The 72,089-nt window shown below is 37.8% G+C and overlaps 1 protein-coding gene across 1 annotated transcript; it reads right to left on the minus strand.

Moving 5' to 3' along the window:
• Window positions 1–7,127: 7,127 nt before the first annotated feature.
• On the minus strand, window positions 7,128–33,392 carry LOC145989948 (protein yellow-like). The gene is made up of 2 exons (XM_083125484.1): window positions 33,052–33,392; window positions 7,128–9,573 (listed from the first exon to the last, which is right to left on the minus strand). Exon 2 carries the CDS (start codon window positions 9,570–9,572, stop codon window positions 8,370–8,372), a length of 1,203 nt encoding a protein of 400 aa, XP_082981610.1. The 5' UTR covers window position 9,573; window positions 33,052–33,392; the 3' UTR covers window positions 7,128–8,369.
• Between the last annotated feature and the right edge of the window lie 38,697 nt (window positions 33,393–72,089).

Raw genomic sequence — 72,089 nt, forward strand, 5'->3', positions numbered from 1 at the left:
AGGGGCAGAGAAGGGAGGGGCCGCGAGGTTGAGTATCGGCGAGGACTGAGGAACCAGCAAGTTGTTCCTCAATCAGCGTTGCCAATCCCAGCAAAATGGTACTAAACCAAACATAGTTTGATATTTTGTTGGCACTTAGCACCCTGCTTTTGACATAGTGGTAAAAATCTGCAAACGCCAGTCCCTGGGAGAGGAAAAATCGAATTCAATGGAATATGTTTTCAGGAAATAGAAATAATACTATGTCCAATCTTATTTCTACTTCGCCAGCGGACATGTTTCAAACGAAAGGGAGTATCCGATCCAGCGTCAAGCTTTTTTACAACCATGGCACGACCCATCTTCTATATTTTCTTCATGCTGCCAGATTTAGTTCGTCAGGAGACTTTGTGGTAGGAAATCGGTGGAAATTTGGAGGCAAACAATTTTCTCAAACCTTTTTAAGTTCTATGTTGAACCCATGTTGTTTGTTGCACAATTTTAAAGAATTGTAGGGGAAAATTTATACTATTACGTAACTGTTACGAAAGTTCAAAACAGGGCTTCCCCGATGGCATAGTGGTTGCGTCGTCGCCTTGTAATTCAAGGGGTCCCGGGTTCGATACCCGGTGGAGACTTATAGTGGTTCGGATCCCTCTTTAAACTGTAGGTCCAGTCCCGATTAGCCTTACTGTGCATAAAGTGGGCTTAAAACACCAACTCAACAAGAAGTTCAAAACTTTAGATAAGTAGATGCAGAATTACAATTATCCGGAAAAAAGTAATTAATAATAAATCCTAGCATAATTTTAAGCAGAACCTTTTGTTATCGTGAACCCACTCGCCGACAGGGAGGGAAAACAAAATTGAAATTCTTTAAAAATCTGAAATATCGTTTATGATATTTTCGTCGGTTTTTATAAGTTCACATTTAAATATTTCATAGTTCAAAGTGAGGAGCAAGGGCCCCTTGCCCTACCTTCAGCTAACATTCTAAATACAAAGGATAGTATAAGCGATACGTGTGAATGTAATTGGACACAGTTTTCAAACCTTCCTCCGTTTACCATAACTTCTTCCTACACTCCGAAAAAGTCAGGAGTCGCCACAGGGTAGCTACAGTTTCCCGCTCTATGGTCGGCCCGAATCGCCTGTGTTGAATGACGTCACCAGCTGAATACCTCAGCTAAGGGTGGGCAGTTTAAAAATAAGTAAAGGTATTCAGATTTATCGCCATATATAGGCAATTATAACTAGGGAACGAAACTTTAGGTAAAGAATTTTTTTCCTGCGATAAGACCCTCGTTTTTGCCAAAATTCTGATCATAGCCTTATATGTCAACACAGCGAATTTTATTTTACATAAAAACACATATTTTCCAGTTTTCCGTATGTAAATACATATTTTGCGAATTTTCATTTTAAATACATAAAATCGCTCATTGAATCCTCGAAGGAAAAATGTTTATTCTCCGGACCTCTTTCATATCGAGAATGTTAGGTTTGTTTTGTCTTTGAACACGCTCGCTGGCAGACTTCTGGCGCCTCGCCTATGATCCTATTGGGGGAAAAAAATTACCCCCACTGGATCTAACGCACAAGTGCTAATGTCTAAATGTACAGAAATGTTTGGGAAAAACCAAGGTTTTCCAACTTTGTGCCAAACTGCACGTGTTTTGGAAGGTGAAGTAGAGGAAGATACTACGCCCCTTGTGGGTACGGCTACAGATATCTTAATCTCAGGGGGATAGGTTCTTTATTTGAGAATTCCAAATGAAAAAGCGTTTTATAGCCAAGAGGATATAGTTAAATGCGGATCTATATTCTGAGAACTATACAAAATACAGAGAAAATATATATATTTATTTATTTATTTATTTATTTATTTATTTATTTCACCTATAACAGAGCTTTCGCTCCAATTACAATAGGCTTACATATATATATATATATTTTAAACAATTAAAAAAAAAAAAAAAAAAAAAAAAAAAAAAAAATTATAATTCCAACAATACAAAAACAATAGAAGAAAAAGGAGAGCAAAACTACAATAATCGTTTCATAAAGAACACCAGCACAAGTATTCTAGAGAACATAAATCCAAAAATATATATATATATATGTATAATCGAAAAGGCTTCTTCTTCTTTTAAAGGGCTTCTTCTTCTTTTAAAAGGCTTCTTCTTCTTTTAAAAGGATTCTTCTTCTTTTAGAAGGCTTCTTCTTCTTTTAGAAGGCTTCTTCTTCTTTTACTATCAACAAGGCTTCTTCTTCTTTTAATATGGAAAAGGCTTCTTCTTCTTTTTTTATCAATTTCTTCTATGACAAAATATATGAATGACTTCTTCTTTCTTCAATTTCCACTTCTTTTCTTTGGTAAAAGGATAATCTCCTTTTTCTTTCTTCTACCTTTTATGACAATCTCTTTCTTCTATTTACAAAAAATAGTCATCCCCTTTTATTCATCGCTGTTTCTTATTTCCTCTATTCATATCAATTCTTATTTCTTCTTTCAGCAGCAATTCTTATTATCTTCTATATTCCGACGAGATATTCTTATATTCTCGACAAATTCTTCTATTTATTCTTTCCAAAGCAAATTCTTATTTCTTCTATTCTACTGGAAAAGGTCTTATTTCTCTCATTTATCGCAAATATTTCTCTTTACCATATCTCTTCTCAATATTATAGACAGATCATTATGCTGCATTCCTTGTAGAGAATTGAACCAAAGCTATAAAGGATTTTTAGGGGCGTCTAACCTGACAATAGCGCCACCTCCTATTTAACGACCAAAGGGGAATAACCAGGATCGCTAATAACAAGCGCTACCGATGGCCCAGTGCGACTAAAAAGGAGCGCAACCGTAAAGTGTTTCGGGGCGTCTAATTTGACAACAGCGCCACCGGGGACAAACAACCAAAACACTGACGATGTTCTCCTCGTCAGAAAAATAAAGAGAGACTATATTTCTGAATTCGTTCGCTTACTTAATTACGTTCCTAAACGTTTCATATGCGGACATATTCTTAATTATATTAATTTACGGCATGAGTTTACAATACCGGACCACTCTCAAATTTCTATAAAATTTCGCCTACTTACTAATTTCGGTGTCCTGATGACGTATCTGTAGTTCATATTTGGCGGTCACTTGTTAAAATTGTACATTTACGTGTAGAACTTGTAAAATAACCTTGCGATTTACCACGTTCATTGTCCATACACAGCAATTCGGAACTAATTTACTATATACAACATTCTATTTATTTCTTTTATAGTATTTGAACTCTTATTTTATATATTTCTCAATTTACTATAATATATATAATCCCTCTTCTCCGCTCTAAGTTTTTTATAATTTTTTTTGCTCCTCTTTATATAGCGTGCTGCCATCTCTCGTCGATTCCGAGAAACCATTCCTCCTTGCAACCTTCATTGTGTCGTCGAAACTGGCACGTGACAAAGAGGAAGCTTTGGAAAACTTCAGCGTTAGTGACATTTCGTGCTTAAATATGCAATAATTGTTTCTTGTGACGTGGAGCGATCTTTCTCACAATATAAGATGCTTTTTAGATATAATCGTCACAGATTTACAATGGAGAATTTGGAAAAAACTATGCTGATCCACTGCAACTTTTCTAAACAATAGCTCACTAAGAGGTAAGCATTTAGAAACTGATTTCAGGTGTTAAAAATGTATGTAATATTTTGTATTTGTTACCAATTTTTTTTTGTCACATATTTTCCTGTTTTTATCACATATTTTCAACATTTATGACACAAAAAAATAAATATTTCTGAGTTTTTTGGCACATAAAGTTCCGTTCCCTAATTATAACTCTTTGAAAGTTATGTTTACAACGTTTACAACCAGTGTCGGCAATTAGGGGACGAAGGGGTAGTTACACTCAACTTTTTGCCACTTTTGACCTGCACTACGTACGGCCTCTTCATGCAGAGCATTGTCTACCAAGAGAAAGTAAACTGTCCTTGCCACCCCCCCCCCCCCCTAGTTTTGGCACCCAATCTCGCTACTGTTTGCAACACATATTTCATTCCCATTATTTTTCTGTCGTGTTGTTCCTTTTTATTTTTCACTTATAAATCGGTTTTTAAAAATTAACACCTCTCTGCTGGAATACCGCCACGTGCTCTTGTGGATTGTAGCTACCACAATGGCTTTCAATGAGATAATTACAACCCAGAAGTGTCTGTGATTGTACAATGGGATCCATGAGTATTACCTTGCAAATTGTCCATGACTTTTTTCATTATTTTTTCTCTTACATCCTATGTGCTTTTAAGCAATGGATTTTTATATATGCTGGTGCAGAAGTTGTCAACAGCTTGTTTTGAGTTTTCTTATAATTCTTAAAAGGTCTTATTGGGTCGAATTAAGTGCACGAACATGGTGCTGGGACAATTTGCACGGTAATACTCATGGATCCCACTGTACATATACATTCTCTAACAGTAAACTAACCTTCAGCAACCATATAGGATGCACAACTTCTAAACCCATGAAGACTCTTGCACTAACTTACAGATATCACTGAATCCCTGCCCTCAAAACCTACTTCACAGCATGCATTTTCCCCATTCTTGAGTATGGTTCTTGTACCCTATTTGGTTCAGGACTTATGAAAACAACAATGAAAACAAAGTAGTAAATTTCTAAATCACAATAGTTAAGATAAATGTCCGGCCTTTGAAAACTTTTAAAAACAAAAAATTATATCCAATTTAATAGCCGTAAAAAGTAAATGTGAACATATGCCGTAAAATAAAGAGTATTTTACGCTTAAAAAGACAATTCTCGGGTGTTCTGGAAAAAGCACCCAAGTCAAATAGTGAAATTTTGCAAAAGGGCAGTTTTTTTTGTTTATTATTTTAACAGGACGCATTACAGGCATGATATACAGGGTGGCCCAGAAAAGGTAACCCAAATGTAGAACCGTTACCTTGCGTGTTCGGTTATCATTTTTGTAAAAGTGCAATTTTATATTTTGCATGTGTAAAGATTCTAAATAGGTAACGGTTCTACATTTCGGTCCACCCTGTACATGTTGGATCATTACTGTTTAGAATCTTTACACATGCCAAATATAAAATTACACTTTTAATATTTTCTTCAGTTGATTCAGTGAGACTTAAATAAAAGCAACCTCTGAACACCCTAGAACTAATGTACGAAATAGACTTCAAAATGCGAAATGTACGAGTCTCTGCGAAATAACATTTCCACATTTAAGAAATAATCCAGGATTTATGTAAAGCGAATGGACTTTAAAACTGAAGCCCTGCATTTAAATGCTCACAATTTCGCTTTTATTTCATGTGTTCCTTTAGTTATTTTCAAGAATTGAAACGGGAAAATCTAGAAAACCGTTCAATTCTCCATTAAAAAAATCTTTCATCCCAAAACACTACCAAATTATAAATTTCATTAAAATATTTTTTTATTTTAAAATAACAAAATCAACCATCTCCTAGATCTTTATTTTCGTCGTGAGGTTTCAGATTTGAAATTTCTTTCACTAGCAACATCTTGACACTTGTTTATAACCGGATCCCTCATGCAAATAGCAAATGTCACAAGTCTATCGTTAGAACAAAGGTCACTTCCTTAAATACTGCAAACCCTCCAATTCATGATATGCTCCTCCAGGCTTTTATCTTCCTAAACGAACTTTCAAGTGTAACTTGGGATCTAATAATCGGGAGGGTTATGGCAGAACGAGCCAAGTCCCAGGTGATTAACAAAAATATTCTTGAAAGTTTTTAGTAAACCTGAAAATTTGGAAGGAGTGTGACCCTTGTGTGCATATCTTATGTTTCAATTTTCACTGTTGATATCGTTATATACCTAATAGATATTTATTCTGCATTAATCACTTTTCAAATAATGTAAAAGGTGAACTGTAAATGCAAATGTTCAAGTAGTGGTTTCAATTAAGGTTTCCCCATGTGACAAGATGTTCTAATTTGGAACTGAAACCAGAACATTTTGCAATAATTGGTGAGACGATTAACTTCAGACGACGGACCAAATTATTTAAACGTAGTTTGATTGCTGTTTTTAAACCTATCATATCAATGTTTAGTATATTCTTTGTTACGAAGATATTTTGACAGTAAATTTTATATCTGATACGTGAAACATGTACTGCAATTTTTTTTTTAATAACAAGCTCACTATTTCCACTTGAATTGTTACTCAATGATATCTAACTGGATTGGTAAGTCATTGCCCTATTTGTTTGGCCAAGATTTCCTTCATCAGTGAAAGTGAAATCCAGGTAAAAGAAATTGAAAATTAGGGCTGATTTACTAAAGTATAGCCTCGCCTTTTAGGTCATATCCCGACCCCATTACTAACTTCCTGGACACGCCACTGCAATTCTATTTATGAATCATCATTGTAAAAACTATCTAGTCTTCTTAAACTCGAAGGTTTATGGCTGCAGCAACAAGCCTTCCATCTGTCCCGATCCTGGGCAAGATCAATCCAATATTTTCCATCTTTACAGACCTTCTTTAGGCCCATCTCAAGCTTCATTGCTCAGAGTATTGTATAGACTAACATTATACACGTAAGGACTTTTGAAATGCACCTTGCTCGTGGAACAACCTGCCAACCAGCGCTTGAAGTGGAAATGTTGCCTGATAGGATGTTTCGTAGAGCCTTGAGATTATACCGCGTTTGGTAGAACCTGTCCCGTTTCCCGCGCTAGGGAGCGCTCTACAGTTTCGGTGCCAATGAGAAACGAGGAAAAAATCGTCTGCTGGGCAGCGAGGAGCGAATGGAAACCAGAAGAGAGGCGCTTACGTAGACGCTGTTGTGACGTTGCGTATTTTAATTGGCTGCCTGGCTTTGACTTTCCCCAGCACGGAGAAAAGGGAGCGACCAGCTAGCGCGGGAAGCGGGACAGGTTGTACCAAACGCGGTATAGAGGTGGGATGCTCCTGTGGTTTAACATGGCAATAATGAGACAACTGGGGGATATGCTTTACACACATTTTGCTACCTGGGGGTTACCATACCCTCGCATCTCCCCCTCACTTCGAGTACTGGTGTCAACCATGCATCATGTCAGTGAAGACATAAAAACATAAAAGTAAAGAAGTATACATAACGAAATAAGTTTTAGCAAAAAAAGTATTAATTTTTATTGTCCAAATTGCTCATACATTTATTATGTATGGTTAATGTTATGAAATATTTTGTGATGTAAATGGTATTTACAAAATATGTCGTGAAAATTCAACATATACATATAAAAAATCAGACAATATTTTTACAGTAACACACTTTCCATTAAAAAGTTGTTTGTCGACCGTTGGTATAAAAATTACATTTTATATAGAATACAGACAACTTAGAATAAATAGATACATGTATCTAGTGATTATTCCTGAGTCCAACGTGCTGCACATAAGAGTTACATTGCACAACTAACAGCAAACATACTCTTATCTTACATTCCTTTACTCTTATTTGAATTTACGCTAATGAGGCTTACATGATTAGGTAAACTAATCATTTATGAAATACGATGATACATGTCAAAATCTTGACGAGATGTTCCAATTGTACTACTGATATGATGTAATTAATTGAAAGATCTTCATATTTAGTTTAAACACATACATGTCAAAATCTTGACAAGAGGTTACAATTGTACTACTGATGTGGTGTAATTAATTGAAAGATCTTCATATTAATTCAAACACGTCCCACCAGAGTGTCTTTTTGTGAATATTTAGAATTTTCTGTAAAACCTTCAATTTGAAATTAAATGAAAGTCAAAATATTCCTTGGTTGTAAATCTGTAAGTAAAATAAATTTGTACCTTGTTATATAATAACAAAAACAATTTTAGAGAATGAATAATGCAAATAGTTAGTATCTCTTGCGGTGAGAATGAAACCTCAATAATATTTAATGAATTTGCTTAGCAAGTTTCTACGAGTCTAATAGTAATGGATAGCGTTAGTCGTTATTTGTCATTTGAGAGTACATTAATTATATGTATCGTAAATTGTAACATCATTGAAGATAATTGTTCTGTTAAAAGGGAGTGTACGACATTTTATATTAGAACTAGTATTATGAACACTAAATACAGATTTGTATTATTATAACTAATTATGGATCCCGATAGAGTACATTTTTGACTTTGCACAATTAGTGTGAAACCACGTTCATACATCAACGTGGCTGTAAAAATATGATCTTTATTTATGCGCACACGTTTCTTTGAATTCATATTGTCTTGTTTATCTACAAATGATGTAGCACGTCATTCTAGCCAATGATGAGAATGTAGAGATTTTAAATAGGCATTTTCTTTTAAAAAGAGATGAGACAGTGTATTAGTAATACTTTATATGGTCAGGTCACATGTAGTTCCACGAATTGCTTCTCTGGCGTCAGTTCTCAAGAGTCTAAAATTGTTCTCAGAGTAGTCCATGTTTCCGGTGATGAATTTCGTGAGCTTGTTGCTGACTACCCATAAGGTCCTGTTGTAGTCCACGTGTACATCGTTGGGCCAGAGTAGCTTGTCATCATCCCTGTAAAGTTCTTGTGGGAGGAACCTATCGCGAGTGTTCCAGCATGCCACGGAGCTACGGCTCATCAATCCAAAGAACAAAACACCATCTGGGTCCGAGGTTATGCCTATGGACTGAGAGACTGTGGGTGGGGAGACGCCGAAAGCTTTCTGGCTGCTGTGGGCCAACCTCTTGTCCCTGAGGACCGAAGCAGGGACCCAGGACATCCTGACGCTCGCCATGCCGTGGAAGAAGAGGAGGCGGTTGTTGTTGAAGATCGGGGAGAGGGCAAGGCCCAGGACGCCGTCCATGAGGGTGAAGGAGTGTCCTCCGCTGGCGAACTCACCGCTCAAAGGGTAGGGGTACATGTAAGGGTGCTCAACCCTCCAAGACTCACCCTTCTTCATGTCGTACACGATGATGCTGTACGAGCCTGCATCGGCAATGTAGGCAAATGCTTCGTCGCATTTTCCGTCGCGGACGTCAATCGCTGCGTTCACCAAGAGTGCGCGTTCCTTAAGCTGGTCCTTCGGAATCTCGTAACGGTGAACCAGCTGGTCTGTCTCGAGATCGAACACGAGCAGCTTGGGAGGACACAGTTGCTCGAAGTCTTCCTCCAGGTTCTTCACGTTGCCCGCGTCCACCACCCACAGCCGACCGCAAGGGTCCGTGCGCACCCTGAACGCGCTCACGATCCCGTCGCATCCGTCGGTCTCCTGCCAGGACCAGTCCGGATAAGGTTCGAGGGCCGGAGAGTGCTCGCCCTTTTGAGGGTCTCTCGGTGTGGTTGCTATGGTGATGGGAACTCCCTTCCTCCATCTGGGAATGGCGAAGAAGAGGCGGTCTTTCCAGGCTTCGATTCCCATCAGGACAGAGTGCTCTGGGATCCACTCTTCCGCCTCCACGGCTGCGTGCCTGGAGGTGATGTTGGGGTACGCAAAATCCAAGGACTTCCAACTGTATACCTCCCACAGGGGCAGCCTAGCCTGCGACCACGTGACTAGAAGCTGAAGTGCTATCACTCTGAGGATCATCATTCTGAAAAGATAGCAGAAATTAGGAAAATTACCTTCATTGGATGGTTCTTAAAGAGTAATATACTCAACATCAGTATCTATTTATAGGCAAAGCTGAATGGGGTCAAAATCTCCAATTTGAATAAAATACCTTATTCCCGCAAATAGGCCAATCCCGAACACAAAGAACAATTCGCTCTTAGCATAATATATTGAAAGATTTTCTGAGTTTTCCAGGCTTGTCTTGTCAGTACAATCAACCGGATGTAACTGACGGCACGCTTCTAAACCACCTTTCTTTGGCAAGCACCGCCCTTCTTTTTTTGACGTCACGCTAAATGCTTTCCTTGTTAGGTTCAGGACTTACGATTAATACACTGCAATTTTTGTAACGTCACAAGTCGAGAGCCGGGGCTTGACCAAGAAGGTGGCTCAGAATTGTGCTATAAGTGAGTTCAACCATTGCAAAGGAGACCCTTGCATAATAGTAGTGTTTATCTTGTCCGATTCCTGTTAACTGACTGTATAGATTGGTATTTGAATCAAATCACTCCAGGCTTTCATCTTCTTTGATGAAAGAAGACAGATACCAAGACAAAAACAATATTTTATTATTAAAACTTTGCACTGTCACGTGTGAGGTGACCTCTGAGAAGACTTTTCACGTTGTCTGGTTCTCCATGAAGGGAGTGAAAGTAAATTTTTACCATGATAACGCCGGATAACATAACATAGTTAACACGGAAATATAGACAAGATCGACAACGCATGTAAATTACAACGTTTATGTTTAATATTTCTTGTAAAAAGAAAATCAATCATAAAGTGATTTTAGAATTAGAAGAAATAAATTCGTCAAAAATAAACAGAATTCCCTAGAATTTTTTTAAATTGTTTGCTTGCAGATTATATAAACGTATTGACTATATGAAACGGTGCTTGCTGGAGGGAAGTTCAAGAGGAGGTCGTAACAGGTTTTATTGAATGCATTGTTTACAGACCTAAGTGAAAGGTTACGTTCGGACTTTGATGAATCGATAAATACAAAAATTTCCTTTAGTTCTTTTCTGTATTATAGAGCCTCTGCACAAATGAACCGTTGCAATGAATCATTAACCTAGTGGGTCTTTCCGAAAGTAAATCAATGTAAATTAACGCACGAGGCAGATGTTAAATGTATTTAACTATTAACATTGTAATCGTTATTCTTAAAAATGAAGCATCCATACATGCTGCCATTTAATGAATCTATTCGTTGTGTATATGTCACTCTCCACTAACAATGAGAAACACTAATAACTTGACATTAATGTAATCAGTAGTTTAATTGTTTACTGAAATTATTATTCCTAACAGACTGTTCAAACTTTACTTTGGGATTTGCATTGCATTTCTTGCTCTGGCATTGAATCAGAATTTGCTGAATTATGCTAAATAAAAAAAATACAAAGAGAAGGAAATACACAAAAGTTTAGTACTTCTGAGGTGGGTTATATAATACCTTAATCAAACATGAATGCATTATAGCTTTCTATTGTTACAGCAGCAAATTATGACGTAATTGTACGAAATTACAATATGGTCATTATGAGCCCATATTATATAACTTTTTATTTATGTAAAGCAAGGAATAAATACATACAAATTAGTTATTTAGGACTACTATACGATGCACAATCACGTCACGTAGCAATTCAATAATTTTGAAGTATAAATAGTTTGCTGCATTGTCATCGTGTTTTAAACAATTAAAATATAAAAGACCAGAGATAAATTTACATTGATATGAGCCTATAATAATTTATCTCAAATCATTTCATGCTCATTTTCTCTACCTTCCGCGATTTTCTTTTTTTTAATTTTCCGTCCGGTTTATATAGTAGAGACAATGAATGCGCCATATACCTATTTCGTATTGAATTATTTCCTTTCAAGTTCAATTTGTGCACAGGACCAATTTGAGTCACTGAAATTAAACCTTCAGTGAATCTAACTGAGTTTATCGTACACTAACATGCATACAAACTTAATGCCTTAACTACTTCGCTAAGTTTGGAACACTGCGTATGCAAGCAATATAAAGCACATACCATACAACTTTCTCAGTAACATGTTACATGTAAAAATGCACATAATTATAAGCATGGGGGTTAACTTCAGCATACGTGTTAGAGTACAATAAACTATAGAACATTTAATTCAGAGAAATAAAAAGTTTAGAACTAAATAACAGGGCATAATAGTGCTCCCAGTACTATATAACAAATAGGTTCAACTAATAAAACAATGATTAATTTTATACAGGTAGTACTAGAAATAAATTATAATATTTGGAGAGTAAATGTTGAATAAATTGAATAATTTTAACGAAATTAACAAAAATATTAGGTTAGTCCTAGATATGTTAAGAGCATTATGCATACAAATACGAATAAGGAAAACTTTTTTTAAATATATTTCTGTTCTTGTGCAGTTAATTTGTCTTTAATACTTTCAAATTTCGAGAGTCAAGTACGAATTTACTTCACATAAGGTATAACGAAATTGGGATTTTTTAAAATTTATTTAGTTTACAAAGCGAAATATTATGTTGAATATGTAGATATTAAATTAATAAGTTTTAAGTTTAAGAATTAACTTAAAAAGTAAAAATAAATATTTTGAAAGAAATTAATTCTCTATAAAATGTATGTACTTAAACACAATATTTTGAAACTATACAGTCGAATTTTAATGTCAGATAGGGCAATAGAGACCGGACTCGCAGTGTTAAGTGGATTCCGAACCACTATCCCACCCTGAATCAAACCAGAGGCACATTTATTACAAGGCAGGAGAGTTTGCCGAATTATCGAAAAAGTCTAAATACAGGCACCCATGGAGGTAATAGCACCCTCATGGGCTAGGCCATCGCCACATTTATCGAAACGAGGTGTTAACAGGCTACTTGAAGCAAAAACTTCAATCACCATAGTTTGCAAGTATATATAAACTTTTGCGAGCAGGAAAATATACTCTTACTTCATATCCCGGAACACGACAGTAACAATTCTTCTCACTAATTAATCTCGCCGCACGGAACAATATTTCTTTTATCGTCACAACCGGCCACTGTTCGTAAAAGTAAAGTAACTTTATGTTAATTGTCAGAAAAAAAATCCGCTCGCAGCGCCACACGACAAACTGGATCTTCCAAGTTCGCAACGTCTATGGCAGCAGCTTGTGCAACTGACATTCCCAGCAATTAAAAAACGAGGCTGTGAAAACCTTGCTGTAGTTATTCCTGCAACGTTCTGCCCCAAGAAAAGTGAAATTCGTTTGAGAAGAGCACTCTCGCTTTACGCGGACAGTTAGCGATTTGAAGGACATGGGAAGCAACGGCCATTTTGGTAGCTAAGGTTCGATTCGTTTTAATTGTTCGCTGTAAATGGAATGTGGGAAAGTTTCGTACATTTCCTAAACTTAGTAAACAGGGACGTTTTCAGCGTACATAATTTAGATGATGTATAGATATGTCAGTTCTCATTTTACATAGACAAATTTTTGACCATGTCTTGTGAAAAGAATTATATCTATAGGTTCAATCTAGATGGCACAACATTTTGATTTAAAAGATATTGTAGAGAAATAGGTGTATTCAATGAAAGATAATTCATGGAAATTAAATATTATGCTAAATATTTTAACAATTATAACAATGAAATATAGCATGAAGTGGAACGTACACAAAAGTGTGTACATTTTTTCTTATCCATGTACTATTCTACTTAGTGCATCACATTTGTGTAATGTTATTAAGGAGGTGCCATGACAGGCTGTCATTGAATTATTTAAAGCGTACGAGTGAGCTGAATCGAACTAAGTTGAAGGTGGAATTTACAAAGCTGATTCCTAGACTTTCTGAAGACTATTTTAACAATTTAATGTAGGTAATTTTCTACTTGTACATGTTGAATTATAAAGCTGTCATGGGAAATGAGCCACTCCAGAATTCCAGAAATTCCGATCTACGTTACACGGAAATTCCCGTATGCCAAAAATAGTACGACGGCTGCCTGTAGTCAAGGTGATAATTGACATGGGAATGAGGGGTATTCCCCACTCTGGTTTCATTTTTTAGCGCTTCGGCGAGAAATATAATGTATATAATATATCGAAGTTTCGCGAGTAGTTATTGAAATTCCACCTCACCTCCCACTGGACCACACAACCTCTCCGATGACAAGAATGGTAACCTCGTAATCAAGGGGTCCCGGGTTCGATACCCGGTGAAGGCACATGGTGGTTCTGATCCCACTTTAAACTTCAGGTCCGGTCCCAATTAGCCTATCTGTGTATATAGTGCACTTAAAACGAAGTTCAGTTTCAGGAAGGCCCCTATCCGACGCACTCACCTTTATATATTCACCTTGTACAATTTATTTAGGCTCGGCTTGAGGAGGGGCGCTTTGTCTCAGCAACGACATTTTCGTTTGATATTCTGAGGGAGGGAGGGAGAGAGGGGGTGGGGAAGAATTCAAAACCTTGTGCACTCCATTTTGGCGATTCAGTAACGAAACAATTCTAAGTGTAAGATAATCGTTTGCAAATTTTCAGCAATAAAATATTTGAATTGTAGTCCAGCATGGTTTTGAGGGGGTTGCGAAGGGAGCAGAGTCAGCAGATTCACCAAATTTGTGATCACGAAAACTGCTAAATGCCTTTAAGAATGTTTTATTATTTCACTTGAACAAAATCGGTCATCAGATTTCAACATGGCGGACGAAAGATTTTCTCTATGCTACAAACACTACAAATTCTACTAATATTTTCACCAATCCTCTTGTCTATTATAGAAAACTACAGCAATTGAAGGCTATCGCTTGAGCTACAATACGGTAGTAAAGACTTTAGAAAATTGCGTGTGGTTTAGAAGCAATTTTGCGATCATTATAACTGCCATAAATTTAGAGATTTTTGGGCTGAAATGGCCAAATCAGCTGATGCACGTTGCTGCTGCAGTGTTGATAATTTGCTCAATAGTTTCACATCCTTCATATTACCGTTAAGATTTCAAATTACGTAAACATTTGGCATTGAATTCACTCACACGATCACGGAGTGAAAGGTTGATGGATGGAGCTTCTGGTTTTAAATTGCTATTCATACCTTTATTTTTGTTGTTTGTCTTTGCATATTTCCGTGTTATGGTGGAAAAGACCTTAACAGCAAATTGCGTGATAATTTGTTTCAGTCAGTTTCAAGGTCTTTGAATGGAAAGGATAATCTGTTGTAATGTTGAACGTGACTAAGTTATTGTGGGGTTGTGTGTAGTGAATTAGGTTCGTACAGATTAAAGGGATACCAAAACCATACTAACGCATAGGCTCAAATTCCGATGCACAAGATAAAGGCAAAATTCCCCGTGCATATAGCACCGTGCCATGAAGGTACATTTTAAGGGATGTGAGGATAGGGCGCCACACATTTTAGATGTCTGCCACTTTGGAGGTGATGTGATCAGCACCACGCTCCGGCCGCCTTTACCTACCCAGGGTTGCCTCCAGGTACCCATTGATTTGAGGTGGGCGAGTCCCAGAAAAGCTTTATGTGGGGACAAGGCAGGAAAAATTCCGACCCTAGATCCCCGGAAATTGAACCCGGGTCTCCCGCGTGGCAGTCAGACGCCCTACCGACCTGACCACCGCGGCTCTATGCACAACTCTATCACTAATGTATATTTTGAAAGAAAGTATTTTTTTTTTATGAAAATGGCTGTTCTATTTACTACGCTGCAAGATATTTATAATATTGTTAATACTGAATGTATTTAAGAAGAAAAAAATGATGTTATAATTGCTGCGCACAGATGGCGAAGTGGACGATTTTGTTAGAACATTTTAGTGTGCGCGTTTCTGGCCAGTAAGAAGAGTTTGTTGCGAAACAGTTAACATGTTACGAGCGGATAGCGACAGCTTTAGTAACTAGAAAGTACACTGTCAGCAGTGACTGTTAGAAGTCATGTATTTATTGTCAGCTGTGCAAGCTACGCCAACAGCACTAAATCTAACACAGCTAACCTGTCTGTTTGCATGTTTATATCTGCTATTAGTTGCATACATGAGTAGGTTAGGCAGGTCCAGTTTGGCGCTGTTAGAATCTCCAAGTTGCTATAGCTGCCGCTAGCCGCTCATCAAAATGTCTACACGAGAAAGGGAACTTGTCCCTATGTCCCCTCCCTGATGATTCATGTCGACATTGTGGAAAATTTCCTTTCCTTCAGTTCGGTATCCTTATTTTATCAGGGTGTACTCGCACGTGTAGGTTAGTTAAAGGGAGCGCAATGTCCAACTTTGCTGGTTCCACCTCCAATACGGTATGTTCAAAACCTGGCGGTTTTACAAATTTGCACGGCCTTGTAAGGTATATGAAGATACTGTCAATGGTGCAGGGGTGAAGTCTCGCACACACGACGACGACGATCCCACACACTGTGAGAAATAGTTCCCTCAGCTGAAGAAACATCTGCCACGAGACCTACATCACACGCATACAGCACCCGCATCAGATTTCAGTTACAGAAGAAAAAAAAAGATTGAGCTTTCACAACGGAATGAGGTTACAGAACTCGGCAAGAGGCAAAATGATCAAAAAGGGGAGAATTATATGTACAGTGTGTACAAAAAAGAATGTCCTAGTTTCAAATTGTTATAACTTCTTTTAGAATACGTGAACAGTGTTCACTCATGACTTGAATGTTTGAAATTTTGTTGGTGTTCGTTAGTTCTCAGTTTTCCAGCTTGGCGGCGCTGGCGTAGCAAAGGAATAGAATAGGCGAGATGGCGAGCCCCGAGCAGAAGTCCTTCTGTGTTCTGAACTTTGCGAAATGTGAATCAGTGATATCTGTGCAGCCTGCTTTCCGTGCGAAGTTCCATGTTGAAGCTTCACTTGCGAAGAACATAAGACGTTGGTATAAACAATTTGAAACGAATACGAACAGCTGTAACCTCAATCACTACAGACATGCTTGTTAGAATGTGGGAAGAGCTGTCTTATCGTTTGGATGTGTGACGGGTCACAAAAGGGTTACACATTGAAGATTTGTGAACCAAAAAAACTGCGAGTGTTACTCTTTCGTTTAATATATATATCATTGCCGTACGCCAAATATGTATGAAATAACAGAGGTTCAAAACTAGGACATTCTTTTTTGTACACCCGGTGTACTGTAAAACCTAAAAGCTATTAATCATATCCCAGCCATGTGGTTCTCTGTTCGGTTAGAGTGGCATAACATTGCCTAGTGCTTCGGATCCCGCTCAAAGTCCAGTCTTTCTCTCTGAACACAAGTGGACTGTGTGCTACGACGCCAGGTGTCCCGGGATCAAATCCCAGCGTGGGGCTTCTTTGTGTTTGCAATTTCATCAGACCACTCTTCCTCATCGTCGCTATTAGCCAAGGGTGGCAGAAAAGCGACGCTAAATATGAATCAAAGTCATGCTCTCTCTCAGGCCAGGAGAAATTGTACCTTTAATGAAGCCATTTCTTCTGTTTCGACGATTAGGGGTGGCGGTAGTTGCCCCCCACTTTTTTGCCACTTTTGCCTCCATACTATGGTTTCTTAATGCTAAATCTTGTCTACCAAGAGAGCAAACTGTCCTTGCCCCCCCCTCAAGTTTTGAAACCAAATCGCCGCCACTGCTTCCAACCTTCGTTCTCTCATTAACTTGACTGTACAGTTGGATCCAAGTAAATTGCCCATCACCACGTTTACTCCATTTGTTTTATGCAATGAGAGCTTGAAGAAAAGAACTGACAAAACGCCAATCAATCTGCTTACAACCTCTGAACCAGTATACGTAAAAATACAGGCCTTAAAAATACGCAGGATGAAGATAAAATCCAACGAAAATAGTCATTGACAATTTGCTGAGCAATACTTATGGATCCCACTGTACAGCAGCAAACGTTAACGATCTTGAAAAATTCTGAGATATAATACCGATTAAAATTTTCAGCTTGTTGATTTGTGTTGATTATCCTTGGAAAACCAAACTGGATAAAAAGCAACACAAGTTTCGTTTTGCGATAATTTTTTCTACGTCATACAAAAATTCCAGAACACAAGGAGCATATAGACCAACCTGTATGCACTCAACCTTGGTTACTGTCCATGCAGCAAATTGAATTACGGAACTCGAACGAGATAAAACTAAACAGTTATTAAAACAAGATTACAGGATGGCGGAAGAAGAATTATTGCGACACTACAACAATAGATTGTCAGGAAGCTAGCGGTAAACCTGTCAATGGTGCTTTTCTGCACTTTCAAATCTCCATGTCTGTTATGTGAAGGTTGCGGTTAGAACAGTGTACTCGCATCTCAGTTTCCCGGAAGGGGAACCAACACACCCAAACGACAGACTATGGTGTATCCTTGACGCTCTTCTGCCTGGCTCTTTCTCCCCCGTGTGAAAAATTTGAAAATTACAAGACCATTCATCCAGCATCACTTCCGTGTCGAGCTCTCAATCACTGCTTTGCAGCCAACCAGGAAAAAGAAAGAGACCGTCCTGCAATTTTTAGTCTTTACACCAGAGGCAACTAGTTTAAGATAGGAAAATATGTGTGCTATGATTCGAACGTCTTGAAAGCGGAGCACCTCCGCGAAACCTGTGCCTTGACCTTCAGAAGACTAAGGTTTTTGTAAAGGCACTGCAACTGCATTTTGGAAAGTTGTCAGAATAGTTGGCTTAGGGTTACTTGAGGGCTCGATTGGACAAAAGGCGGAAAGTAAAAACTTTGCAGTCTGTTCTGAATGTCTGTGACCACACTTTTAAATTCGAATGTTTATTGTTAGTACGGAGACTTTACAAAATGGATTTCTGAAACTTTTTAAAGGGAAACTTCAAACACCAGAAACAAAAATAAACTCAAATTTCAGTTGTAGTTTATAATTTTTGACAGTACCTTTGGCATTATGTAAAATTTTAATTTCCAATTTATGTCAAAATATGAAGATATATCTTAATTTTATGAATATATACAGAAAATTATTTTCTTCCAGGTTAAGAACAATTCTTTCGACTTGAAGACATCGCTCGGTTATTCACAAAATCCTGCAAGTCAATTGGGACAAATATGTTGACTCCAATTACGTATTGAAATGCATAGACAGCCAATCATGTACATTTGGACATCAAAACACACAGAAATACACTGAAGGGTACTTTTATCAGCTCCTGTTGTGTGTGGTGCTAAAAAAAAGTGCACGAATTGAGAAGATCAGACGGTATCATTTCAAGGAAACCAAAATTGCACATTTAATTGTGTCAACTGATGAAACAAAAGTGAAAGTGGATCAACCTTGAGTCGATACATTTAGATTCTGTGTGAGTAAATATACTACAAAGTTCAAATTAACTCAAAGCAATTTCACAATTACTTCACAATATGTTCAATAATACACGTACAGTAACATCATGAAACTTCTTCAATCATTTGTAGACACCCTGTATTTAGTAGGTTGTATAGAGTTTAGAAAGTTCTTGCATAGCAGGGCCGTAGCCAGGCGGAGCTCCCCCTTGACATTAGGTAAAATTATTTTGTATAATTTGTTTGCAGTGAAGAGTGAAAATGTAGACAGCAGATATTATTTTGCTCACAACTTGGTGAATGATAAATTCACAGAACAAAGTTCATCTTTTTTATGAGCTGAAGTCTAAGTAGCGGCAAGTATTTAGAAGATTCTCTAGACTGGAATGTTCTTTTACAGAGGAGTTTCTTTATCCGTATACCTTCGCTGCCCCTGTTGCAGTCTCCCGTTTAGACAGAAATCTGTGACTTTGACGTCATCATCCATATTCCTTCCATATCTACATCAAAGGTCAACAGTTCGTAAGTTTTGGGAACGAAGGGAAGTTTTATTCCTTCAGCTGGAGGTGGAATGTACGGTAGGCAATATTGTGCACTTTTTTGTATGATATAAATATCTGTATCATCAAAAGTGTGTAGTATGTAATAAGGGATGATGTCAATAGCAATTAACACTTCAAGAGATGTTTTAGAACATACCTAAAGAAAAATGTATTATTTGTGTGATATTTTAAAATTTTATATTAACTTAATGACCCCCCCCCACACACACAAATAATTTACCTTCATTTAGCACTTAAACTTTTGAAAAATGGACTTAGTTTACAAAGGCCTTCCCCGCTGGAGATCAATTCTAGCTATGGGCCTGATCCTATCTCAAGCTTGAACCCTGAAATCCTCCTGCTTCATACGGAAATGGAAATCTTATTAGTTTCCTGCGACCGCTACTTTTGACAATCGCGTTGGATGACCGTTAACGGTGCCGTATGCAACTATCATGCCAAGGTCAGCTGTGAGCGATGCGTGACCATCGCTTGGACCATAAAGGAACCGAACGGCAACAAAAGAATGGTTAAGAAGTTTAAGGCGGCAATAAAAAATGGCCAAATCTCCCTCGGGCATCCTTAATGAAATCTCAAATGTCATCGACCTACGGTGCGGGTCGTGATGAGAAAGTAGGCCCAGGTTTGCTGATGAAATCTCGATTTTTGTGTTCTGTAACAGTCCGCGTTTTCGGATCTTTTTGATTGCTATTGCTATACGTTATTCCCGGCTCTTGTGATCCTTGTAGGGGGACTGGGGCACATTTGAACATCGTGAATTTCCCGGCAAAGCGAAAATAAAAATGTGCAATTGCTAGCACTGCAGATGCGCTGTCCGTTGGTAGTCAGACCATTCATCAGTTCCTGAACATAGGGGTCTAACTCTTCGAAAATAATTTTTCTCGTCAAAAGTTGAAAGAAATCCACGTAGAAGGTTAAGAGGCTAGTTTGACTACAGGATATTATTGCTTCTGGATAGGTTTACGTGCTATTATTGTGAAACGTATTAGCTTTTCCCTATGACGTGGATTTGTCTTTCATAGTGCTATGGGACACATTGAACAGTCCTGTTCGGGGCACATTTGAACAGTGTCATAAAAATATTAACTAAAGCATTTCAATCGATTTTAAATAGTCAATAGTTCATAGATGATGGGAGCTTTGCTTACAAAATTTCTTGAAAGTGTTAAGAAGCATCGTATCATACCCTTCTTAGCTACTAGAGATCGAACCTGCCACTCCCAATTGATTTGTGGGTGATGTAGCTAATTATCATTCATCCTCAGATTGTGAGAGCACTTGTCATGAGGACAAGTCTAAAGTAAAGCTGCAAGAGGTAATCCTGAAACAAATCTACGCTAACTAAAACGAACTGAAATGGCAAATAGTCACTGTGGCTTTTAGAACTTTCAAACCTGAATCATGATGGTGTGGTTAGGATAAATACCTGTCTAGACTTAGAAGATAGATGCCAAATCGAAGTTCGAAGTGTGAAATAAAACTAATTTCTCTAGCCTTTGTAGCTTGTTGACCTAAGTCAGGCTGACTACACTAATTCCAAGACCCTCCAAAGTCCTCCTGACTGTCTCAACTCAATTCCCCAAAGTGTGTCCCTGCCCAGCCTGTCTGCTCCTCTAATCCCTGCCAGTCAAGATTTCCTCCACGCCGATTCGTCAAGTTTTACCTTCCCATTCTTGTAAGCAGATTGCTACCTGTTGTAATTCTTGTAACCTCAATACATCAGGAAGTCTGCACATACTTGACTATGCATAATTAAAATACCTCAGAGGAGTAGACAGCTGGTGAAAATAAGTGAACGACCCTAGGTCAGTTTGAAGCTCCTAGAGAAAGTATGTATAATTCTATAGATTGTCGGCATTTGCAAAGCTAGCGATATGACCATTAGCTAGAGATTTCGAGCCATCATCTGTAACCAACACGAGAGCAAAGATAGTTTAAAATAATAGTACGTATATAATATTAAACATTTGGTTTCCAATAAGATTAATAAAAGCAAGACATTGTTCAAAGTGGCCCATGTCTGTTCTAATGTCCCCCAGCATAGGGCATATTTGAACATATTAGATATTTTATTTAACGCATTTAACTTGCAAAATAACTAATTTTTGTGTGTAAAAATGTTTATATACTAGAAAACTTCTCGTTTTTCTATTAAAAAGGAATAAATAGGGGCATGCATATTTAGTTTTGACGAAAACGTGAAATGTGAATTGCACACTTTAATTTCTATTTTCATGTTTTTGAAAGGTGTGAGGTGCATTTTCATACAATGCTTTGTCACGAAATGATGCGAATGAACTGCAAAATGCGAAATAAATTCTTAAATGCGGCATTTATAGTTTATTTACCGAATAAACAAAGACAAAGTCGACTTCTTTATACAGGAAAAACTTAAAATGTGCTATTGGAAGGCAAATTTTTATTTTGTGTAATAAGTAGTGTTTTTAAAATCTAATTTAGGGTTTTATTCAGCATTTTAACATCGAAATGCCATTTTATACAGTTTTTGATCCCGAAATGTGTCAAGTCTTTGTACCGAAATATTAATCTTTTGTTGACGATAAATGTGTCTAGTAATAAAACAATTTTGACTGAAATAAAACAAAAATTGGTAAAATTAGGGGGTGCTGACTGAATACAAGGGGTGCGTACCTCTTATGGTACCGCATGTGACAGTCGAAATCGCAGATCCAACTCTTCGTGCGTTGCTTGAACATTTCTCGACTCATTCTCGAGGTTGAAGGTTACCTTTGGAAGGGGGGAAAAGATTCGTACGAGTGTAACAACCGCCACACGTGTGACTGACCGCGGACAAAACGGTTTGAAATCAACGCTCGCCACGGAAGTTCTTGCACAAGCCTACAGTTGGGAGTTAGACAATCAACCGCCTCTTTATGAGGCGGTCACGGCCTCGCTCTTTGGCCCAAATCGTCCACATGCTTGTTTAATGAAAGTTTCTCCTGTTTTTTGTCAGTTTCTTCACATAGGAATTTCAAAACTTAATTCTCACTATTGTCTTTCTTCATTGTAATTATGACAGGTCTTTCACAGCTAGTAGGGGGCGTAATTACTCTAAAAAGAAATCCCTTTAAATTTCTAACTTCACTTTTATTTTGGACATTTAGTAGCTATTCCTTAAAGCTAATGATATGTGTAATTTTTGTATTACAGGTACTTTCAATGAGTGTTATGGATTTTATCGCTTTTTTTAGAAAAGTTTCAGGCAACATATTGGCTTCGCTGATGGTCAATGTGAACATGGAACGCAAGATATATATCAATTATGATTATTTAAGTACATTCATGTACGCAGGATGGGCTGCAGTCTCCTCTGAAATTGAGAAAAATCAAAATTTTCGAATATAAGCAGTGAAGAATTCGGTAAAAACCAAAGTGGTAAGTACAACAGCTCCCAAAATTACCTCTGATTACTATTTTTGTATTTGAACAACTTTCAAAATGAAGGTTAAAAATTCGTAATTTCGAAATATTTTATTCTGTACCCCGCCCGCCCTCTCTGAAAAGCAGCTATGTAATAGCCACCTTTAAAATTCCAACCCCCTCCGCAAAAAATATCCGGTGTACGCTAGTGTTCACATGTGCCCAAGTTACAGATGAAACTTCGTCGAGTTCCCGCAGAGCGGCAACTTAAGTTCTAATTATTCTAAACCAAAAATTGTGGCACATCTTTGTTTTTCCTGTGTAAGATTGTGGTTTAGAAACCTGCATTTATGTAAATACAGTTCTAAATGTAAATATGTAAAATTGAAATTACAACTCTAAGGCTAAGACTGGGTGTATAATTCATTCTTACGTTCATTCAAATATTTCGCATTACTTGGGATCGAAATGCATCATTAACCTCGAATAAGTCAACCTTATGCAAAATAACTTGTCAGAAGTATACAATCGTAAAGGCATGATTGTTAGAGTTGCTGAGTACACTTTATGCACTTATAAGCTAATCGGGACTAGACTTACAGTTTAAAGTGGGATCCGAACCACTGTGTGTCTACACCAGGTATCGAACCCAGGACCACTTGATTACAAGGTGACGACTTTACCCAATAGCGTGCCCAGGATTTCTGAAAAGGAGGGAGTTAAATATACTTTTATTTAGTGTTCGGCCCTGATTTTGGCATTTTTCCTACCTTTGACGTTCTTTTTGTAGGAATACTGGGCCAAAGTGGGGGTTATGACCCCACCCCCTTCCTTGGCCGCGCCACTGATGTTACAGTATGGAAAAGCAAGATTCTTTCTCCTATTTTGACTTCTCTTCACAGAAATTCTTTTAATGGGACTGAATTGAGATTTAAAGATATTAGAAACACATTTCAAATACAATTTTTTTGCTGATTAATTCGAACTAAATTAAAGACTACACTCTTCCAGAGTGTAATAATTTCAACGCACGCACGCGATGCGCAAAGATACGGTTACATGCGTGTCATTTAATGCCTACGTGTCTTGAAATCGAGCACATTCAGTAGTCTCCCCTCTCCCAGTCCACCTCCGGGACAAGCAAATGCACTTTTACCTTGCTAACACAAAGACGATCCTGTTCTTAACGACCTTGAAGAAGGAAAAGGTCTACGATCTGACAACTGGAAAATTGCTTTTTTTTTTTTTTGTCGGCGAGCAGTTTCTCATCAATCCAGTTTGACAAGCAACCGACAGATCTGCAGACAGCTCTTGGTATATTTTCTTCTCATGTACCAATTCCATGCATGTACTTTAGTAACTCCGTCAACGGTTGTAATTTTAAAAATAGATTATCACGAGAACAAAAATTCTTCGGCATTTGTGAACGCGGACATAAAAACGTTAAGAATGAAATGCTGTTTTTGCCCATTAACGTGAAAACTAGCTGAAGACCATTGTAAGTTGATAGGTTTCAAGGTTTGCGTACATTTTTATCTTTCTACTTACACAAATCCTAAGTAAACTTTACACGAAATCTCGTTATTTATAGCCACATGCTTCTTTGAATATTTATTCGCAGACTAAAGAAAACTTGTATAATGCCAGTAGTAGATTATCCACGGGAAAGGCTTGTCCGAGTATCAGTTTTCTTCCAACAAGAAAAATTAATGCTGTTTTCATTGTTGGCACTGCGGTAGGTCTAAAATTTCAAAATTGTACATCAACTAAACGCAATTCTCTAGGAGAAAAAGTAACAGAAGTATTTTGTAATGAGACCTCATTTATACTTTTTGTTTTGTGGTTTTGAGTTTTCAAGAGCGCCTATACTTTGAGTCAGCTAATAAGAGTTCAGTTTAAGTACATTAAACTAAGGAACGTTGGTTACATTGTGTGTAAAATGGCATCAGCGATGTTACAGTTCAATTATTTTTGTATTTCAGGCACATTTACACCACAAGACTAGTTTTTACCAAATCTGGAAGAATGTTAACAATCCCACAAATGAACATTGTATTGGATTTTGAGTAATTTTTCTAGTTCTTAATTGTGAAAAAGGGATGAATGATGAATTGTAGAAATAGAACTTACAATAAGACATCTATGCTTTTGATAATGCTGTAATATTTAATATGTTTTAACCTTGTGCTAATACTATTTATTCCTCATTCACTGAAAGAATGAACATTTAAACAACGGCACGTGACGTGCTAGTAATTCGGATGGTAGCTGTTCTGCTGGAACATGGGCGGCGCCACGGGTGGGTTAAAGAGGGCCATGGCACACCTACTGGTTCATCTCGTCAATATGAAAATTTCGTGATAAAATTGGCCTCTTCAATGGCATATTGGTAACGTCGTCGCTTTGTACCTGTTGTAGGCAGATAGTGGTTCGGATTCCACTTTGAACTGCAAGTTCAATTAGCCTATTTCTACATAAAGTGGAAACAAAACTCGTGATAAAAATACAATGATGAATAGAATAAAAAACTGATTTGAATCCAGGTTGTGGTTTTCGAGCGCCCTCTACTAAACTGAAGGCCAAATTCAAATTTACACATTCAACACACCAAAACGAACAAAACAGTTGCAATTCGGTTCCTTTTCAAAACGAGCAACTGCAGCTACTTTTCAAAACGAGCAACTGCAATAATTGATCTACTTTTTAAAAAAAGTAACAGTAACTAAGTTACTTTTTGAGCCAAGCAGCCGAGCTACTTTTTGAGCCAAGTAACTTTTAAAAAGCAACTTTCCGAACACTGTTTTTGCTCCATTATTTAAATTTTCTTTTAATTTACAAATCCTTGTTTGGATATCTTAAAAACCGTGCAAATATCAAAACATTTCTTTCTTTTAAGACATGACCTGCCCTAATCTTGAAAGCCATTCAATGACCAACCAACACCGGAACCGCCACTGATCAGTTATGATTCTATAAGGAAGCTGCGGGTCTATTTCACGCACATATCCTCCATTTACGGAAGGGTTGACATCGAAATCTACGAATCAGGCCGCCTACCTTTTGTTTACATTACATTTGTTGGTAGCTAACCATGAGCATGAGCGAGTGACTGACCCCAAGTTTCATCTCAAGAATGTGAATCCGGCAAACCTTACAGTCACTTGCAATGAATAAGCATGCAACTTAATTGCCATTCCTTGCTCTTCCATCCTCCGTCATGACAGTAAATCCTTCTCCGAATGCAATTTAGATGTTATCTTGATGACATAACGATGTAGACAAGCTTGGCAAGTGTTTGAGAAACGGTTCCTCCTCTCTTCGAGATGAAGATGACCAGATGTGGTTACTTGGAAACGTCCTTCCCGAGCAGTTACCTTTGATGGCATGGGAAGGTCGAAGGATTTTTCCTTCTTCCCACCAGTTTGTTCTAATGTTTGTCGAGACAATGGTCGAATTTGCGTGTAAGTGTTCTTTGTGTTACGGTGTGCCTTCAAGAGTACTTGTTAAGGGCAGGATGTTTAAGCTTAGTGCATGGAACACCTATTCTTGTTTTTCGCTGTCTCATGTGCTACTCTATGCACAGCAAGAGCGAGGACAATGTAGATAAATACACGTGACTACTCATTAGTTCTGAGTGTACGTTGAAATATAGTACTTACGTTAATGTCATATCTAGGGCTAGGAAGTTGATGAAGTATATTTTTTTCTGGGCTTTTACAATGCTAAATCTGGTGGTAGTCCATTTTACTTCAGTTAGAACCAAAAAACCTTTTTTCCAGGCCTTTTTTGGTTTTTAGCTAATTTTCAGTATTTTTTTGCAGTTTTTGCCGTCCCATTTATCGTGACGATAGACAATCACCTTTTACAGTTTCAGGCTTCAGATAAATTGAATATACTGACTGGTTCTTATTGTAAAACATAGCAAGTAACACACAATATACACTACAATCTAATTTGCTGAAATTAGTAAATTATGTTGAGTTTCATGTCGGCCGGAACTATTCGCAAAAGCCTGCTTCTTGTCCAAGGTTTTGTAACAAAGTTGCCATCCAACCGTTTGATGGCGCTAGTGACTTCCACATTAACTTTTCCACACGCTGTGATAAACATTCTTACCTAGAGATTGTTCTTGTTTAGGCATTTAATATCTGCATATTGCAGATGGTCTAGTGATACATTAACTTTGCCGCCATCACGTCATTGCACAATCCGATCCGTATTTGCGGACATTAACTGCGTGATTGCAACTGGCATTTTAGCAGCCAATCATTAAGTATTAAGTATTTCACGGCTCACGAACAGAATCTTCACTGAAACTTAACCAACATGTGTGTCGCCATATTTCGACATGGCTGAGGTAAGATCTCGTTTGGACTGCTTTATTTTTGGCTGCAAGGCTTAAGGGAAATTCGTGTCTGGTTAATTGACAGCTACTCATGTTACTTAGAATCGATTGGGACATTCACTTTCTACTATCCCCCCCCCCCTCCTTCCTGTTTGTACTTCCTTCAGTTAGTCATTTGTTTCATCAAACGTCAAACTTAACCTCAGTGGCGGATCCAGAATTTACAGTTGGGATGGGCGAATTTCAGTCTGCTACCTCACCTAAACGAGATTCAATTCTAGCCTACACTGTTATGTAAGCAATATAACTTACTGTGATTCCAAGCTGAATTCCATGGTCTTCTAGATAACCTATTGTTTTGCAAAAATAAGGTCCACGGCTGGAATAAATAGCTATTATTGTATGTCTTTATCAGTAGCGGCAATTGGATGCCAAAACTAGGGGGCAAGGGCAGTGTACTTTTTCTTTGTACACAAGGCTTAACATTAAGAGGCCAGAGTGCGGCGGCAAAGAGGCTGGGGGCAAATCCCCCTTCCTCCCAATCACTGCTACTGGTCTTTATCGTAATTCCTCAGATTGACACGGTAAACAAAGATCAGATAAGTGAAGTAAAGTGGATAAGCAAAGAAAACAAAAACCTGGTCTCTCAAGGGGTCTCGGGTTCGATCCGCTTTTGACATATTGGAAAATGGATCGGGTCGAAATCTAAGCTGTAGGTTTAGTTCCGATTAGAGTATCTTGAGCATAAGAGGACTTAAATATTCACGAGCCTGTTAAACTTTGTGATAAAAGATATAACATTTGGGTCTTCAAAAATATTAGGCATAATAATATATCCAAAATCCTGGCAGTTGGGATGGACGATCGCCCCATTGCCCTCCCCGTGGATGAGCCCTGGTGATGACTCGTGCTCAAAATATTAGTAGTACTCGTGGGCGTCGCAAGAGATGTTATGGTGGGGGTCAGGCCTTGGAGAAAATAAATCGTAGACATCGTTGCGATTTTGCCCGACAATATTCACACTGTCTATAACATTCATGCTCAACATCTTGAAATTTTGTTGCCCCTGTCGGTTCGATTATTTCATTCATGTTCAATAGTCATTAATGATTTAGCATGATTCGATTAGTAGTTAGCAGGGCTGAGAATACAAATAGAGATAGCTGAAATCGAAAACTGATTGGTTATTCATCACATGGAATCTTCCAATGGTTTCCGTATGCGCATCTCGTCAAAATTAACTCACGTGGAACGCTTCAGTGATCAGGAAATAACAGTTAGGTCAAGATAGCAGTTCTGGTATCAGATGGGGACGTTTACCTTTGTATCAAAGTAAATTCAGTTCGTATAGGTCTTTCGAGCATAGATCACAACCATTTTGTTTACAGCAATCACAGTTATCTAGCGACAGACAAGAGAAATGAACCATTTCAACTTAAAGCCTGGTTGCTGATATAAGTGTAAAGTCAGTGAATATAGAAGAGGCGATTTAATTTATGGAAAATGAAAACAAAACACTGGACGTAATTTGATGTGAAAAGCAAGCAAAACAAAGAGGATGTGATTTATCGTAAAATAGAAACAAATGAAAGAGGATGTTATGTTAAATTAAAACAAAACTAAGAACATGTAATTTACATAAAACTAAAAAAAAAAACTAACTTGTCTGATAATCTTGTGCAATGGTATCAGATAAATCTTGATAAGAAATTGTAGGTTAAAGATTGTTTTTTCACTAATCAGAATTAAACTATCTAGTGCAGCACTGTTTGAGAGTTTTAAATTTGCTTGATTCACAACTATATTCTACTTATTGAGAAATTATTATTAAACTCTTCAATGTGTGAAGTCTAAATCGTTTAACTATTAGTTTATTATCGGCCTCCCGATGGCGCAGTGGTAGCGTCGTTGCCTTGTAATCAAGGGCTCGCGGGTTCGATACTCGATGGAGGCACATAGTGGTTCGGATTCCACTTTAAACTGTAGGTCCAGTCCCGATTAGCCATACTGTGCATAAAGTGGACTTAAAACACTAAATCAATCAATTTGTTTGTTTGTTATTGTCAATTCAGAACACTTCCACCTGGTTTGCATCTCAAAATGGACTTCATATTTCCATGGACAATGCTACTTTTGGTTAATCGCGAAGACTAGGATGAATGGTGTTAAGATGAAATGGATGGGTGGACAAACGCACATTCGAACACAAGCTCCACAAAGGATTGATTACACTGAGTTCCGACGCCAGAGCCTCGTTAGTCTGCGAGAATGTAGTCCAGGGTGTACTACGTTGATGACTGTTGCTATTTGGCCATCTTCAGCAAGGGACACACCCTTTTCCAATATTTGAAGAGGTTTATGACGTCACCAGGGGCAAACAAATATAAACTTTTAAGCATTAACCCCCGGAGAATTTTCGAAGCTACATTTAATTTTAGCTACACAGTCGGCCATTGCCTTTCCCCGTCATCAGTGGCGTGCGGGTTACGTATAGTCAGCCCTCATTTTGGCATCATTTCCTGCCTTTCACGTTCTTTTTTGAAGAATACTGAGCCAACGGGAGGAGGGTATGATCACCAACCCTCCTTGGGCACGCCACTGGCAGTTATAATAGATTAGTCGACTTCTAAATGATCTGGTTATTCTATTACGAAAAACATTAAAACGTTAATGCTACTCTAATTCAATTACTTCTTTCCCGGTAGATAGAATGTTTCGGTAGTTACTCAATTATTGCATTAATGTACATTTACTATTGTATAACCGACGGCAAAAGTAATATTATGCGAATTATCCATCACCATTTCCATACAGTCCTTTTTCTACAATGTGATGATAATGAATTGAAATAAAAGCGTCAATAAGCAGAGGACAGCAACTGCTCCGTATCAACAGAATTTCATTCCTTGAAAGCCCATCTCTGTGGGTGAGTGGTTAGAACAGAGCGCTACGACGCTAGGGGTCACGGTTCGAATGAGTGTACCTTCATCAATTTCATCAAATCATCACTCATCTTCATCTTGGCGATTAGCAAAAAGTGGCAGAAATTTGAAGTAAAATAAAGCAAATATCCTATATGTGCATAAAGTATAATTAAACTGGGTCAAGGAAACAGCACATTAGCAAGATCAATCATGAACGAATGGATACTTGAGAGTTCGATATATAATGCGGACATTGACCTCTAGTGTTTCCGATCATTGAGCTTCGGTGTCAGTCCGGCCAACTTCCGGTAATTTTATTGACTGGCGTCCTTCACCTAATACTTGGTTGCCCCTGCGGTTCGGTTCTGTGGTTTCTCTAGCGTGATACGGATGAAAGCCAAGGCTTGTTTTCTTGGTGAAACTTCAGGATAAATCTAGATTTCGCATTAACTAAAAAGATAAAGATTTAAATATTCCCTACATACAATTTAGACGTTTTGTGGAAGGTGAATATACACAGGCATCTAGTATGAGACCGGAAGTTGAGATGAGAATTTATGGTTCAAACTACCCAACTGCTTGAATGAATATAGGTGGGCCCGTTTAATATTGTTCTGGGGAATTTTTATGTCTCTGAGATCCTAATAAATTGGCATGAAACTAACCATTCCGTATATCAGTTGTTATTTTTTTCACTTTGGAAAACCAAACTTGTAAAATTAAACTTAAAATTGTAACATTTTTCAGAAAGTGCTTCTACGTCACGCCATAACCTTTGTTCAATATACAGGGCGGTCAATATAATTATCACTTGCAGAATGCATTAGTGAATCTAATAGATTACTAGAAGGAAACTTAGCTGACTAAGTCACCCATGCTAGTTGAAATTAAAGTTTATCAATGGTGCAAAACATGCTTAAGACTCCAGCCTGTGGATGTGCATCTTTAAACTGCTACTATTCGGAACCAGCCTACCAGAGTAATTTCCTTATTCGATAATGCACCAGGGTTGCTTACTTGAGATTGAAAAACAAGTTTCGTTGTAAAAACAGGAAGAGATAAGGGTTACGGTATTTAACGACAACTCATCAAAGCAATGAATTAACAGCACACTGATTATGTGATAAATGTAGTGTAGCTTGGCTTCGAAACAAAAATACAAGTGTTGCATTAAAAATGCTAATAATAGCGAAGATTAGCAATTCCTAAGCATTTAAAAAATCAAACTTTTTCTAGAGCATATAGTAAATGTCGAAGTTTTCCTGAAGGGACTAAATACGAAGCTTTTAATGGATAACGAACTGTTATCCAGTTCTTGATTTCATTGTTATTTCATGTATTATGCACATACATTGGAGAGGAAATTGTAGAACTAGCCTTGAAATATTAACATTGACCACTCAGAGGTTCTTGTGTGGTTGCCTTCTACTCCATTGTATAAATCTTAATCTTGACGATGAGGATGAAAGTCGAATTACGGAAATAGACGAAGGAACTAACAGTAACGGGACTTGTTGGCTCTTATCAGGATCTGAACCTTGGACACCTGGATTCGTAGTGCTAACCGTTGCGACTACGTTAAACAAACCGCTCATCCATGGGCAGGGTAGTGCCCATATAATAGTCTTGGAAGGGGTGTTGACAACAAGGTCATAATTGTCAGCACCTTGTATACACACACAAGTGGAAAAATTAAATTACTTTTGCATGCTTCATTACTAGTATTGTTTCGACTATTTCGGCGGGGGGCTCAGTGTTAGAGTGGACAGTGGTTACCGTAACACTAGGAAGTCAAGGGTTCCAGATTCGTACTCTGCCAGGAACAGATTTGTCACTGTATTTGCCCCGTATTTCATCACTTAATGATTCTCATGGTCCCGATTAACTCACGAGAAAATGTCGTTAAATAACGCAAATAGAAATGCAAACATTTCAAGGGGGCTGAAAATCAAGTGCCCCTCTCTTCGTATACTTGTCTGTGGATAGCTTATAATGACGAGTAGACGCCAAAGAGACCCAAAAACTTAGTCTCATCTTTGATCCACTCTGGATAGAAACTTAGATTCGAAGGTAAATGGGATAAGACTCTGCCCCTTTGGTATTTCATTCACTATCAGAAATGGATACAATTCTTAACGTATAGACACAAAGAATGTTTAATTTTGTGTAAACCTCTTAGGGAGGAGGCTTTTCGGAATGCTAGTAAGAAAAGGTGGTTAAATTTGATATCTAGATAATATCAACGTGAAATTGAACATAGTAAACAATATACGTTTAATACGAGAAGTAAAGGAAGTCAATCGAATCTTTTTTCTGATATTTTGTTGTTCAAAACATGGAAACAAATAGAAAAGAGTAATTAATATGATGCAGATTTATTTACCTCTGTAGGAGCCAGTTTTATGAATTTCGACACTTCATCTTTTGACTCGCAAAGATACGCAACAAAACTCATGAGAGATGTGTAAATTTTTAAAGTAAACTTTTCTAAAACAAATGACGTTGTTCTTCGCGTTACTCAAAGACATCTAGTGGCCTAAAAACCATTACACTCGTTGTCGAAATTTCCTTACCCGATAGATATTTTACATGGTGCAAGATTGACTGACGAGACAAAAGTGGAGTTATGAAACAATATCGTGAAGTTATTTTGCTTGCGCTTTCGAAGTTAGTGAACTGAGCTCCTCGTACATGTCGCAATTGGGTCAGTGAAAGGTTATCACGACTTTTATGGTAAATGTCTAAAGTTCATACACTCAAAAACGATCATATAGCGATTATTCTTATCCCCATCAGGTGCAAAAAAGGACTCTTGATATTGTTAAGTACGTAGCAAGTCGAGAACAAATCTAATCGTGACTGCTTACGCACCAACTTATGAATAATCATGCTGAACAGAGTTCTCTCATGCAGAAGAAAGTGAAAAGACTCACCTGTCTAGCTGTCACTGGTAACCTGTGCTTTCTCGGCCGACGCACACAGCACTCAACACTGGCTGGATTCTGTACTTGGTAAAATGTGCCGTGCGATGCGATATTGTTTGCCGGGACGGCGAGACAGCCAATGGCGTTTCACCTGAGACTTGACAAGGCCGAAGGTTGCACGCCGGTGATTGGCTGATCAGAATTTCGGCAAACGGAATGCTCTGAACATGGAAACGGTGACCTTTTTTTGCAGTCCAAAATCGACAAGCGAATAAAAGTGAGGTTTAAAGAAGAGGAAACTGTAAAAAAGAGCGAATTTTGTCAAGGTTTTCCGTCCAGGTCCCGTTCGGTCTGCACTAGCCGCGGATATAAGGTCCAAAGAATATAGATGTGGCTTTTTATATGCAGACCACATCCTTTACGATATAAGGAAACGCAATGTTTTTCCTTGCAAAGGCATCGGGTGACGTAACAGAAGAGCACCGAAGCTTTTTGGTCCCGTTCTCATTTATTTCCTGCCCGTATAGGTTATGTTCCACGAATTGGGGGAGTATACCTTAGAAGTGATTGATATTCTGCAGTTTAGCCTTTCCTTGTCTGGGGACCTCCAAGTTTTTAGCAGACAGCGGGGTTTTCCATTACTGCCCGGTGAGGAGGAGTTGGTCTACTTTAGCCCCCAGGTTGATCGGGGAAGAGGGATTTCCCCCCTTTCTGATTGCAGGTTAAGCAAAGGTATGCCCCGTTTGTTTCATTATTTAAAGGGATATTACAGACTGATACTGGGTATAAATGATAACCTTCTTGGAAGATAATATTTTTCCTAGTATATTCCGGAAAGTTTACCCTTGCAGACTAACGAGGCTCTGGTGATTTTCCCTCCTCCGTTTCATCTAGTCACCATTCATGCTCATCGTACCGATTTGCCAAACGTGACAGAAAAGCGACGTTATGACAAATACAGACACACAAATGTCGCAACCAAAATGTTGGTCTTATAATAATTATTAAACCGCAAGATTCAAGGACATATTTGGAAGAGGGTCCAGGAAGTCCGCACCCTTCCAAAAGACTTACCAAGTATTACAATTAAATAATCCAAATATACTTGTTTAGCATTTGTTGTAGAAGTGAGAGTCATTTATTTCCGCCGAAGAGCAAGGCTTTGAATTGGTAATGCCTGAGATAATTTACACGCGCTACTACTTATAACAATATGTACAAAATATTAAACGGGAACCTTACTTTCCATCAACTGGACATAACATCCTATTTTGTTTTAAAATAAATATTCCATTTTTAAATATATTTTACATTAATTTCCTTGCCAGTGCACAGGGGCTCCCAGATGGCGCAGTGGTAGCGTCGTCGTCTTGTAATCAAGCGGTCCCGGGTTCGATACCTGGTGGAGGCACATAGTGGTTCGAATCCAACTTTAAACTGTAGGTCCAGTCCCGATTAACCTTACTGTGCATAAAGTGGACTTACAACACCAAATCATCCATCCTTGCCAGTGCAGTCGATTTTATTCAAATTTTAGAGACCTTAGCTACACTTCAGGTATAGATAATGAATACGTGTTGTTATATCTCTATTCTGATACAGTCTTTTTACTCATTCATACTATAATAATAATATTTTTTACCTTTATTTTTATTTTTAGAATGAAAGATCGTAGTTTTGGTGGGAAAGGAAGAACTTAAATAGAGGAGTTGAAATACAGCCGGCAACGGAATAGCATCCTTTCAGGAGAAGGTCCTCACACATCCCAGGTAAATTATACCAACGTAGCACCTAAATATGTGTCTGTCTGTCGTTATGCAAGCTATTAGAAATGAGGGAATAAATGGGTATTTTGTAATTCGACTACATAAATTCCAGGAGCGTATATTCTAGGCTAGCGAGGCTATCTGCGAAGCCTGAAGTCTAGAGAATAAAAGTCAGGAGAAAAATCGATCAGAAATTGTAAATGTTATTATTATTCATATCAGGGAGATGATGATGCTGATTCTGGAGTTGGCAACCTGATTTCTTATGAGTTAGCAATCTGATTTCTTATGAGTTGGCAACCTGATTTCTTATGAGTTGGCAACCTGATTTCTTATGAGTTGGCAACCTGATTTCTTATGGGTTGGCAACCCTGATTTCCTATGAGTTGGCAACCTGATTTCTTATGAGTTGGCAACCTGATTTATTATGAGTTGGCAACCTGATTCCTTATGAGTTGGCAACCTGATTTCTTATGGGTTGGCAACCTGATTTCGTATGGGTTGGCAACCTGATTTCTTATGGGTTGGCAACCTGATTTCTTATGAGTTGGCAACCTGATTTCTTATGGGTTGGCAACCTGATTTCTTATGAGTTGGCAACCTGATTTCTTATGAGTTGGCAACCTGATTTCTTATGAGTTGGCAACCTGATTTCTTATGGGTTGGCAACCTGATTTCTTATGAGTTGGCAACCTGATTCCTTATGAGTTGGCAACCTGATTTCTTATGGGTTGGCAACCTGATTTCTTATGAGTTGGCAACCTGATTTCTTATGAGTTGGCAACCTGATTCCTTATGAGTTGGCAACCTGATTTCTTATGGGTTGGCAACCTGATTTCGTATGGGTTGGCAACCTGATTTCTTATGGGTTGGCAACCTGATTTCTTATGAGTTGGCAACCTGATTTCTTATGGGTTGGCAACCTGATTTCTTATGAGTTGGCAACCTGATTTCTTATGAGTTGGCAACCTGATTTCTTATGGGTTGGCAACCTGATTTCTTATGAGTTGGCAACCTGATTCCTTATGAGTTGGCAACCTGATTTCTTATGGGTTGGCAACCTGATTTCTTATGAGTTGGCAACCTGATTTCTTATGAGTTGGCAACCTGATTCCTTATGAGTTGGCAACCTGATTTCTTATGGGTTGGCAACCTGATTTCTTATGAGTTGGCAACCTGATTTCTTATGAGTTGGCAACCTGATTTCTTATGGGTTGGCAACCCTGATTTCCTATGAGTTGGCAACCTGATTTCTTATGAGTTGGCAACCTGATTTCTTATGGGTTGGCAACCCTGATTTCCTATGAGTTGGCAACCTGATTTCTTATGAGTTGGCAACCTGATATCTTTGAGTTGGTAAATGTATTTCTATTCATAGCCTAGGACCACGTGACATGGTGAGATAGCCCAGATATTGGACGCAGTATACGCCACTGATAAATTCGTATAGTAGACGTGTGTACGTTCCTTTTGCCAAGGATGAACATCCACCCACTTCATCTCCTATTATTTGACATTAATTACCTCTCGCAGCCCTTCCTTATTTCTAGGAGGGCTACGATATGTGCCTGGCAAAAGTTCGTTTTTGTTTCCGCACGGCAAAAACTCTTTCACATACAATTTTTTTTTATTTACTCGTCAAAGGACCAGACCAGAAATTTATTAATTACGCAAGCAAGATTGTATTTCTGATACAACAGAACTCATTGTTGAAAAGAGATGTGCCGAATTTATCGCTACAGCGTGGCAACTCATTCCATGTAATCCTGTGGTGTGAAATCCCACAGCGACGTTAGAAAATCCATAGCGATGATAATGCTGTTACGCTTTTCGGACTATCTTGGTATTTTCTTAACAGAATATCTTCAATAGGGTCAGATCATTACCAGCAGATAGTATGGTAAGAGAAGATATATAAGAAAAGATTCTTTCAAATTTAAGTTTGAATATACCTTGCATAAAGATAAATAATAATTATAAATTGCAGTTGTGTGCACCAGAAGTATACTTTTTAAAAATTGAATCTTTAAAATTACTTTAATTGCAATGAATTTTGCAAAAGCTTCAATACTTTGAAAATGGTGTTGGTAATTTTTGTTACGGTAGTTGAATGTCAAGAGAAATTGGCTGTTTTAAACCATTATTTCTCCTATTTTCTTTTTACAGTGTAATACAACCTAAGGAACAAACTGAATTAAATATTGAAGAAATAAAGAACTGCTATGCTTATGTCACACTTATGGAAGACAGTCTTTGGCATTTTGCTATCCCCCCTATTCACCCGTTTTAGCAAACAGTGACTAATTCCTCTTCTCCCAGATAAAGAAGTCAATGCGGGTTTGGCGTTTTGACATTGGAAATGATGTCACTCAAGAGGTGAGGCATTGGTTTCACGTCCAGTTCTCAGACTTCTACAATGCTGGGTGGCAGAAGTGTGAGCGAATCTGGGCAGGTGCTACGTAGAGAAGAGCAAGTTCCACCAAGGTTTTGCTTCGTTGTTCTTTCCTCAATTTGTTCTTGAAGATGATTAGGACAACCCCTCCCAGTGGCGGCGATTGGGTTCCAAAACTGGGGGGAGGGGGGGGCACGGACAGTATATTTCCCTTTGTAGATAGGGTTTAGCATAATGCAGGGGCAAAAGTGACGAGAAGTGGGGGAACAACTGCCCCCCTCACCCCCCTAATTGCCGATCAGTGATTTTTTCACATCTACAAACAGTACACTTGTTTCTTTTATAGAATCATTTTCTTTAAAATTTTACATTTGTAGGATGTGGATATATAGGGTGATTCAGTGAAAGCGTGCAAAAATGAAACAGGAAATAGGTGCTGCACCACTGAACAATTTGAGATAGGGAACCTAGTGTTGGGGAAGCCAGCGTAACGAGATATCGGCCGAAACATGTCGAGCTATAGCTTTTACTATGGTCCATAGGAATGACAAATCAGTGACATGTATGGACATTGCTGACGTACAATGTGAGTAGCGACATTTAGTACATCACAACAGTTGTTCAAAATGACGACGACCAACCAGAATTGACAGCAGTGTACAAGACTCTGCGACACACATTAAAATATTCCTGAGTTGTTACGAATCACATCATAAGCGGGAACAATCCTAACAACTAATTATATGTCCGTGTCCCTGGGCTGGGGTCTCATAAACAAGTGATTTGTGATATCCCAAGACGAGAAATGGTGTAGGTTCAGGTCGGTTGACCTCGCAGGCCAGGGAATAGATCCAATCCAGGAAAGAATGTTTGCGGACATCCACACTGAAGTGAGGCGGTGCTCGGAACGCTGGCTTCTCCGACTCTAGGTTCTCTTTCTCAAATTGTTCAGTCGTGTATCACTTATTTCCTTTTTAATGTTTGCACGCAATCACTTAATCACGCTGTATATAGAACTCTGTAAACAGTCCATCAAATCGGTCTTTTTGTGCAAGGACGTGACGTTCTCGAAACTCTAAGCAATCCTAGTAATGACCCCATCATTGACCAGTGCCTGTTCAATAATGTCAACAGTAAACAGTTCAATAATAATGAATATTACAAAAGCCTACATTAGAGGCAAAAGCATAGATCATTATCCATATTTACTTGATATTAGAGTTATAGACTTGAGAGTTGTGAACTCCTTTCACCAGTGGCGGTGATTAGGAGGGGCGAGGGGGCAGTTACCCCCCACCTTTTGCCACTTTTGCTCTCGCACTATGCTAAACTTTATCTACCAAGGGAAAGTAAACTTTCCTTGTCCCCCCAGTTTTGGCACCTTTAGAACCCAATCGCCGCCACTGCCCTTTCACAGTCAGCTGACTTTGAGTCACATAAGGAAACTGACAAGTGTTACACTACATTCACCCAATTTCTCCGTTTGGTGATTCACCATGTCCTTCATTACAGCCATAAAATAAATGTTTCATAAATGTTCAGTTTGTCTGTGAAATGTTACAATCACGCAATTACAGTAATTTCAGTTGTGAATGACGTTCTGCGGATGAGACCCTGCAGAATTATTGAACACAGCACTACAAGCTCAGAAAGTAATCAATCTTCTAGTTCCTTATACGTCAGGTTCCAGTAACGTGACGCTGGCTATCAGAGACCAATGATCGCTATCGTATCTGGCCGGAGCGGCAAGTGCGTTGCTTACATGTTCTTTGACCACGACATCTGTTGACTTTTTTTTAATACTAGGTCCACAACAAGCTAGCCACGCTGATTAATATTTGAATACGTTAAATTTCGCCCTGTAGGATTACCGTAAGCGCGGGATAAATATTATTTTTTGTTTGTAAGAGTTGGTAACAATGCTTAAGTGCACCCCTAATTATATTTATTATTATATTACTTTTTTAAGAAACAAAAACAAATATATATAAAATATTGGCTTTTCTTGAGGCAAACTCGTACGTGTTGTTAACGATCGCACTAATGGCATTTAAAAGCATGATGATATTTGTATCATGAACATTGAAAGTCGCAGTGGAAATAGTTGTGTTACAATACAAAATATGCATATTTTACACAAATTAAACCTTTGTTGTGAAGGTGAATCTAGTGGGACAGGGGTATCCTAACACCCTGATTGGTGTAATGAGGGCAAAATTCTATTCCTGTGTATATTTAGTATATTTTTAAGGCGTAATTAGATACATGTCATGCCTCTTGATACGGAAATGGAACTCATATTTACTCAAAGGAAATGACGGCAGAATCGATCTTGTGAATTGCACGCATATTTACAAATATTGAATAGCAAATGGAACACTGCAGCAGATTCAAAACAAGTACGCATAATTGTTTGACTTCCATTGCATGAGTAGTTTGTTCTGTAGTCAAATAGAGCTAACACGACTATTGAAGATTGAATGAATTATTTTACGTCGCTTTTCTACCACTTTTGGCAAATCGCAACGATGAGGATGAGTCATGAAATTGGTAACGGGACACTCACAAAAAACGCCCAAGTCATAGCGCGTTGTGCTAACCACTTAGGTTAGCATCTTTTGAGAGAATAATATTATTTAATAGCAGTGATGATAATGAATTTCTAAGTGAAAATATTAGGGGGTTACTCCCCCCATCGTGCGCACGGCTGTTGGGTCAGTTTGTTTGTTTGTTTTTTAAGTCTACTGTAAGCAAGGTAAGGCTAATCGGGACTGGACCTACAGTTTAAAGTGGGATCCGAACCACTACGTGCCGCCACCGGGTATCGAACACCTATGGGTGGCCTGTGAGGCTACCAAAAAAAATTGAAAGAAATAAACTCCATCTCCCCCCAAACACAAGATAATACAGAATTATTGCAGTTCAAATTATCTCTCAACGCTTGCTAGCATTTGGTAACGCAAGCGAAACAAGGTACTCCAAAATTCCAAGGACGACTGGAGGAAACTCCGTAACTGGAATGCCCCCATCACGTCCATCCACTATTACGGTTCTACAACCTGTTGGCAGATGGCGTTGACCTCGCCGAGCACGTGGTCTCATGTGGGCGAATGGGAGACCACCATGATTTTACATGATAAATATGTTACTCGTTCAACAATGCTCTTCTTCAGGCTTTGTTGTCTTTCATAGACACATGGTGTTTCTTTTTGTAGTATTTTTTTTAAACAGCCATGAGTATGTTTAGAAATTAGCTTCGACAAGATAACAAACTTCTTGTTTTTTTTTCGCAGCTGTTAAAATTTGTAGAGCCGGTCTTACATCCTTTGAATTATAATTAAAAGCTTCCTGGGATGTAAAAATACGGATAACAAGATTGAGATTGCTTTGATACGAACTGCTTTAATTAGAAGCAGCATTCCTTTTCTTTCTGCTATTTGAAAAATAGAACAAAACAGCAACATGGGAAATTATGGCATTGTTTCCTTTGCATCTTATGTTGAGGGCGGTGTAATTAAATATTACTCGGCACTATTTTTGAAGAATGCCATTGATTCAGAAGACTTTTAGAGTTTAAATAAAAACTTGTCTGCGAACCGGTCGTGTTAAAATTATGTGGCAGTGAGAATTTCTTTGACGCATGTCTCAGTATTTTTTGTTCATTTTTATTTACATAGAACTCTTAATTGACCATTTGAAAAGAGAACCCTTATACTAATTGTAAATTGAAGACGAACTAGTTCACATAAAAGTAGCTCCACAACAAATTTTCAAAAATTCAACAAGATTACTTTCGAATTCTACCGTGTTAAGTAAATCTTATAGCATGACATGGCATATTCCATGGCATTTTTCACGGATAGGATCGGTTCTAATTTCCTTAGCATTACGCGTAGTATAACCAATCAGAACCGAGCTCTATGTCACGAGTGCAGCTGTAATGGCGGCCGAGTGAGATGTAAACAATGTATCGCTTCAAATTTTTAAAAGCCGATAACTATTCAACCGAGAGGAATAACGTTTCATATAAAACGGTATTAGGTACAAAACAATGGCGCTGCTTAAATACTTACTACATAGCGAATATAGTGCACGTATGGAAGAATACTTTAGTTGTAGACTCGGTGTGCCTTTCGTGCTGTATGTATCATATATGTATCAATCGAAAATGCTAAACGGAATGTTAACGTGATATGCTTCTATGTAAAGTACTCTGCTACAAAAAAAATGCTAAAAGATTTTTCGAAGCATTTATGCTAGCAAAAATGTTAAAGAAAATGCTTACGTCTAAAGCCGGTCTTAGTGTTATGCTTTTCAGGGCTTTACAAACGCCCATGTCTACAGCAACTGTCCGTGTCCGACCTTAGTATCCTGAACCAGGCAGTTGATTCCTGCTTCACGATAATGCACAGTGTCAGCGGACAGTGGTTCTCCAGGCATTCCTAGCCCGAAATTAAAGTGAGGGTGCTGAATCATCCTTTCTACCCGCCAGATCTAAGCCCCTGTTACTATTTACTATTTCCGAAAGTGGATCTGTCGCCGAAATGGCATACTTTTGATGAACACAGGAACATCCGATAGGTTGTGACATCGAAACTTGAAGTCATACTACATGAAGACTTGCAGATGTCGTTTCAATCGCCAACCGTGCCACTTGCTGTACCGATGTAGGAGGGATGTAGTACTTTGAGAAATGAACAGCCAATGTTCAAATATTTATTTTGTTTTCTTTTCATTTGATAACAACGGTATCATTACTTAATTGTCGGACTGTGTATATCACCTAGGGGAAAGGAAGCGAATCTGATTATTTTCAGATAGGTTATGTGACATTTAACGTGTAAAAACTTAATGTTTGCAGTTTGTTTCAAATAAGAATAAGTATTAAAACTCTTAAAATTACCGACATACGTGCCAACTTTCATCATCTTATATAATTAGACTTTTAGTATGCAGGTTTTGTAGCTGGTGATGAACTAAGTGCCCTAAATTGATACCGTTGTAGAGATGAGTCCGAGACTAAGATGAACTAGAATGTATGATCCTTGAATATGTTACCTAAAAGAAAATGTCTTTACTCTGGGACATTTTATGATATACCAAACCGACACTTATCTGGTTATAGACCAGTCATATTGCTAAGTTAAATCGTTAGTGGCAACTGTGAACCTGTGCATCGTGGTTCCATTCTCCCTGGACAAGAATCGAGGGGCTGTAACGTCAGAAGTGGCTTGATTTTTATGGCTGTGTCACTGTATATATTGCACATACTATATATGAGTCTCCGCTGTTTTTAAATCGAAACGAGATCAAGAACAAGACAAACCTCGTTCGAATCTAAGACTGTGTATTTGACACTCTCTGCTTCCTTGCAACTAAAAATATATTGCTCTTAGTAATATTATCTGCATGAGTGCATTTATTTTTGGCAAGATTCCAAGATTATTCCGTACGTTTCTCTGAATCAGTGAATTTTAATATACGTAGTACAACTGAGAACTCTATTCAAGACAAGAAATTAACATGAATATCCGTCAGAAGTGCGATTTAGGAATGTTAACGGCTCTATAAAACTGTCACCTGAAGCTAGTCTGAATTATTTTTAGTGCGTTAAGCTTGATTTACTAACATCGAATTCCGACTGAACTGTTGTATACAGTTGTCGACTGACTATCACGTTCAATCTTCATGCTTTCGCTTTCTAAGTAGGAAGAGATGCTACTCTAGGGCGAAGGGACCGTTATACAAGTGCTGTCATCTGTCGTCTGGATTTATTCGAGATCTTGAGACATCCGTGACTTGCTTACGTTGTTATTTTGATGAAAATATCTTGTCATCTTACGCTTTCACGAACATTTTTGTTTCGGAAATAATAACGGCACGTGGATACTTATTGCATTTTACATGATAATCATAAATGTTATTTCTTCCGTCTACGTCAGCTATAGATATATCAGGAAGTACAGGGCGATGCACAAGTATTGCTCGGCAAATTGTCCATGACTATGTGTGCTGTAGAGGTTGTGAGAAGTTTGTTTGGAGTTTTGTTTCAAGTCTTGAAGCTCTGGTTGCATAAAACAAAAACATGGTGGTGGACAATTCGTTTGGTAAGTGTCCCACTCTACAGGCAGTTTCAACAGGGCTATTTTTACATACACAGTTGATCGGTCGATATACGAATATCTTAAGAGAGAGAGACGGTACAGAGATTCATGGTAGTCCATATTAAGTTTTAAAAAATGTTATTTAGCGCCATTCTTCTGCCATTTTTGGCTAATCGCAACGATGAGGATGAGTAATGATTATGATAAAATTGATGAAAGGACACTCACAAAGAAGATGCTTATTCCGGGATTCGAACCTCGAATTTCGTAGAGCGCTGTGCTAACCACTCCATCACGGAGGTCCCGGGAATGTCTGGAGCAAGCGAACGGAAATAACTTCTCTGTGTAAGTAGGACTCGAGAGGATTCGACCAATGAAGTTGTAGAGAGGGCTGGAGCGTATATTCTAGGCTAGCTAGGCTATCTGCGAAGCCTGAAGTCTATGGAATAAAATACAGGAGAAGATTCGATCAGAAATTGTAAATAGAATTATTCATATAAGTGAGATGATGATGCTGATTCTGGAGTTGGCAACCTGATTTCTTATGAGTTGGCAACCTGATTTCTTATGAGTTGGCAACTTGATTTCTTATGAGTTGGCAACCTGATTTCCTATGAGTTGGCAACCTGATTTCTTATGAGTTGGCAGCAACCTGATTTCTAATGAGTTGGCAACCTGATTTCTTATGAGTTGGCAACCTGATTTCTTATGAGTTGGCAACCTGAGTTCTTAGAAGTTGCTAAACTTATTTCTATTCATAGCATAGGACCACGTGACATAGTGAGATAGATCTTGGACTCAGCATACGCCACTGAGAGAGGAACATGAGTGCATGGAGGCGACATCGCGGCTGCAGCTACCAGCCGTTCGCAGCAGCGCCACAGCTTTGCTCAACCCACTCGCTTCCTCCCCTTCTCTACCGTTAAGTGTTGCCTTGCTCCACACATTCCCGAGACAGAGTGATCAAATCTTTCATTAACTGGCAACAGTGGCAAGTTATCGCTCTCAATAATGCTACAACATGACACGAAGCCGTTTTCGAGCTTCTGCACAAAATCGCATGTGCAGCGAAACATGTCGGGTGACGTAATCATTGAATGATAGACTACGTGATGAAGATTAATTTCGATGTAAGAGGTGTTAAAATCAACAAAAGCAGTCAATAACTCTATACCACTAGTTTTTAAGAGGTAGTTTAGATTATTTCCCAGTGAAAAAACCACTTGGTGAGCCTTGGTTGTTGGCCCACGAAGTTTCATTTAGTTTAGCTGATATATCTCAACAGATACACGAGAGCTCTCAAAGAAGCAAGAGTTAAGATGTGTTCTATCCTAAGCATTCCACTAAGCAACAGAAAGTGACACTTCTACTTCTTTAAGGGCAATGGCGTAATCTGTGCTAAAGCAATGCATGAATGGAATGTGAAGCCACAACATTACAATATGCAGATGGTAAGCACACATGCATCACTCAAGTGGTATGTTACATGTGTTGCTGTTAACATTAAACATAATGGTTTCAATTGAACTGTTATAGAAGTATGAATCATTGAAGTTGGTATTTTTCTAATTGAATGGTTTGGTTTATTTTACTTCGCTTTTCTGCCACTTTTGACTAATCACGAAGATCAGGTTGAGGGATGATATGGTGAAATTGATGAAGGATATTCATAAAGAACACATGTGCCCATGCCGTAGGGTGACCCCATACGTCTCGTTTTGACTGGGACAGTCCCGTTTCAGAGGCGTGTCCCGGTCGTCCCGTCGATATTATTAAACAACACTATTTGTCCCGTTTTATAGAATTCTAGGAGTTAGCTTAAAAACAAAATCTAAATTTGAGAGACATTTCATGCTAAAAAAAAAATGATGGAATTTTAAAACTAGCGTCATGGCCGTTGAGAATGTTCGAGCAGATGGTTGTATTGTTTTGTGTGTTCCGTTATTTGTAGAGCAAAGAATGAGCATGGTCAAGAAGCGATACGAACCTGTGACAAGAATTTGAATTTGTGCATCTTCACACAAACTCAAAAGACCTTGCGGTGTGTGTCACATATGTGATTTATGAACGGTTGGTGAAGAATAAAAATGTTCTCAAGAAGATGGGTTCATTTGGTAAATACTTCTGGCACTCCTAAACTTCAGTGCAGAACTAACATGAAAGGGACCAGCAACAACACTATGTAAGTCATACCGAGATTGCAATAATTAATACCTCTTGACAACGGGAGATCATAATTTATTTCTTGTTTATGATGTATCATTTATGTGATCCATACTTTAATAAATAATATTAATAACAATACGTTAATATTAACAATAACTGTATAAATAGGCCTAACCGATTTAGGGGGTATACTAACCTCTTAGGGATGTCCTGTTTTGGAATCTAAATATTATGATCAGCTGGACACCCCTGGCGTCGTAGACTTTGGTTATGCTAGCTCTACTAGAAACCTTTTCTTCCGGCAGATGATCTTGGGAACTATGAAAGTGAAATGAATACTTATTTTTGCGTGAAGATAGAATCAACACTTTTTGATGTCAATACAAACTGCATTCATATCTGAACAGCATCAAAGTAGATGAACGGATATTTTGTATAGCCCACAGTTGAAGGATCATGAAGAAATTACTACTGTCACAGGCCCTTCATTACAGCGCTCGAAGTGGAAAATGTTAGCGAGGGAGAGGGGTTCGTACCTTCGGTCCAGCTTGCATGGTCCATTGTTTAACATGGCGACAGTGAGACAGATGGGCGGATCTTTTGCGAAACTTTTGCTAGCTGGGTGGGGGGGGGGGGGAGATGCCATCCTAACTTCGAACACTGCTTCTATAGTAACAAAGAAAATGTCTTAAATTGTTTATTTGGCAGAATTTAACAACAAGGTGATCAGTCGTTAGGGCGTCTGACTACCTTGAGAGAGACCCAGGTTCGATCCCCGGCGAACCGGGATTTTTTCCACCTGTTCAAGCGGCTCCGGCGCACACCCAGCGTCGTGTAAAGTGGGTACCTGGAGGAAACTCTGGGGGGGGGGGGTAAAGGCGGCCAGGGGCGTGGTGCTGATCACATCACCTTCGGCCGTGATGAAGAAAGTGTGGGTCTCTAACTCCGCACCACTTATACGCCTTCATGGCGTGGTGCAAAGCGCAGGGGAGCACTATCCTTCTTTCTTTTTTTACTTTACTTTAACAACAATCTGAAATTTCATTAAAAAAATTATCATCACCATCGTTTTCATTATTTATATCTCCCAGCATGCGCAGACATAATTGTTGTTATGAACACAATCATCTAGAATAAGATTTGGTGAGAAGAGAAAATGTTAAATATAGTTAATTCAAATTTATTCAACGCGCAATATATGTTGTTTTGACTAACTCACTGTTCTTTCATGTTCATTTGTTTTTTGTTGTTTTGCGTCGCTTTTCTGTCACTTTTGGCTACTCGCGACGATGAGGATGAGTGGTAATGGGATGAAACTGATGAAGGATCACTCACAAAGAACACCCATGCCAAGGCTTGGATTTGAACCCGGGACACCTGATGTCGTAGCGCGTTGTGCTAACCACTCCGCCATGATGCAAAAGTAGCAGAACTATTTTCATATAAATTGCAGTTCCTTACTACCATATCAAGGATCTGTGTCAGCCTTTTCAACATTATAACCTTGCTTATTTAAAAATAAACAAACTCATGAAATCCATTGAATGTACATAGCCTTGCCATGTCCTCCAGCTTCTAAAGCTATTTAACTTATTGTATAATTCACATAACCAACCTATTGTAGAAGTGGGTTAGGTGCACTGAACTATGTACACAATAGGCGTTACCGAACTGTACTTTTCTTGCGTGACAGGAAATGCTGTTAGCACCAAAACGTAATGTATTTCACTATAGGTGGCAAGCAATAAATACCTCTGATACTGCCACGCCATTGTGTAGCAATCATGTGATCAGAAAGGTCATGACCCAGTTCTCAGGCAGGAAGTATCTGCTGCATCAGATTTTTACACCAAACACTTCTTTTTAGAATGTTTTATATTTGTGCGAGAGCATTGAATACAGCCTAGGGTTCGAACAAAAGTGCTTTCAGTTCTTCGGAACGGACTTGAAACTGCATGTCTGAAGATGGACTTTACAAGATGAGGTCCGTCCAGGATAGTCAACAAAGATACTTAAATGACGTCACATGGAAGTCCTCGACTTTCTGAATAAGAATAGTACAGGTGATTCATATAAAACTGACACATTTAATCACGAATGAATATGAACAAGAATGAAGCTACCAACAAGTTATTACATATGAAATGTTGCATACATGAGGGAGTTTAGTAACCTTTTCATTATATGCTGAAAATGTCCTTCCCCAAACCTCCTCTGCACACGTCCCATGTTCCTGGAGTATGCTGTTATCAATGCCGGTAATTTCATTTGCATTATTCTCCTTCAATTCGTCCAACTTGAAATGTAAATATGTTGCTCTCACTATATTCTTCTGTATATTCTTTCTCTCTAATTTTTGTACTTTTCTTTCTTACTTTCTACACATTTTATCCGTGTAACTTTGTACTTTACTGTATCAGGTTTTATAATGTGCTCAGCACTTGAAATAAACTACTATTATTTAATGCCATATATTAATTTGAAATGCGCTTCAAGGCGTTTTCAATCATCACCTTTCTATGCACAAGCAAAATAAGCATTTGAACAATGAATCTATGTTTTCTGGTTTGGCACTCTTTATATGCATGTGGTTTGACTTACAAGTTGTACTGAGCACCCTTGAACGTAAAAGCAACAACCAATAAACGTTTCTTTGCAGAGTATGGGTTAAACCTTGTTATATACATCTTGTTTCCTGCCTTCCAAAAAGGAAGATTCAAAATAGCTTAATAAGCAATGGAAAAGTAGTTCATTATGTGTGGGTAAAATCACACATTAATATTTACGGAAATGAACAAGCAGACAGATATGCAAAACAAGCTGCTCAATTGAATGAAACAATCCAGTTACCATTGCATTACACAGATCTTTTGCCGAGGGTTAAGAAGAAAATTTTTGAAGAATGGAACTTATGGTGTAATAATTCATTACAAAGTGTTGGTGAAAGTTATCGTCCTTATGTTGATTACACTAGGAAAAAACCTTGGTTTTATAATTGTAAAGGTTCAAGAAATGCAATTGTTTTAGTAAATAGACTAAGAAGTGGTCACGCGAGAACATATCATCATTTATTTAAAATACACATTTTAAAATCTCCGAATTGTGACTGTGGTGATTTAAGGGGTGATGCTCATCATATTATTTTGGAATGTCCAATTCACTCAGAGAAAAGAAAGACCTTATATAAAACTTTGTCAAAAATTAATGTTCCTTTTCCCATTAATATGACTTCAATGTTGTATGCTCCAGATGTTAGAATTGGATATGTTATACTTGTTTTTTTGAGAAAAGCTGATATAAAATTATAATATATTTTTGTTACTGAATGAGTTAATGTAGTTATATAAAATTGTATTTAAGAGCGTTTATAAACTTTGTGTGTAAAATTTATATTAAAAATGTATCTTATGTACTTATAATGTATGCTGGGCATAAACAGCCACCTGTAAAGCTGTAAGTCCAATAAATCTTAGTTGATTGATTGAAGGAAGATTCAAGTCATTTCCACAATCCTTTGGGTAGTGAAGAGTACCTGTGAATGGCGAAGCATTCATGAAGCAAATATCAAGTGAAAACAGGTGAAAGTGCACAATAAAAGAGGAGTGAAGAATTCTTGCGTTGCCCTACGTTGGATGTGGGTTAAGAAAGCGAAAGGACCAAAAGAAGCGCTTTCCAAAATATTCCAACACCAGGTGTCTCTGGAGTCACTTTCATGCACCAATATTGTCCACCAACGATCTTCGAACACAAAGGAAGTGATGGATGTGCAAGAAATCGTGACTCCTACAAAGGTTACGAAATCGTGACATTTTGCGAGGGGTGTGTTCGGATTTTCACGGATAACGTCATCAGAATGAACCACGGGCGATGTGCTCGCTGTTATAGCCTATTCTGTAACTTTAATTTGCAATTTCCTGCGGTCTCAGATATGCTGGTTAGAAATGTGGGTCTTTCGGATCCTTTGAGCGTTGAAAATTTATGTTCCTGAGGCCATAGAAAGATTTTGTTTTATTGCTTTTAATATCATGTGAACAAAAGACTTACCAAGTACTAAAATTAAATAATGAGGATATACTTGTTCAACATTTGTTGTATAAGAGAGGGTTATTTATTTCTGCCGAACTCACTGCAAGGTCAGGATTAGATGGGATCATACGGGTTTGAATTATGGTGCCAAAGAAGATTTATGCAAACCACTACTTATTGCGTAAAATATTAATCAGGAACTTAACTTTCTGTCAACTGGATATAAAATCCATTTCTGTTATTCAATAAATATTTAATTCTGTATCTTTTTGACATTACTTTCCTTACCACTCAGTTGTTTTAATACTAATTTTGGTAATCTTGCTGGACTTTAGCAAGATAACGAACACATGTTTATTCTCATTGTTTATTGTTTATTTAGTTATTGATTTGCTGTTTTAAGTCCACTTCATGCACAGTAAGGCTAATCGGAACTGAACCTACAGATTAAAGTGGAATCGGAACCACTAGGTGCCTCCACCGAGTATCGAACCCGGGACCCCTTGATTACAAGACAACGAACCACTAGGTCCTCGGGGAGGTCCATGTCTATTCTCATGCCTTCCTTTTTTTTACCTATTCATGCAATACTATTAACAATATTTGTTAATTTAGACATTATGAACAGACCCAGAAATTACATTAACGTATTAATTTAAACATTATTATTATTAGATTCTGAGCAACTTGGTTCGTCCTCCCCCCCTCCCCAACAGAAATATTGTGTAATGCGTTAGTAGTTTGGGACTGAAACACTGATTTGTGCATGCTTTCATTTCTTTAAAAAGACTTACTTATTTGAATATTGTGCTTCAAACTTGGTATCATATTGTAGCAGCATTTACTAAGTAACCATGATGCTTTACGAGTACATCAGTACATTGACATTTCCCATGATTGTTTCCTTGCAGATTTCTAACGAATCGCTAATGAGAAAATTTTATATGCTCATTAATTAGCATTTGAGTTCTATTTCATTATTACAGGGGGAGAATCCCCGAAAAGAACCCGCCTCCTCGTGTTCATTGGGAAGAATGCGCTTAGGTTCTGGTATATTTATAATACACCAAGGACGTCTATTCCACTGAATGATTGTTGCCAGTTTATTCTTTGATGTGGCCTCACAATGCCATAGTGGTAAAGTCACTGTCTTGTAATCAAGGTATCCCGGGTTCGTTACCCGGTGAAGATGAAGACACATTGTGGTGCGGATCCCGCTTTAAACTGTAGGTCCAGTCCCGATTAGCCTGTGCATAAAGTGGACTTGAAACAAAATAAAACTCAAACGACACATTGGATGGTCCAGTCCTTGTAGCAAATGACCATTGATGAGATGGCTGTGTCCAGTTCAAAGCCGAGTTAAGGTGACCTCTTCTCGACGGGAGGGACGGTACGAGAAATGCCATACAAAGCTTGTTTCCCGTCAAATCACCCCACTCTTCCTGCAAGTATCAAGATTAAACACACATATTTTACCCATTATTAGTAGGTTTGTTAAGTTGCTTTTGTGGTTGGGGAGATATTAAACAATAAAAGTAATAATTCGTACGGTATCTCTTTTGTTAAATAAAACAAGACATTCTAAAATGATGCCCATCATGGATCGTTTCAGTGCGCTAGAAATTTAGAAATTGTGTAAGGTGTTTATTTAATCTGTACAGATATAAGAATTGAATAGCTTCCGTAAGTCGAATTAGATCACATATTGTAAGATACCTTGTACGATGAGTTAATGGTTTTATAGAAACTTTTATGATTTTTGAATAATAGAAATGCAACGATGTTGTAGATTTTTCTTTGTTATTTTCTCATAACGTTGGTTGCAGGGCAGTCACTCAGTCCCCTTAAAATTACCTCCGATTATCAGTTTTATCTTCGAACAACTTTTAAAACGAAGTTTAAGATGGTAATTGCAAAATATTTTATTGTGCATTTCTTCCTCCTAGAATGCAGCTACGTAATAGCCACACCCTTATAATTCCAGCCCTCGTTCCCCGAAAAAGAATCGTTCCCGGGTTCGATACCCGATGGAGGCACAAGTGGTTCGGATCCCACTTTAAACTGTAGGTCCAGTCCCGATTAGCCTAATTGTGCATAAAGTGGACTTAAAACAACATATCAATCAATCAAACCGAAAAAGAATCCTGCGTACGCTAGTGATCTTGACACTCCCAAATCCCGGCTAGGTTGATTTTTATAAGGCGGGCAAGTTCACAAATCTTGTGTTGAGTCAGTACTTACATAGTTAACATTACAAATTATTTACCTGAAACCTTTGTTAAACGTAAATAATTGGATAAAGCAAGCAGGAGATAGGAAGTGGTAGCACATCGATATCTTTCCTTCCTACCACAACTGAATTGTTTGAAGTTGATCATGACCTCGCTTCGAAAATCCCCTCTCGTGTTCTGAGTTTACATTATGCGGGGAATATAAGTGCTTGTAGAATATGCTGAAGACAGGAACATTTTTTTTAGGCCGCACGAGGAAAATACACAACACAAAATGCCTTGGTGCCTGAGTGATGTCGATCGGAAGAAAGAATCTTGACTTCCTTTTTAATTACTTCGTTGGGTAACTGGTTATACCTGTCGTGGATATTTCGGGGAACTCTAAGCGTCTTCGGCTCACGCCATTTTCCCTTGAAGACGAAGAAACTCGTTAACATTCACTGCAGCTATCCGGAGGAAGGCACGTGCATCCAACACTCTATGTTGTTCAATGTTCTAAGATATTTTTTATAACTTAACTCCAGTGTAATTAATGGTACTTACAATGTGCTTACCAGATCTCGCAAGGAAGGGAGGACTGGCCAATCGATCCCCTGGAAATTGGGTTCGTTCATTTCAAACGAGAAAAGAAACTAAAAGATTATAATTTTTACAGTCTCTAGGGAAACAAGATTCAGTTAATTCAGCACAATTACCGAAAGAGTTGGGCTATGTTAGAAAAATTGAGTGTTAAAAATGCAGGAACCAGATCAGAAATTCGATCATGTTCCACCAATCAATCCATAGAATAGATGGTTCCACGAGGTTTCAAAAGCCATTAACATTAAATTTATGTGTGCGAGGTCATAGAACATCAACTCCATGACTAAGATATCCCATAACGTTTAATTTTTATTTTGAACGAGGTGTGTACGTTAGTATATTAGCTGTTTAGAGTTTGTGATCTAGAACACAGTTGTGTTGTATTTGATATTCACTCATCTGGTGGATCGAGTAGAAGAATCTACCCAAACATATAATAATAAAATTATAACAATGAGGATAAAATAGAATTATTTTATTTGTTAATTATAAAATTATTTATGATTATTAGTTAACGGCTTGATCCTCTCTGCAAAACTTATCGACGACAACCATGTTTTAAAATTTCCTTCATTTCAAATTTTCAAATTGCAATATTTGGCATAGTTCAGTGGGATCCATGAGTACTACCGTGCAAATTGTCCATCAACATATTCGTGCACTTTATTTGACCCAATAGGAGCTTTAAGAATTAAAAGAAAACTCAAAACAAGCTGTTGACAACTTCTGCACCAGCATACATAAAACTCCATCGCTTTGAAACACATAGGATGTAAGAGAGAAATTAATGAAAATAGTCATGGACAATTTGCACGATTATACTCATGGATCGCACAGTTAACTGCAACTTTTCATACGAGTGATATTTTGCTTCTGTTTACGAAAATAGTATCTTTGCAAAAACTGGTGAAGAAACAAATTAGTGGATAAGTTTACACAATACTCAACTGTCCAGCCATGTAGTAAAGGGTACGTGGGATCCATGAGTATTACCGTGCAAATTGTCCATGACTATTTTCATTATTTTTATCTCTTACATCCTATGTGTTTTTAACCTATGGATGTTTATGTATGCTGGTGCAAAAGTTGTCAACAGCTTGTTTTGAGTTTTCTTTTAATTCTTGAAACACTTATTGGGTCAAATAAAGTGCATGAACATGGTGATGGACAATTTTCACGGTAATACTCATGGATTCCACTGTACCACATTTGCGTCCATTGGAGGCAAAATTATTGTTTTGTACATCTTAATATTCAGAGTCTATGTTTTTGTAACGAAAATGTTTTACTTGGGAAGAGATTTAGAACGAATTTGCTCATATAATACCCTTGCACCAGTTGTGTTACACCGATTAACAGCGAACAGCACCCAGAATGCTTACTCAGCATTTAGGTACAAGAACTTGACGTCACAGTAACATGTTCAAGAGTAGGACTTATTATACAAGAAGAAGTAGTCACGGTAGCTTGTTATTCAAATATTTTTGACTTGAGTGTGCTTCTTTATGCAGGAACGAGAAAGAGCAGTGAACTCGGACACAGACTCGATTATACCAAGGTACAGGTCTACGCCCATTGGCTTTGGACTAAAAAGAGACGAGGGACAAACCATTGACCTTGGACAACCCAGCTTCAGCAGAATGTGCAAGCCAAAAAAAAATGAAGTCATTCTCTTTCAAAACGTGCGGAATTTAATTAAGTGGAAGAAAATGACGCCTTTGTTTCACCTCGTTTCGTTTGGCTTGAACGAACTATGTACGTCTAATAAATGACAGTGGCACTGAATTGTTATTTTGTTCCTCGTCATTTCACAGAACAGTCAGTTCAAAGGAACTCATTTGCAGGTGAATTCTTTTCAGACAATACAAAGTTGTCTTCATGTAAGCTGTAGTACATCTCTTCCAGAGTGACACTATGAAGTTTCCTGAGTCTCGTTCCTCAAAAGCATTTAGAGGATGATGTATCTTATTAAGTTGTGTAAGGTTTAAGTACACTGGGATGCGAAAGTATTACCAACCAAATCGCCCCTCACCAAGCTCATGCACTTTGTTTTACCCAATGAGGGCATCGAGAATTGGAACAAAATGCCAAACAAGCTACTGACAGGCTCTGTACAAACATACGTAAAAATCGATTCCTTAAAAACAACTAGTCATGGACAATTTGACAAGCAAAACTTGTGCAGTACATTCTGCTTACAGGAAGACACATCGGGAGATATTGTTATTTGACCAATCGCAAATTAATCATTGATTATCATATAAGGAAATCACATGGGTGCACACGGGGGGCAAGGAGGGCAGCTGCCTCTCCAAATACTCTCACTTAGAAATTTAGTGAAGATAAATCTTTTATTGTTCTCTTTAAAGAATAAAGTATTTTTAAGCCGACGAAAGTTACAAGCAACTACGGCGGGCGTATTTCCTATGTAATTAGACTATCTCACTTCGTTCTCCAGCAAATTACTTCTTATTAAGATTCACCCATTTTATTCGTTAGCCTAGTTGTAACAGCTATGTGGTAGCACAATAAACTAGTCACACATTAGAAATGAATAAATTATGTGTAGTTGTTTTGTATCTGCTGTACGAAATCATGTTTATATGTAAATTAGTCTGAACAAGAGAGAAGGAAAATAAAGGGGGAGGAGAAGAGAGAACTTTTGTGCCACGGAAGCTGGAATTCTTCTAATAGAGTGATTTTCGGTGGTTTCACAAAGCACACTATCCGAAACCCATCAATACAAAATGGTGAGATGGAATGAGGTTTTTCTTCCTCCGATTGAACTTTCATCAAGGGTTCTGCCCCCCGCTCCCTAATCAGAATGAGCAAAATAAGTAATGATTTGTAACGTTGTCCGGTTTTTATCACCTTAAAGAAACTTACCCTTACTCCTTCGCGGGGAACAACGGGACGTTTCAACCCTACTTTGAGGCTACCTCAGAAGGATAAACTTGAAGACTTTTGATGAATTATCGTAAGCATCCACACTACCTGTCAGTAAGCACTCCATACAACTTCCACACACTCTACACTCACAACGGAAAAGAACAGTATTAACCTTGAAAACTTTTCTTCAATTACATTATCGAAATCATACATTTTAATCAATTTACATCATTAATCTAATGAACAACTAACTTCTCCTTGCAACTCGAAAGAAACTTTCAGGTTTACAGAATGTCGTCAAAGAAATTTGACGTCATAATAAGACAGAAATATTGCTTCTGTATTTAACATTTTAAACGTCGCATTACTGAATCAAGTTCTTGTATTGTTGAATGATGCTTCAAGCGCAGATTCGATTACCAAAAGCACCTCTCCGATCATGCGGAAGCCCTTGACTTTCTGAAGAATATTCTTATTAAAATTTTAACAGCTCTATACATTTAATTCCACACATAAATTAACCTATGAAAATCTTAATTATAAGAAAGAGCACTCTTCAATAGGTGTTTATGTGCAAATTTGCGATTGCCTGTAAGCATCACACGGAAATTCCCAATGGGCTCACCCTGTCTGCGTTCAACTAGACTACGTCAAAAAATTCTAAAGAAGCGAGAAATAAACAATGAGCATTTTATATTAATCGCCAGCCAGTGCAATGGCATATTCAATTAACTTTATTAGAACTATATTTTCGCAGTTTGTTCCTCAGGACATTCGGGAACTCACTGAATAACACTTTCCGAAAAAGTAGGAATTATAGGAATATGTGTGTTAACAGAGGGAAAATCATGAATCATTCAATGTATATATACACACCAAGAATAGATTTGTACCAAGCAAGTGTACAATTTTGGCTTGTAACCAGTGGAATGATAGTTCTGGGACATAATATTATTTTCCTTACTGGGGACAGTAGATGTGTGTAATACCATATCATATCCGTTCTTTTCTATCGCAAAACAGGAGAGGTTCGTAGCAGGACAAAACGGAGCAAAATTGTACATTATGAACAATAAACGTATTTCCTGATTGGCCAGATTACCATCATTATCAGTCAGATTAGCAAACCGATCTATTTCGATGAATATCTAGTAAGGAAGTTGACATTTACCATTTAATCTTGTTTCGTCATCTCACTTCCCCGTTTACAATTTCATTGTTGACGAATTCGGGTCAATTGTTGAGTTGCGTGTTGTCCTTATCCGCTTCACTATGACAAATAGACCCATGCTGGTTTCCTCTATTGGTCAATGACTGACAAGTAGACTTGGGAAGAGGAATATGTTCAATATTTTTTCTGAACGTTATTTGACATTCGAATTCTGCAGTTGTAGTACTAAAGGGAGATTGAGGTGGGTTTTCTGTCCCCAGAAAGCAGCCGCCTCAGTGATCCCTTCAATATATATATATGCATAGTTTATCTGTTCATCTAATAGCATGGTAAATATGGTATTTTGTTGACAAATATTAGTAAGTAGACTTTTAGTAGCGTAGGCTGTGTAAGAGCAAGCTACTTTTTTCTATAAATGAAGAGCTCCTGATCTGATATTGTCCGGTATAAATTATAGATTAGAGACCTAGATATTCATTCACTTTAAAGCAATAATAACCCGTGGCGCAACTGCCCTTGAGGGCCAAGGCCTACGTACCAACTACCGGCCTCACTCTCACATCCCTCGCAGAGGTGGACGATCATCGAACCAGTTACGGGGCGACGCGTGATCAGCACGACGAACCTCTAGTCGTTTTTGAAGGTTTGTTTTCCATGGCTGGGTTACCGCTACTCATTCATAGCTTCCCGATTTCCTCACGGTGGTGGGTGACCACTGGCCGAAATCTAAGAAGAAAAGTTGTTACGCTTCTAGCAAACTTGCGAGTATATAAGGTTTCAAAATGTGTATATGTACAGTCACCGACAATAACGATGGGACATCTAGATCCTGAAATATTCGCTTCCTTGCAAAGCGTTATGTGTGAAATTGTTACTTATCCTGAAGAAGGTCCTCATACAAGGTCTAAACGTTACGTGCATAATGTTTGTTTTTTACGTAAATAAAATTGCATTGGTCATCGGATTTAATGTTTTTCTTAATTCGTCAATGTGGATTTAAGTTTAAATTCCTGTACAAGACCGAACAAAATCAACGATTACAGAAAGCTTGAGAATTTATTTCATGACGAGGAATTGTCACAGACATTAGAATTGATTGATTGATTGGATGTTTTAAGTCCACTATATGCACAGTAAGGCTAATCGGGACTGGACCTACAGTTTAAAGTGGGATCCGAACCACTTGTGGCTCCACCGGGTATCGAACCCGCGACCTCTTGATTACAAGGCAATGACGCTACCACTGCGCCATCGGGGAGGCCTACACAGACATTAGAAATATTGATCTAGAAATACTCTCGTTTTGTGTCATCAATTAACGAGTTACGTATCAGCCTTGTAATTAACAAGTCCCGGGTTCAATTTCCGGTGTTGACTTATTTAAGTCTCTAGCAAACATAGTCCGTAACACGCCGAAAGCTTCATTCTGAGAGAGCACTCTCCTCTACATTCAGAGTTAAAAAACCTCTAGCTGCATGCATTTTCCTTTGAAGCTGTCATCTACTGGGGAATTAATCTTTAACCTGTAACTGAATCATCGCCAGATGGCGCTAGTGTATGCCACACTGTGCAGAAAATTCGCTGCTGTCACGTGAGGTCACGTGCCAGTTTGACTGTTCGTGGAACCATGGTGGAACATGTGCGAGAAATACAATGTAGAAAATTTGACGGTTTTATGAATGGATGTGAACTTATCTGTTTTGTGTTGTTGCATAACGTTTTAGCAGCGTGAAGATTTCACGTTAACTTAAAGTTGGTGCTAGTCTTTATCACTGCTATTCTGATACTTTTCTGTCGAAGTGTGCCTCAGTTTTTGTGTGTCGATCCGCATAGCGCTGGGTTTAGTTTCCCGTGTTTTGTCAAGCAAAGATTGCATATTCGTAGTACTTTGACTTTTCGAGGCAACAGAACAAGCTTCCATTTTTCAAATGGTTTACAAGGTAAGTGTGCACTGAAGGTAGAGTTTACAAACAGAAGTATTTGTAACCTCGCTGTAGGATTTTTTGTACCCTTGATCCTCTGTGCGCCTTAGAGAAATTAGAAAAGTTTGCATGGTTTATGAATTACGAACGTTTTTCGTTGTTTTTAGCTTTTTTATAGGTATAAGAAGTCATAGGATTATGCATTTCAGCATATTAATGGTTTCAAATTTGAAAACATAAAGAGACAGTTGAGCCAGATATTCATTCACTCATGTGGTGTTACGTGGAAAATAGTAGTTTACTAACGATATAATAATAATACTTGTATGTGTATTTTTGTTACTTTAAGTCGCTCAGTCACCTTTGCCTAATCGGGGCGATGAGGATCAGAGATGAATAGGTGAAGCTGATGAAGGGGCACTCGCAAAAGAACGCCGATGCGCAGGCAGAGACTTGATCCCGGTAACTTCAGTCACAAGATCGGAAGTCGTCCACTTAATGCGTTTGGTTTAGATTGATTTATTTTGCCTCACGTTTCTGCCACTTTGGGCTAATTGCGAAGATGAAGATGAATGGTGATAAGATGAAATAGAAGGAACAATCACAAACGCATGCCGAGGCCGACACAGCAATATGTGACCAGGCTGGCCAACGGGTGCTTAATATGGCAGACGTCACGAGTTTGCTACACTGCAGAGAAAATGCACCGAGGAAAGATAAACATTGGTGAAGATACTCTAAGGTGCTTGTATGTCTCTGGGTCCGTTATACGGTGACATGGGAATAAAAATTCACTTTCCTCTCCGACCTCGGGAACACTTTCCCAACCCGGATGGAGCAAAAAGAATTCTTAACAGGTTTCCATAAACAGTTAACACAATGTCAATTGGGGAATAACAATGCGCAAAGCCCTGTAGACTTTCTTCCTTATTTTGGTACCTCTGTTACGCAACGGCTGCATGTAGACCTGCAAGAATACATCGTTGTAGGGAGAGTCGAACGTAACGAGAAGCAAAGCCTAATTTTTATAAATACTCTTTTCACTTGATGTTTTAGGATGAGAACAATGCTTAAAGAATAAGCAATTCAAACATTTTACTTCAATATGTATGCAAATTAATTCTTATATCTAGTCTTAAATGCTGAAATGTACAATAGACAAGCCTTTAAATGTCGTTGCTCTACATAAAGTTATACGTTTGACCATAAAAGCATGTCAATGTACTATTTATTTCCATATAATCAACTGTTCACATAGGTTAATCGTTTGCTATATTTATAACAAGGTCAACGTACGAACAAGTATAATGACATATTTCATATAAGGTTCCTTCTTTTCATAGGAATTTTATTGTTGCAAAACGTAAATTTTCAGAGCGAAACGAAATACAGTTTCAAACATACTGAAGGACCATAAATTGAAACCATTTTAAAAATTATTAGTTTACGAAATACGAAAAGCTAACAAAGTGTGTATTTTCATGTTATGTGATTTCAAAATTGTACATTCGTAATATCAATTAGAGACTTATTTTTTGCATTAGAAGTAAAGTTTTCAACAGTCACACTACACTTAAATTGTTAACTTGAAAATGTGTAACGTGAAGGAAATCAAATTTGGAAACTTTTGTTTCCAACTATGTATCTTTTCTGGAAGCTTTAAGGTGAAAGTATCTTCGTGGAATTACAAGACAAGGAAGCTAGATTTTCATAAGTCTTTAGCACAGTGCGCTACAACTGAATCCCTGACCGATCATGGGCGTTCTTTGCGAATGCCCCTTCATTAATTTCATCATATCATCACTCATCCTCATCTTCGCGATTAGCCAAAAGTGGCAGAAAAGCGAAGTAAAATAAACCAAGTCAATCAACAATTAATTATTGTCATTGATTGTGTCTAATATGTTTACAAGAAAATTACCAAGATAAAGTAACTTAGTTACTATTAGAAATGAGCAACTATAACTCTAAGCTCAGTTAACTTTAAAAAGGAGCATGCCTCCGTGGCGGAGTGGTTATCTCATCGCGCTAAGACGCCAGGGGTCCCGAGTTCGAATCTCGGCCTGGGCATGGATGTTTGTGTGTGTCCGTTCATCAATTTCATCACTCATCCCCATCTTCGCAAATTAGCCAAAAGTGACACAAAAAGCGAAGTAAAATGAAGCAGGTTAATCAATCAATCAATTTAAAAAAGGGAATTTCCCAACACTATAAGAGTCATTTCGCAGATAATACCCTACGCTTTCTGATTAATTTTCTTTCGTAAAGTTAGTCATTCCAGGTACCTAATTTAGGAATAAGGATATTAAATTAGGCAACTGGAATGTTCTGAGCCTTTACCGGCCTGGGGCATTTCAGTGTACAGTTAATGAGATACGAGGGGGTATCGTAAAGTTTTGACAATCACCCTGTTCTAAACGAGCTAGAATTGGTGTTTTATATTGAGGGACTTAGGACTTCTCTACATAGTAACCATCCATAGCCACACATTTCTCCCATCGTTTCTTGACCTTCCGAAGGCCCTCGTTGTAGAACTCCCTGGATTGCGACGAAAACCATTGCTCAACCTCCATACGTCATCTGTGGTGTCAAACCGACGACCCAGCAACGGTTTTTCATTTCAGAGAATAAGAAAAAGTCACTTGGTGCGAGATCGGGAGAATAGGGTGGATGCGGCAAGATTTCATAGCCACATTGCCTTTCCTTCTCGATCGCAATTTGCGAAGAGCGAGAGGGTGCATAATCGGCCAGGAGACGAACGCCTTTCGTGAGCATGCCGCGCCGTTTTTCTTTCAGCGCACCTTGCAACTTGTCCAGAAGTGTGCAGTAGTAGTCGCCAGTGATGGTCTGACCCTTCGCAAGGTAGTCTGTGAATATGGCCCCGCGACAATCCCAGAAAACTGAGAGCATGACCTTCCCTGCCGACTTCTGCACCTTTGCCTTCTTGGGTGGGGGGAATGGGAGTGATTCCAATCCTTGGTCATGGTTTTGGTTTCTGGATCGTACTGGTAGACCCAACATTCGTCCATGGTTACCAGACGACCAAAGAAATCATCTTCATCCTGCTCCTAAAGGGTCAACATCCGCCTCGAAAGTTCGCACCTTGTGTGTTTTTGAAAAGGAGTCAGCAAGCGTGGAACCCAGCGTGCAGACACCTTTGTCATGCGCAATTCTCCGTGAATTATTTTTGAAACTACCATAACTAAGCCCCGTTTCGTTCATTATTGTTTGGATGGTTGCACGTCGATCTTCGAGGATAAGACACTCCACTTTCTTCACATTGACAGCTTCGTCTGTGCATAACGGTCTCCCACTTCTTGGCTCGTCTTTCAGTGACATGTGGCCAGTTTGGAAATTTCTTTTCCACCTCGCAATAGTCTCATATGATGGGCAATCATCACCATAGACAGCTTTCATTTCATCATGGATCTGCCGGGCATTATTCCCCTTCAAATGCAGGAACTTTATCACACTTCGGGCTTCAATTTTATCCATCTCACACTTTCCTCTTAACTCATGCGATTTCCGAAAAAACGAAAAAACACAATCACTTGGTTTTTGCACCATTAGCTACATAGGGTTTAATACGTTTACTGACAAAAATTCACGTTTATAGCTAAAAAACTTCATGGTGATTGTCAAAACTTTACGATACCCCCTCGTAGTTAAGTATAAATTAGATGCAGTAGCTGTCCAGGAAGTTAGGTGACCAGGAGAAGGAAATTGTAAAACTAAAAATTATACTTTTTTCTATGCTGGTACTCAAAAATCATAATTTTGGAACAGACTTCTTCATAAATAATAGAATTATCTCGGCTCTTAAAACAGTAGAATTTATTAATGATAGGATATCATATGCAGTTTTACAGGGTAGGTGGTGTAAAATTATTTTAATAAACATACATGCATCAACGGAAGATAAAGATGATAATACTAAAGATCATTTTTATGCAGAGTTAGAACAGGTCTTTGATAAATTTTCCCAGTATGATATGAAAATTCTGTTAGGTGACTGTAATGCACAGATTGGTAAGGAAGAGACATTCAAACCCACAATTGGTAAAGAAAGTCTTCATGATTTCAGTAATGATAATGGTATAAGATTAATTACTTTTGCAACCTCAAAGAACTTAATTGTGAAAAGAACCACTTTTAAACATAAAAATATCCATAAATATACCTGGTCTTCTCCAGATGGTAAAACTCATAATCAGATAGATCATATTCTCATTGATAAGAGAAGGCATACTAGTATAATTGACGTTCGTTCACATAGAGGTGCTGACTGTGCAAGTGACCATTATTTAGTAAATGCTAAATTAAGAGAAAGACTCTAACTAACTAACTCTCTAGCCTTCTTAAACCCGAAGGTTCATGGCTGCAGCAACAAAGGCCTTCCATCTGTCACTATCTTGAGCAAGATCTATATACTCTTTTCCATCCCTACCCATTTCCTTTAGGTCCATCTCAACGTTGTCCCTCCATATTCGTCTTGGTCTTCCTACAGGTCTCTTACAATCAGGTTTCCCAACAAGAATCTTGTAAACTCCTCTTTCCTCTCCCATTCGTGCCACATGGCCTGCCAACCTAATCCTTCTTGATTTAATCATTCTAATAATATCTGGACATGAATACAAATTGTGTACTTCTAAATTATGTAACCTTCTCCACTCACCTGTCTCCTCATCCCTTTTAGGTCCAAAGATTTTCCTAAGGATCTTATTTTCGAATACTCTCAATTTATGTTCCTCTTTCAATGTAAGGGACCAAGTTTCACATGCATATAATACTACAGGCAAAATTACTGTTTTGTATATTTTAACTTTTAGTTTCTTAGATATTAAACGAGAAGACAAAAGTTTATGAAGAGAGAAGTAACATGCATTTCCTGAATTAAGCCTACTTTTTATTTCCTCTTTAATATAATTTTCATTTGTTAATATTACTCCTAAGTATTTGAATTTGGAAACTGGTTCAAACGAGTTGTTATCAATAATTAGATTTTGATTATTACCTAACACTTGTTTTGGCCTGTAAGCATATATTTAGTTTTCTCTTTGTTAACTTCCAAACCTATCTTTTTAGCAGTTTTGAAAAATATTTTAGCATTATTCTTAATTGTATTCACATCATCTCCCAGTAAGTCTACATCATCTGCATATGCTAACAACTGAGTCACACCATTTAATTTTAGTCCTTCTTTAGTTTCTTTTACCTTCCTTACAGCATATTCTAAGGCAAAATTAAAGAGCAATGGAGATAATGCATCTCCTTGTTTTAACCCATCATGAATTGTAAATTTGTCAGACATATTAATACCCACACGAATTTTACTTTCTGTTTCACTGTTGCATATTTTTATCATACTAACAAGCTTCTTAGGTATTCCAAACTCTACTAATATATTATATAATTTATCTCTTTTGACCGAATCATATGCTTTTTTGAAATCAATGAATAGTTGATGGACATTTTGATTATATTCCCACTTTTTTTCAAGTGTCTGTCTGATGTGAAAAATTTGATCTATAGTTGATCTGTTACGTTTAAATCCACATTGATAATCACCTATAATTTCATTAGCATATGGGGTTAGTCTTGTTAAAATAATGTTAGATAATATTTTATATGTTGTTGAGAGTAGAGAAATTTCACGGTAATTATTGCAGTTCATTTTATCACCTTTTTAAAACACAGGAACAATTATGGATTCTTTCCACTGTTGAGGGATTTCTTCTCTATTCCATATTAAACAAATTAATTTATGAATTTGACATATTAATGAATTTCCACCATATTTAATTAACTCAGCTGGTATTAAATCAATGCCAGGTGCTTTGTTATTCTTTAGCCTTTTAATAGCATCTTTAACTTCAGTCAAGTTAGGTTCTGGAACTAAAGGTTCTGCTGTGTGTACTTCATTCACTTCTGATTTATCTCCTACATGGACATTTAAAAGGTCATTAAAGTAGTTCTTCCATCTATTTAGAATATCGCTTGGGTCAGCTAGAAAATCAACGTCTTTATCTTTTATCAAGTTTACTTTAGGTTGCCACCCCTTTCTAAACTCATTTACACCAAAATACTCGCAGTGATAAATCATAAGCAACAAAATCTAAACGTTCTAAAATTTAATACAGGAAAATTTGCTGATGAAAGGATTAAGAAAGATTACCAAATTAAACTGTCAAATAGATTTGATGTCTAGCAGGATTTAAATAATGATGAAAATATAAACGAAACAGATGTAAATAAGAATTGGTAGCACATACGTAATGCAATAGAATCAGCAGCTAAAGAAAGTATAGGATAACATAAACCAAAAAAAAGTAAGCCATGGTTTGATAATGAATGTCATAATCTAATAGAAATAAGAAATCAGGCTAGACTTAGGTAGTTAAATAACTCTGATGATACAAATCTAAGCAATTATAATAGAATGAAGCGAGAAGTTAACCGCACGTTTAGAAATGAGAAAAGAGATTACTTGAAAAGCAAAATTAACGAAATTGAAACAAACAGCAAAAACAAAAATAGAGATTTATATAAAGGTGTAAATGAGTTTAGAAAGGGGTGGCAACCTAAAGTAAACTTGATAAAAGATAAAAATGCCAATTTTTTGGCTGACCCAAGCGATATTTAAAGTAGATGGAAGAACTACTTTAATAACCTTTTAAATGTTCATGTAGGAGATAAATCAGAAGTAAATGAAGTACACACAGCAGAACCTTTAGTTCCAGAACCTAACTTGACTGAAGTTAAAGATGCTATTAAAAGTCTAAAGAATAACAAAGCACCTGGCATTGATTTAATACCAGCTGAGTTAATTAAATATGGTGGGAATTCGTTAATATGTCAAATTCATAAATTAATTTGTTTAATATAGAATAAAGAAGAAATCCCTCAACAGTGGAAAGAATCCATAATTGTTCCTTTGTTTAAAAAAGGTGATAAAATGAACTGCAATAATTACCGTGGAATTTCTCTACTCTCAACAACATATAAAATATTATCTAACATTCTTTTAACAAGACTAACCCCATATGCTAATGAAATTATAGGTGATTATCAATGTGGATTTAAACGTAACAGATCAACTACAGATCAAATTTTTCACATCAGACAGACACTTGAAAAAAAGTGGGAATATAATGAAAATGTCCATCAGCTATTCATTGGTTTCAAAAAAGCATATGATTCGGTCAAAAGATATAAATTATATAATATATTAGTCGACTTTGGAATACCTAAGAAGCTTGTTAATATGATAAAAGTATGCACCAGTGAAACAGAAATTAAAATTCGTGTGGGTATTAATATGTCTGACAAATTTACAATTCATGATGGGTTGATACAAGGAGATGCATTATGTCCATAGCTCTTTAATTTTGCCTTAGAATATGCTGTTAGGAAGGTAAAAGAAACTAAAGAAGGACTAAAATTAAACGGTGTGACTCAGTTGTTATCAAATGTAGATGATGTAGACTTATTAGGGGATGATATAAATACAATTAAGAATAATGCTAAAATATTTTTCAAAACAGTTAAAGAGATAGGTTTGGAAGTTAGCAAAGAGAAAACTAAATGTATGCTTACAGGCCGACAAGTGTTGGGTAATAATCAAAATCTAATTATTGATAACAACTCGTTTGAACCAGTTTCCAAATTCAAATACTTAGGAGTAATATTAACAAATGAAAATTATATTAAAGAGGAAATAAAAAGTAGGCTTAATTCAGGAAATGCATGTTACTTTTATCTTCATAAACTTTTGTCTTCTCGTTTGATATCTAAGAAACTAAAAGTTAAAATATACAAAACAGTAATTTTGCCTGTAGTATTGTATGGATGTGAAACTTGGCCCCTTACATTGAAAGAGGAACATAAATTGAGAGTATTTGAAAATAAGATCCTTAGGAAAATATTTGGACCTAAAAGGGATGAGAAGATAGATGAGTGGAAAAGGTTACATAATTTAGAGGTACATAATTTGAATTCATGTCCAGATATTATTAGGTGGGCAGGTCATGTGGCACGAATGGTAGAGAGGAGTTTACAGGATTCTTGTTGGGAACCTGATGGTAAGAGACCAGTAGGAAGACCAAGACGAAGATGGAGGGATAATATTGAGATGGACCTATAGGAAATCGGTAGGGATGGAAAATAGTATATAGATCTTGCTCAAGATAGCGACAGATGGAAGGCGTGTGTTGCTGCAGCGATGAACCTTCGGGTTTATGAAGGCTACAGAATTAGTTAGTTAAAGTTAGTCATCTAAACCACACACAAACAACTCTACCTTATATACAGCTTGGATTTTCAAATGCTGTCACGAATGTTAATGTGAATTTCGACTAACGGTTATAATTACAAAATCTCGAACATGAAATTTGAATTTTGAGAGAATGGCCCGTTATTAAATTAGAAAGAGAATAACCGATTTCCCGTTAACTTGATTTCTGTCTGCTATTACCGCACACGGAACTGGAACATTACGTCATAATCATCGTGAACTTTTTGCCCACAATGCTGCAGCTTGTATCTCTAATTATTATAGGTTTTCCAAGGTTTGCCCTTTCTGAAAGAAAAAATCGTGGCTTTTATTATTCAACTGCTCCGGTCAGACATGAGCAAGAGTCGTGATTTTTCTGATTGGTTAAAAAAAACGCGATCTTCTCTTCTTTTGCAGCTGTCACAAGTACGTTCTTTTTCTTGCTTTTCGACTCGAGTTCCTTTCACTAGTCTGTGCAAGTGATTTCAAGGTTGGGGTGTGATTGCAAAGGCACGGATTGTCTTAGCTGCTCCGCCCAATTCAAACAAATGTAAGAAAAGGCTCTTTGTTACGTGAACGAGCATAAAATCAATTGTAGCACATCCAATGTACATCCATCCATTAGTGACTTGTTCTTTCGATGTTTGGTCAGCATGGAATCATCCGTTGTGTAACGTCTCAAGGTCAAAACTTTTCCTCATGGTCTACTGACTAATTTTCTTTAGTTTAGCTCCAGTTTCGCGAAAAGGAATGCACGTGTCACATTCCGTCGCGTGCCCAGGAGTTTCCAACGGTGAGGACTTTTTCTATCAAGTAGTGGGAACTCAATTTTACCAGCCGTCTCAGTGACACTCGCCGGGAATTTGCTTATTTATGCAGCATTTTTGTCTAATGTCGGTCGAACTGCATCTTGGTCAAAAATGCTGTAAAAAGGAGCGAATTGCGGCACAACAGTGACGTCACCAGAGAATTTCCTTTGGGTGGGCTGAAGGGTGGATGGAATTTTTTCAGGTGGTCTTTGCTTCGGTGAATATTCTATCTCGTTTGATCGCCTTGTAATCAAGGCGGGTTCGATACCCGGTGGAGGCACAAGTGGTTCGGATCCCACTTTAAAATGTAGGTCCAGTCCCAATTAGCCTTCCTGTACATAAAGTGAACTTCAAATCACAACTCAAACCCATCTCCGCGTGCAACTCTCTCTTTTCCCCTTTCTCTCTCTCTCGGGTTCATTATCTCTCCCTCTTTTTTCTTGCTCTTTTTCTCTGTTTTCAGCAGTTTATATATATATATATATATATATATATATATATATATATATATATATATATATATATATATATGTATGTATGTATGTATGTATATAAAATATATCTTTTCTTCTTTCTTCTCCTATCACTTTGTGTTATTCTTTCTTTCATTTCCTCTCTGTTTTCCGCTGCTTTCCTTTCTCTCTCCCTCTCTTTTCTTTTCAGAATTCTCCCATTATCTGCATCTCTTTACTTCCTTTCATCTCCTATCATTTTGTCTCATCCTTTATATTCCCCACACTTCATTCCCCTCTCTTTCTCTCTCTTTATTTCTCTGCTTCTCTTTTGTTTCTTCTCTTTCTATCCCTTCTGTCTAATTCTTCCCTATCCCTATATTTCATCCCCCTATCTCTTTCCTTCTTCTCCTGTCACTTTCTGTTTCATTCTTTCTTTTCCCCATATTTAATTTCTCTCTCTATTCTATACGAGCCTCCCCGATGACGCAGTGGTAGCGTCGTCGCCTTGTAATCAACGGGTCCCGGGTACAATACCTGGAGGAAGCACAGTGGTTCGGATCCCACTTTAAACTGTAGGTCCAGTCCCGATTAGCCTTACTGTGCACAAAGTGGACTTAAAACACCAATTCCATCCATCAATGCCATCTCTTTTTCTATAGCCGACCTCCGCGGCTGAGGGGTTAGCACCGCGCACTAGGGTGTCGGTTTCGAATCCAGGCTTTGGTCATGGGTGTTCTTTGTGAGCGTATTCAAATCGCGTTGTTTTTGTAATCATAGAAAGAAAGTGTACAATGTACAGAGTATTTATTAAAAGATGCAGATCATTCTCATTCAAAAAATACAGTTTTGTGTAACTTTAACTTACAAGATGTTCATGTTCTTCACAAAGTTTCGACGTGCGTATAGAACGATTATCACTTTCTTACCTTATAATGTTCTAGTTATTGATCAATAATTTCAAATTCTCAGAGGGGGAAGAAGTTTCTTTCCCGGTCGGTAAACTCTTGAGGCTTGGAAAAAAAATCGGAAGAGGGGATTCCCCCTGTTCTTTCACCTCTTAAATCCAAACGCCGCCCGGGAACACAGTTACTAGTTGGTTCATTATAATTTACCCATAATGCATTTTATACACAAAATGTTTCAAGTAATGAGCATGCTATTCAAGGTTAAGCTCACTTGAAAATTGGGAAATTTCCGATTAGATCAAGACCTTAGACAAAAGTGACTCAGGGGGCTTACCCGTTATGACGTTCACATTGTTGAGATATCGAACGTACCCGAGACCTTGAACTTATTGCCAACGCCACACCTACAGTCGTGATCAGATTTCAAGATAATGCTCGAGGAAATATTGAAGAAACAAAATAGGACGCCACTTCCGGTTAAGGATGGACAAATGATGTAAAATAAACCTCAAGAGGAAGAAACACGGTAAACACGTGGAACGCCTACATTTGCCGGACTAGATTACACTTAAATTTTCCTTGTAGGAGGTGTGTGTTTCATTTTGAATACTATTCATGGGTATGTGTAGGCAACATATTATTAGGATAAGCTAAACTTCCATTGGGCGGGAACAACGTACTCGCTGAGAACAAGTGCTTCTCCTCCCTTCAAAAGTTTGTTATGAGCGCTTTATGCTCAGATATGCTAACCGTTATTAAACCTACAGATACGATCCAATGAGCAGTGTGCCTCTATCGGGGATTTTGTTTAGGCCTACAAGTCGAGGCGGTTTTTATGCCGTCTAACCAAAAGTCAGGATATATCCAATACTGTTGTGGTTAATGCCGTGGTCTTCTAATAACATTCTAGTTATTCACTTCTTTCAATGTTTAAATGTTACACGAATGCACAAGGGCATAACATAACAGTTGGGCTGAAACGTTCGTAGGCTGACTCATAGATGGCGTTACTAGAATTAAATCCATGTGATTTTTACTTAGTACTAACCTTCAAAAGATACGTGTATAAATTTCACAGCTGCCGGATAATTAGTTCGTGAGATATAGCATTGTGAGTGAAGCAGCTTTTGTTATTGTGAAAAAATGGATAAAAAAGAATTTCGTGTGTTAATAAAGCATTGCTTTTTGGCGAAAAAAAATACTGTTGAAGCCAAGGCTTGGCTTGATAAACATTATTCGGACTCTGCACCAGGAAAATCAACCGTTGAGAAGTGGTTTGCTAAATTTAAACGAGGCGAAATGAGCATCGAAGACGATGCACGCAGTGGACGCCCCAAAGAGGCTGTTACCGACGAAAACATCAAAAAAGTCCACAAAATAATTTTAAATGATCGTAAAGTGAAGTTGATCGAGATAGCTGAGATTATTACATAGCGTTGTTGGAGCGTTTAAAGGATGAAATCACGAAAAAACGGCCCCATTTGAAGAAGAAAAAAGTGCTGTTTCATCAAGGCAATGCACCGTGTCACAAATCAATGAAAACGATGGCAAAATTATATGAATTAGACTACAAATTGCTTCCCCATCCACCATATTCTCCAGATCTGGCCCCCAGTGACTTTTTCCTGTTTGCAGACCTTAAAAGAATGCTCGCTGGAAAGAAATTTAGCACTGATGAAGAGGTAATCGCCGAAACTGAGGCCTATTTTAAGGCTAAAGAGAAATCGTACTATAAAAATGGCATCGAAAAATTGTATGACCGCTATAATCGTTGTATCGCCCTCAAAGGCAACTATATTGAATAATAAAATCGAATTTTGTCAAAAAAATATTTTTTACTATGTTAGCCTACGAACTTTTCAGCCCAACTGTTACTTATTAAGATACTCTAAAAACAAGTTTTGAACATTAAACAGCACATCTAACCTATATTAAGAATTAAATGGACACCCTCTTGGTATTATTGAATAAGTTGCAGAGCAAACCTAGTCTACATTCATACAGGCGATTCTCCACATAATTTACATCCTAATTTTAGGGCCTCCGCGATGGCGCAGTGGTAGCGTCGTCACCTTGTAATCAAGGGGTACCGGGCTCGATACCTGGTGGTGGCACATGGTGGTTCGGATCCCACTTTAAACTGTAGGTCCAGTCTCGATTAGCCTTACTGTGCATAAAGTGGACTTAAAAAACACCAACTCAATTAATCAATTTCTTAATTTTATAAAGTATCGTACGAAACGAGACTTAGCGAGAATGAATTACTGTCTCGTCTCGATCTAGTTTCGATTTTCAGATGCCTGCCTCTATTTTTAAATAAAATTTCGGTCTTGGCTTCGTCTCAAATCACATTTCCGTCTACACTCACCCATGTAATGTAATCATGGGAAGACAGGTCGGAGAAATAATATAGGTGTTGTTTTACTTCAATGAAGTATGAATTACTTGTTTCATCATCGTAACTTATGTCTGTTCGATTCTTGCAAGTTTATAAGTAGTAAACGAATGCACGGATAGTGAAAATGTCATTTTAAGAAATACCACTTTGCATAATTTAATACTCAAATACTACATTACCAATTCAGCTATTTCTGTTCTTTAGATATATCTGTCAGTACTATTCTGGCCAACAGTAGATTTAGAGTTTTACTAACAGAATCACGGTTTATATAGATGTCGACCAGCAATAGCAATTTTAATCTTTGTTTATTTTTGTACATAATATGAAACGGCTATACTTGAAATCCTGTTAAGTTATAAATTCAATCATTCCAATAATTAATCATTATAACTTTTATTATTATATTTCTTATTTATTATTAAAAACCAATTTGGTCCGTTTTACATGAAATTCGAGAATTCACATGAGCACGTTTAAACTTCAGGTGTCGCTGTAAAAAATAATCCAAGTGTACGATTTTCCAAGTGCAACGTATTCAATAATAGATTGGAGTACAGAATATAGATGCAGATACCTATCATTGCTTAATAATTTATAAATTGCTTTCGTACTCACTACAAATACAAGCAGTGAAAATGTTGATTGATGTATTTCCAGATAAGTTACGTTTGTTAATCATAGAATTTTCTGAAGCATACAATTATTACTAATCCTTTTAAACTGCACATAACTTATGAAATATAAGATTAGCCCCTTTTGTGTGTTTTGTAGGGTATTATTTCGGTAGCCGTTTAGCGCTTCATTTTCCGAAATTTGTAAGTACAAGTTTGTTTCCTCTAATGTTTTTTACTTCCACCATTGTCGTGTCACGTTCTCTTCTTAACCAGTCTGGTAGTACTTGATGTCTGTGGATTAAGAAGGTCAGTTCGTTGGAATTCCAAGAGATGTCTCTGTCG

The sequence above is a fragment of the Lepisma saccharinum genome, chromosome 7, assembly GCF_977018435.1.
Source record: "Lepisma saccharinum chromosome 7, izLepSacc3.1, whole genome shotgun sequence".
Classification (NCBI taxonomy): domain Eukaryota; kingdom Metazoa; phylum Arthropoda; class Insecta; order Zygentoma; family Lepismatidae; genus Lepisma; species Lepisma saccharinum.

Excerpts from the sequence above, each read along its gene's own strand:
- LOC145989948 (XM_083125484.1), bottom strand. The coding sequence starts at position 9,572 with ATGATGATCCTCAGAGTGATAGCACTTCAGCTTCTAGTCACGTGGTCG.